We start from the raw sequence: 52,370 nt of genomic DNA on the forward strand, positions 1-52,370 counted from the left end.
ACCTGTAAAATGAGAACAGAACAGTACTTGCTAAAATACAGTGTAAAGGTTAAGCAGCCTGAAGGTTCTATAGAAAATATCTTGGCAAATGTCTAAACAAGGATTTGAGGTGCTGAAAACTAAGAACAAAACCAAAGTAGACACAAAGCTTTCTTAATTGTTCTTTCTAGTTTTGACATGACGTAAAGCAACCCTCTATAAATATAAGCATTGTATCATATTCTACTTTATAGTGTACTATCAGAGCAATATTCTTTTGCAAAAATACTGCACAACAAGAGGAATATAAATGCATTTGGACAGTACTTTATGATGCAAGGAAACACTGATGACTGGTCATATCAGGCACTAACGGTTGTGTTCACATTCTATCTGCAGGTCACCCTTATGACAGTAAACTTGGCAATATGTGGAAAAGGACGAAGAACACAGGTCCCACTGCCAGCAGACGAAGTATAGTATTGCAATTCCTCCTTCCTCTTCAAATGTCTGTTTTTTTCTGCTTAGTCCTGTTTAATTTTAGTGATTTAAGCAATAATAAAGTGGCCTGGTGTCCATCAATTGCAAACATAAAGTGGAACCACAGGAGACAGAAACAAACTGTGTCAGAGGAATTTTTTTTTAATTAGCAATTACATTTTTTCAGAAATTACAACATTAGACAGTGTATAATGGAGTATGCTGTCATATTAATCTGCAATACATTTGTGGGCCGTTAAGACATTGATTCACTTTAAATAAGCCAGCTTTCTTCTTTTCGTATTTGTGTGATTTCTGCCAATGCATCTAATAGGTATGAATTTAATGGAAAGGATGATACAAATTGCTGTAACATTAAATATTTACTGCACGCCTAAAGGTCAATACTTTACACACCTTTATTAGATTAGACATGACGTAATATACACCTTGACTGCAATTAAACAGTACTATACTGTAGGCTTTGTGTACTGTAAATTTGTGAAATGAGTAAACATAAATAATTTAACAAGTGAACATTTTGAACAAAAACAATAACATAAAACACAATATAACACAATTTTGCTGTGATTATCTGTGATGAAAGCCTACATTTGTCTTTGAGATGAGCAAAGCAATTCAATCACTGTCTCCTATACAGAATACTCTGTGCAAGTTAATTCATCACCAAAAATAGAGGAAAACGAGCTGCCACTAATCCTGCCAAAACATAACATATTGCTGGAGTCAACAAACAATTTACAGAGAGTAGAAATGCACTCAATGTTGTTCACGCTGACAGATTGGTACATCAAGAGAGCAGTTTTAAAACACTTTGAAACAAAGTGTTTTGTGATATCAGCAATATGATTAATGCACAGGCTCAAAACTTTTACATTTATTGTTAATGCCTAAAGAATTCCTTACAAGTATTTTACAATTTCTCATTTTATAATGAATACCTGTAAAAACTACTATGGTGCTACAAGAAAATACAATTTAATGACTGCTGTTATTGAAATATGACTTAACTAAAATACAAATGTTTAAAAAGGTTTTGACTGTTAAAACCACTGGTTACTGTATCTGTTAATCTGGTCAGATCAAAGGTGTGTTCCTGCTATGTATGTGGGAACTTGAAGACACGTGTATTTGTTATAATCGATGTTCTTGTAATAATTCTGTGAAAAAAGTGATACCGTGGAAATTAGAGAATTATCAGTTAAATCTGCAGCTCCCCTCGGCTTTACCGAGTTATATAATGAGTTTCATCCTATTGTTTACCTGTCCAGCTCACAAGTTTAGTGTTTTAATTGACTCCAACTGCTGTCATGCAGTGGCACTGCTTTCAGCTGCAGCAAGCTCTAAAAACTACTGAACAATACCTGCTCTGCACCAAATGGTGGACTAGCTGGTGTATATATGAAGCGTTTAGCAGCTGAACAGCCAGAGATTTCTCTCAGAAGTTGGTGAAGACCAAAACCAGAGTAAAAAGAAGAGTAAGTATTGGACTTAGATTCACCAGGTGGACACAGTCCTGACTCCAAATGAGAGTGAGAATAGAGTTTTCAGTTCAGTTCACCACATCAACTTAAAATGCGATGACTTGTCTATGTTGTGTTGTCACAACTTATTTGTACTGCCCCCAAGTGGCCACAAATGTGTTACTGCGAAATAAAAGAAACTACTCTTGGAAATATAACAGTTCACACGGCATCTGTAAATAGTAATAAAAAGTGAAACCTCCAACATTATGACGTACAGTATCTCCATTTACTTAAAAAACTGATGCAAGTTGGAGTTTGCCCAACTGACAGGCACTTCAACAGCCAGTTGACTGAAGGTCTTCTCTCTCAGGCTTCAGTGATAAACTGAGGATGAGAAGAAAACATCCCCGGATTAAGGTTGCCTGCCTGCTGTCCTTTACTGTGACCCTCTCAGTGCTTCAGTTTATTCAGGCCTCTATGAGCTTTCCTTTACATTATGCTTGACTGGATCTCTCGCTCAATTACCTCTCTCCCTATATATATATATATCTCATACAAAACAAGACAAATAAATGTTTCACCTGGTTTGAATGATTAAGAAAATTTCTGCTCACTCATGTACTATTAACTGATGTAGTGTAATTTCTTTTCCCCCAGATTTCTCCATCGTTCATCAATACATTCAACATTTTAATGAGGTGTCTGGCAACAAGTCAGGTAAAATAAAGAGCTGTTTTATTTTCTGGTAGACAAACATAGGTTGTGTGATGTCGCCATGTACTACAGCTTCAATACAATGTTGAGCTACATCCATTATTATGAATAATGGAATAAATATTGAATAATACATTAGGTATTATTGAATACTGTGTCTGCTTGTGATCTGTCCTGTCTTCGTGCTGATAACTATCTCTTTACTGCCTTGTCAAATCAGTCGCCCTCAGTTACATGTTTGGCAGGGTGGTGGTTCTCCCATTTCAGTCCTTGTCATAATAATCATTAATCCCGGGACTAATGCTGTTCTTCATCGACTCGCCTGATAAGAAAATGTTGAGCAGTGGATCAGGTAGGCAGAGGATCATAGCATGGATTTCATGTACCGCTGTTTGAAATGCTTGTGTGAATGAAGTCATTCTTCAAATTGGCAAACATTTCATATTTCCAGCTTCTCCAATGTGATCATTTGCATATTTTCTCTGTTTTACCTGGTTTGGACTGTTGATCATACAAAACAAGTAATTTCACAACGGCATCTTGGACAAAATTGAGACGAATTTCTATTTTTGATATTTTTTTACATTTTATAGACCAAACAATTAATCAAGAAAAATGACAGATGAGTGGATAATGAAAATAATTGTTAACTGCAGCCCTGCACATCTACTTGTATGTAATGATGAGAGCACACTGTGAAATTGTTTTATTTCATCTTTGTAGTAAAACTTTGTAGAATTAAAAAGGAGGGCTCTAAATGTTTACAACAGATGCAGAATGCAACACTGAATAATGCTTCAGATTATAGTTTTGTTCATAACCTCTCCTATGCAGCCTGTACTGTATATAAGAGGTACATAGCAACTTATGCCTCATAACCTACCTTTCATTTTAGCTGATGTGGGATCTGAATTTCACAGTTAAGATATAAGATAATGATACAAAACTGGCCACAACAAATACATACTTTAGATATACAACATATTTAACATGATGTTGTAACATAACATGATTTAACATTATCGTGATTGACGTTAAGGAGCAATAAGATGGCACAACTGGTACAAAAAGAATAATAGCACACACCTATACGACCACAAAAATCTACTATAGAACCAACAGGAATATATTGGGCTTGCATGTAGGTTGTTTCAGCTAATGTTTCCGCGCACACACACATATACACACTTTAATTGTAGGTTCAAAAGTACTTTACAATTACAATTAACTGAAAGCTTTGTTTTTAGTATTATCTTGCTGCCTTTTTTTTTTTTAGCTCTCATCCGGAGAAGATCTAAGATTCCTGGAGTAATGATCACGCAGGATGTAGTAAACATACCAGAGGGAAAAAGCCTCCCAGATTTCCAGTGTAAACCAATGCCAACGACAATAAAGGAAGGTGAGTTTCACTGAAACAGAGCACAGAAACCGACATACTCATGGAATTGTACAGTCACCTAAAGGAGATGAATGATAATAACTGATTAAACTGATCAAAAAAAAAACAAAATAAATTTGATTGGCTGGGTTTCATAGCACTATATTTCCAATTATGAACTGACTGAAAGCCATTAAGTAGTTGAAAATATAAAGATGCAATATTTCCGTACGTCCTTTAGGGAAATTAGCTGTTTTCAAGGCCATAGTGAAAGGAGATCCAAAACCGGAGGTGACATGGAGAAGAGCTAAAGGGACAATTTCAGACAAGGACAAATTTCAGACTAAATATGATGAATCAACTGGAGAGTATATATTAGAGGTGAGTGACTAAATTATTTCACAAACACCAATAAGAAGGGCCATCTGTTGCGCGAATTCAATCTGTGCACCTGATCACTTACATGTCACATGATATTTGTATTTCTAGATCCACAAAGTGACTTCTGAGGAAACAGACACATACAAATGCTATGCTGCGAATGAATATGGCAAAGCTGTCTGCACAGCAACATTAACTGTGACTGAAGGTAAGAGTTGTTCATGCAACAGTTCTACACATGATTGTGAGTATTTGTTTTGACTGTGCATGTCAGACCGTTGGTGAGTCTATAACCGGCACTCTAATTTCCTCCTACGCCTCATCTCCGCAGTTCCTACATAGCTTTATATGACTTCTGAGTACTGCTGTAAAAGACCTTAATAAACTTAAACTGAATTTTTGGCTTTCAGCTTCAACAAATCCATTAGATTTCAGAAAATTGCTGAGGAAAAGGTAAGAAAACAGACATTGTGTACAATACCCAAACATTATTCTGCATGTGTGAATTTTATCATTGATTCTTCTCTTTTTAAAAACAATTTTCAATGTTTGTACTTTTCAGTAAAGTAGAGGAAAATCAGACAAAGCAAGAAGATGGGGAAACTGATAAAAGATTCTGGGATGCGATGCTGAATGCTGACAAGAAAGACTACGAGCACATCTGTACTCAGTTTGGTGTTACAAACTTAGATTTGATGCTCAAGAAACTGGAAGAGAAGAAGAGGAAGAGAGTACAAAATAAGTGTAAGGTATGAAAACTCTCAGTTCTCAAAGTCGATGCATTATCTCCTGCTAAATCATCAGTATAGGATTAATAAACTATAATGGATTTGGCATTTCACTGAAGACATCTGGCATTGATTATTCATTCAGAATATTTACCAATAATGGCAAATTACTGTGATTACTTTAAAGATCAAACACAGTTAGCAGTTAAAATTAGTGAAAGAAGGGCATCTCAAATATTTACTCAAGAAAAATTATCAATTTTTACTGCTCATTTCATCTCATTAATCTCACTCCCATCTCAATCAGCTCTTGCCATCTCTTTAGGTAGGTATTAATTATGATGCCTGTGTTTTGAGAGCTGGAAATTGATCTTAAAGATGCACAATGAGTCAGGTTAAGATCTCTTTAGGTGGTGGGTTCTTTTTATAGTTATATTAACTGTTGCTAATTACTCCGTGTTTGCTATATAGTGCATTATTTTACACTCATTTTTTTTGGAGTGCCCAAATCCTAAATGTGAAATTAATGCACTACATAATGTCCTCAAAACTTACCATGGTGATGCAAAAAAGGTAGTACTCATGGCAATATACACTGCTTTATGCTGACAATACCGCAAGGCAAAGTCCCAAATTTCAAAGTTCCACTTGCATACAACAGTGCTCCTGTGGATAAAAGCCAAATTGCTTCCATATGCTAGCTTTTAGGCTAAGACTGTATTCGACTGTGGCTGCTCACCAAAACCAAAAGACATAGAATAGTTTGGAACGTAAACACAACGCACACGTTTTACGTTCATCACATTTAACCATCCAATTGGTTCAGCCTTAAACAATGTAAATCCGGGTCCTTTGTGACAGGCGATAATAATGTCAAAATTTTCTGTATCAAGATATACTCATAATCAGAATATGAAAGCTTATTTTGTCTGTAACTCCTCTGCGTACTTGGTAGGATGGTGTGATTCCCTATGATGAAGACCCAACAGAGGACCACAGCCTGCTGAGTGCTGGGAGGATGAAAGATTTTCGCATCAAGGGTCTGATGCAAAAGGCCACAGGATTCAACGAGGTGGATGGAGAGGACAACATCCTCAACACAGGGCTGAATCAGATGGATGGAGGGGTCAACCTCCTCAACACAGGGCTGAATCAGATGGATGGAGGGGTCAACCTCCTCAACACAGGGCTGAATCAGATGGATGGAGAAGTCAACCTCCTCAACACAGGGCTGAATTATGTGGATGAAGAGGTCCTCCATACAGAGTTTAAATGTAGGTTTAAGAAAATAAAAGTTGTTAGGATTGAAATTGAATTCCTGTTGTCCCTGTGCATCCATCAAGTGTGTGCAATCACTAACAATACCACTTTTCACAGTTCCTATTGTTAAACATAAACTGCTGTCTCACAGTGAAAAGGAAGAAAGCACTGTACAGTAATTCATTTCCTCACTTAATCTCTATTGAGGTCATTCTGCGCTTTAGCTAAATGACTTCTGGGAAAGGCAACCATGGTTGATTTTACTTTTTATTTTATGAAAATCAACAGTGAAACGTCTCACATACAAAGAGGCACACTACAGGTGTAAACATCTCTCCTACTAATCGTATACATCTCTATTAATCACAGTAGCCTTGTGTAACAGACTGAACAGATGGCTTGGTTCACTGACTTCTTTGTGTTGCTTTTACAGTTTCCCACGTGGACTTTGTTATCAAAATTCAGGAGGTTAAAGCTCAAGAAAGAGAGGATGCCCTCTTTGAGTGTGTCCTGACACACCCGCTACCCAGGATCACATGGATGGGCAAGGGCAGCGTCCTTGAGGATGGAGAGAAATACAGCATAACCGTGTCAGACCACAAACTGATTCACAGGCTGCTGATCAAGGACTGCAAGCAGCTGGACAAGGGCATCTATTCAGCTGTGTCTGGCATTATGTCCTGCAGTGCCTGGCTGGTTGTGGAAGGTAACACCTAACAGTGTAACACACCTATAATGAACTGTCAATGTGTGATGAATTGATCCTAATTACTGACATAACTGTGAATGATAAGTTTCACAAATAAATTTGAGTTATGTGTCATCTATATTGCATTTCATCCTCTAAGATGAGAACGAACCTGCATTTGCTGGTAAGAAGACGGCTCGTAAAACTACCTTGGCTGGTGGGTCACAGATTGACCTTGAGAAAGTGGCCAGAGAGCAACAAATAAAAAACCGTGAGGAGATGGAGAAGATTTTAGCATCAGTAAAAGCAAAACACAAAGAAGGACAACTGAGAGACAAAAAGACATTAACCACTAGTGGAAGAGATGATGACATAGGTGCAATCACTGGACCGGGTAAAAGCAGTGGAGCAGTAAAGGACGAGTCAAATGCTGCAAGGACCAGTGGCCTGTCTGAGCCAACAGGGAGCAAAGGGAAAGCAAAGACCAAAAACTCAAGAGGGGACGGCACAGTAACAATATCAGATGATTCAGGGTGTGTAACAAAAGCAGAAGAGCAAATAATAGTAGACGGCCCCAAGAGCAAGAGACACACCAGATGTGGTCAAGCAGATTTTGACAAGGTAACAGGTAAAGTCGATCTATGCCTAGCGATGCATTTTCACCGTCAGCACTGCAGTGAGTGGTCAGTGGTGGTTAAAATTTGTGTTGATGTGCATTTGTGTTCGTTTTCTTTTTTTTTTTTTTTTTTTTTTTTAAGAGGAAGAGAGTGGATTAACTCCAACAGACAGAAACGGAGGAGGACATTCTGAAGAGAATGAGGACTTCACTGGATCTGCCAATAATTCAAGATGCATAAAAAATGATGAAAATGGTAAGACTATGTAGAGAAACATGTTTTTTTTAAACATGTTTTGCTCAGTTAACATCCATAGTTATTTTCTAAACAGCATTTCTTCTTTTGACTGTGTGTCTGTACAGAATCCAGCAGCCAGAGCGCTGATGTAGAGTTGAACCAGATTCAAACACTTGCCACAAGTCAAAATGGAATGGCTGATTTTGATCGAATGAAAGACTCTACTGGGCCTGTCAGGTGCCAAAAGCACTCAAGGAAAGTCCACTGGAAACAACATACATCCGGTAAGAAACAGCAGGGCACATATTGGCTGCTTGGAGGGAAAGTACCACAGTTGCCCCTCATGAATAGTCATACTTGTAGCAGATATGCTGTGTAGTAAAGAACAGACTGAAGAAAATGAGCTAGCACCTGAAACACTGCTAAGAATGCTTCTGTCTCTTTAATTGATTTAACATAGTTTAAATGTTAGCAAAATTTACTGCACTGGTGGAGAAATTGCACTGTTTTAATCACGCACTTGTGAAGTAGTATGATGATATAAAAACAGCTGCCAAAGCTGTACATGATGCTGTACTTCTTTAATTCATCTTGGCTAATAAAACTCCAATGCAATAGTGTTCTGAGCTTATTGAAACCCGACTGCATGACCAGGTTTATACTAGCTGAAGGCTGTGGCTTTAATACAGATCCAAATGAACTAGCAAGTGACAATGAAGCAAGTGACAGTGACGAGAATGAGGACTCTACAGGCCAGGGCAAGCTTTCAAGTTGTTCAAAGCAAGGCCAACAGCCACAGAAAGGAGTCAATGGTAAGAGACCACAAGTGTTGCATTACTGCACGGAGGTGTCTTTTGCTCCTGAAGCACTCCACGGCTTGTTTTTTATGAGTGGAAGGTAGTCACGCGTAAACCTGTATATTCTTGTCGTACATAGGTAGAGATAGTTGTTTTTGGTGTGTCTGCATGGTTTTCTGTCTGAGGTACACATATTTACCATTAACTAGCTGCAGTAGTAACTAGTAGAATTGGTGACCCTGTCTGTTATCAAGTATGCATGTGTAATGTGTTTGCTCAGGGACTCAATTTTAGTTCAATCTAGCCCACATTGTTATTATTGTAAACAACATTTTTGCACACTCTGAGATTGTTATAATGGCATAATGTCAACTGTCAATTATGGCGTGTGTAAAGTTTGAACTTGCATACATTGATATCTAAAAAGGTGAAAGCACAGGTCCTAAAGACCACAACGAGTGTGACGAGACTGAAGATGAAACTGGCTCTGCCGCACGTTCAAGGCGTAAAAGACAAGGCCCACTGATAGAAGATAAAGTTGCTGGTAAGTGATCTAAAAGTTGTCATGGCAGAATCACAGGAATGGGCTTTGGTTGGATGCATCCAGTAATCAAATAATCAATTAATTTCATTCATTTCAGTGCTATATTACACAAACCTAGATTCTAATGTTGCTGTGAATTCCAGCTGCAGCGTTGCACCTCTTGGTAAAAATCACGTCTATACAACTCATGTTACTGTCTGCCATTAAATATTGTTATATGTGTAACTTCTGATTATTACAATTTTTAACAAACAATATTAGAATTAGGATATTACTCTCAACTTTACTACATGAGTCTGTATATGACTTTCATGACATTTTTGTATTTTATCATGATTTTGGGTCTTGGAACTTAACGCAGCCACCACAAACTAAAAGCTTCACAAAATAACTCACCTTCCAATAACATACACCACCATGACTATATGGTAGAATGTACACATTTGCTGTGTCAGGTGTTGCATTTTTAACCTTATCTTACTTTTACAATTTGTGTTCTGTCCACAATTTCTGACAAAAAAATCTGGGAGAAAGAGTGTTCAACAGAAGTCACAGAACACCTCCAACTGCAATCAAATTTTCTGTGAACTGAAAACGCTATTCTTTTTTAGATGTTATCATTCATTCACAATTATCCCTGCATCTTGGTTATCAAGTCACTCTGTATTCCATGTTGATTTGCTATTTTCTCACAGCAGGGAGCCTCTCCAGGTGCAGAACTACAATGCAAAACCAAATTGTTTTGCAATCTTCATTTGCTCTATATCATTGGTTTTCCTGACAGATGTGCATTTCCCGAGACACTTCCCTTGACAGAGTCAAACTTATGTCAAAAAAACAATGCACATTAAATAAGAAATGTGTTTTGAAAATAGTGTACCACATGTAAGAACCAGAGAGAACAAAATAAAAACTCCCTGCAGGGACTGAAAACTGAAAACGTAAATAAATAAAAGCAAGACTGCACAATAAAAATAAGAAAATGAAATGTGGCCACATCATTTATGCTTTCTTTCATTGTGAAAAATGTTTTGGATGTAAATCAAAATAATCACAGTGCCTAACTGTTCTCTAACTGTTCCCTGCTGCTTATGTTAGATCCAGGGGTCCAGTTCATCTGTGGTTTGTCTGACGTCAGTGCAATCATCAACGAGACTGCAGAGTTAACATGTAAGCTCAGCGGTGAAGACTGCGAGGGAGCCTGGTTCAGAGACGGACAAAAGGTTAGTCGGAAAGGTCAAACTCATCATTTTCTGTACTTTCCGGCACGGTGTCAGAGTTGAAAAAGTGCAATATGGCAGCCCGGGAGTGTAAGGTCACTTTCACACCTGTAGTTTGGTTCATTTCATTCGAGAAAAAAATGACACGCTGTTATGTTCTAGTTATGGTTCACGCTGAATTTTAGAAACAAACCAAGACTTGTAGGTATTACATCATCAGAACTGACTGACAACCTATTCATTGGAGTTTTGCAGCACTTTACTGCATCTTTACGGGAATATTTATCTTTTCTGGTGTCAGAATGAACTCACCCAGAAGTAAATGATCATGAACATTATTAGCCTGGTCTGTAACTGGACTTTGTATATCAAAAATAGAGACAGAATAATAATTTAGAGATAGTTACTGCATGGTTTTGGTGAGTCAAACACAAGCTCAACACACCTCTGGTTTAACTTTCTGTTCCTTTCTGATGTATCGTGGGAAATATCTGTATTAATAAGATCATTTGGTGGCCAATATAAGGCTATAACGTGTCTGCTGATTGGGAGCAGAGATGGCAACTAGAGAGGAAATTTTCCCACCTTTTAATAAAACTCCTGTGTAAGTGATTACAGCATCAGTATTTACAAAAAAAAAATATTCATTGAGGATGCTCAATATCTGTAGATCACAGTCTGATCTCTGGTTGAGTTTTCACTGGGGGCCCATTTTGGCAGCCTCACTCTTGTGGTGTGCTTTAAGGTGAGTTTGTAGATTAGAGGTGTTGCCTCCAGATGCTGCCACTTTCATTAGACTAAGTTTACAGATTGTCTTCATCAATATTATCGGTTCCCTACTAGGATTGGGTTTACATCCATAGTATTGCCACATAGGTGCTTTGACAAGCGAAACCTGACACCTGCTACTCTGTGCTGTGACTCTGCTCCTGCTACACAAAGCGGTCACTTTCATTTTAGAATTGCAGCATCTGACATTCGTAACCGGTGCGTACCGTAGTCGGTGTATGCCCAAACACTGTGTAACACTGACAGCGGCTGCAAGGCAAACTGGGAGGCTGCTTTCTTAACAGTTCACACGGTTCAAATGAACCACACCAGAACCTGCTCGATAGCAAACTGACCCTCCATTTCAGGCAGTCTCGGCCCTGTTGAGTTCAACTGACAGCTTTCACACCAGACCAAACTTAGAAATTAAACTGGTAACACACCAGAGTTCATTTGAACTGAAGCAAACAGGCTAAATGGGAAAGTGCAACTTTCCCCAGTTTGAATCTGACCAGGGACCCATCTCTACACTCTAATAAAGGCACCTTCCCCAGAAAGAAAATGCATTATCGCTTTCTTGGAATCCCTTATCCAGTAATGGTGACTGGAAATTAAGACAGATTTCATATGTTATTTGCTCATCTGTGATGTCCCTGGAACATTTGACAGGTGTGGACACAACACAGCTGGACACAAAACTCTTTGGGCAATGCAGTGTCGCTGATTTTGTTAACTAATTAAGATTGTTGTTGCTCAGTTTGTTTATTTTCATATGTCTGCACCCTTTCCTGCCAGATATCCCCAGATGACAATTTCACCATCACTAAAGATGGTGCAATCCATAAATTAGTCATAATCAGGTGCAAGGAAGAGCACTCTGGGAAATACCGTTTCGAGGCAGACGGCCGTAAAACAGAGGCGATGATCAACGTCAAAGGTTTGCCAGTTTGCTGCAACAATAATGATTTTTGATACTGCAGTAAAAGTGGAAAAGTCAAAACTAATGTTATATTTACAAGCACAGGTCAGAATCAGATCAGCTAAATACGACATTAACACTGAAATTACCCCTTATTTTTTTAGATCCCCCAAGGTTTGACCTTGAAGACCTCAGTGCTTTCATTCAGCCTGTGACAGTTAAAGTGGGGCACAACATCATCCTCAAACTGCATTTTGTTGGCCACGAACCCATAAAGATTCAGTGGTACAAAGAGGGAGAAGAGCTCCAAGATGACAACAACACGAAGATAGAGAAATCTGGGAGTCATAGCCGTTTGCTCCTGAGCAGGTGCCAAAGGAAGGACACAGGAGAGATCAAGATCAAGCTCAAGAACGAACACGGCTTCATTGAGGCAATTTCACAGCTAATTGTGCTTGGTAAGTGAATGAAGGATAATACCAAACAGGAAAATCACCTACATATGTTCCTTCCTTACATACAGTATAACACAACAATAAAAAAAAAAGTCAGACCAATTCAACACCATTAACACTAAACTCCTTCAGGAAAATTTTAATCTTCATAGATGCCAAAGGATGTGATTTGTGAAGGAAGCCGAGCAGTAAAAAGTAGTTTACTCTGTTAAAACCTTTAGGACAACAGACAGCACCGTACTTGAATGCTTCACAGCTCATGCTCATTATGGCAAAAATCAGACCAGTCTTTTCTCTATCCGGTGAAAAGGGTGGCACATTTCACTGAGCCCATCTGTGCCTGAACAGATTTTGGTATTTATTTTATAAGCGCAGCTCTCAAACTACTGTCCTGACTGAAAAAATATGACAAGTTTTTGTTCTACTTGAAGTAGAATTCCAGAATTTCATGATAACTTTACAAATAAAGATTCATTTCAATTCAGTTCTGCTACACCTGCCACCACTTACCATGATTATCTCTCAACGTTAGTACTGTTCGCCCTCTCACACATAAGCTAGGAGGGGTTTTCAAACATTAAATAACACCTTTTTGATGTTTCAGACAAACCCACTTCACCCCTGGGTCCTGCAGAGGTAACAGAGAGCTCAGCTACGTGTATTGAATTTAAGTGGAGGCCTCCAAAGGATGATGGTGGCTCACCAGTGATAAACTACATAATGGAGCGACAGCAAGTGGGACGAAATACCTGGAAGAAATTAGGGGAGATCCCAGGTGTGCCCAGCTACCGCGATATAGATGTGGACCACGGGCGGAAATATTGTTACCGTGTCCGCGCAGTGACTGCCGAGGGTACGAGTGAAGCGATGGAGACTGATGACATGCAAGCTGGCACACTAGGTAAGCACCCCATAGACAGGCACGAAGAGAGGACAAACTGCACCTACTGGGCCTTCACTTTTTGTTTATTGCCAGTTAAACAACACTTCAGTCCTCCTCCTTATGTGCTGTCCAACCATTAACAGCATTAACCTTAACAAGTCATGAGTTTGAGGGGTCGACTCAAGAGGTACTATGCAGCCAAGACAGGTCACAAGTCGATCACAGGCCAGACACACACAGAAAAATTTATTCACACCTGTGGGTGATATGAAGTGGAAGTTTTCAGCACACCTAGCCTGCGTGTCTTTGGCCTGTAGGAGAAACCAGTGCACCCATTCAAAGAAGAAGAGAAGTTGTAACTTCACCCATAAAGGCCAGGTGAAAGGTTTAAAAACTGGGGCAATCTCACTAACCACTGAGCCATCAAGAGGCAATCTGAGATTAGTTTTTTTTACCCACCCATAAAACCAAACATATGACGATGGAATCTGCCAGTGACAAGTTCATACATTGCAGCCATTTTCACTGCCCAAAAGCACAGCAAGAGCACAACTTTGGACTGAATAAAGTTAGACAATGCCACTGTCCATGACTGTCCACATGACTCTGTCGCAAACTCACACGTTTAAGCCTCAACAGCCAACGCATAAAAAGCAGCAGAAAAGGTCACAACACACAGCACAAACATCACAACAGAAGCATCAAGCAAAAAATCATGACTTGCACTTACTGATTGAGGTCTGCTTCAAAAACATCTCCATGTGCCAGCCTTCCTTCACGTGGAGTCACAGTGTTGTATAAGTCCTTAGACCATCAGTCTCACCAGTTTCACAGAAATGTTGGCCGGAGAGGAAAGTCTGAAATAGTCCTCTACAAGATCCAATCCAGCTATTCTCCACAAGATGCTGGAAAACAGTAACAGAAAGTTTGGCCAGCATCAGCAGCTTGGTCACACAGCCAGTCTTTCACCTTAGACCAGTAAGTCTGCAGATCAGTGAGCAGGAGTTTGGGTCTCCCCTTCTCAAACATAATTTAAACAAATATTCCATTAAATCACTGGATTAGGTAAATTACCAAGACATTTGAGAAACAAAGGGATCTTTTATGAACAATGCAGAGAATTACACCCATCAAGCACAAATAGCTATTTCTAGATAGATACACACAGGTACACACATGAGATAAGTTAATTTACGGTGTTTCTTTACGTGTCCCTATCAACCCCATGTGCTAATATTAGTCATGAGGACTAATATTATAGCATCCTACCGTTACCAAATATCAACAGGCTAATATCTAAATTTAAGCTAGCTAACGTTACGTAATGCTTGTTTATTTCTGTTATCGTTACAGAGCCAAACATTAAAAAAAAAACAAGCAAACAAACGAGAGGTAAACAAAAAGGCAACTGGGTAGTTAAAAATAAATAGAGGAACTAGTCAGTGACATATACCCCACTGTGAAAACCGTTTTTATATTCAACATTTTGTCACGAACATTAGGCTGGGCTAGGTTAATTATTTAAGCTACTGAGCTAACGTTAGCTAACGTTAGACATCATATGTGTCGCACCAAACTTTGAAAAACTCCACAAGTCGTTTGATAAGACTTACCTCGGTTTTGAAGACTTTTATTTTATTTTAAGGCGTTTACATAGACTACTAACGACAGTTATCTGTCTGCCAATGAGTACAGACAATTTTAACTAATTTCTAAGTTGTGACTCTAACTTGCCAGCGCTGAGCCATGGTATCAGTTGGCCGCTGATCCACTTCAGTGCGCATAGTGCAGATGTGGCTTCTGAAGCAAATACACAAAATATCAGACGACATATCAGCAGAGACTTGTGGACATTTACCTTTTACGTGGTCTGACATCACTGAATCCACATGGAAAAGGAAATGTGAAACACCTGTGTGCTTTTCCTACTGTGACTAAATGTGTCCTGTGAAAAAGGCCCATTTGATGAGCTGATTCACGGTCCTTACTGCCCCCTGCTGTTTTCTATTATCCATTACGCGACCCTGACTGCTGCTGGTCTGTGCTCTGTTCTCTCTGTATCACAAATTCATGTCAAAATTGCCCTTTTTCCCCCTGATCAACAGCAGAAAACCAAAAAATAGTATCTGTTTTCAAATGTAAGAGAAAATGCCTACATAAATTCCTAATTCCTCCTTTTTACTTCATTAATGGCTTCATTAATCAATTATTCAAGATTCAAGATTTCTTTATTGTCATTGAGCATGACATATCAATGAAATTTGCATTGCAACCCCCATGTTAAAAACAAGATAATAAAAAGATAAGAAAGATTATAAAATAAAATGAAGATTCTAGAATAAAATAAACCAGCATGCAGTAACAATATTCGTAAATGCAATAAAAATATACTAGAAATGAAAATATACTAAGACAATAAAAATATACTAAACAATAAACATATTTGTTGCCTGATGTTTTTTGTCACTTAACTAATCAATTAACTAATCATTTCAGCACGGGGTTGATGTAAATGATAATAAAAAGTGAAGGATTTACCTATAGAGTGTAATCAACACAACACAGCGTTTGCATCACCTCTAACATGACAAGAATCTACCTGAGTTCTTAAACTGAACAATCTGATTGGTAGATACTTCTTCATCAATGTTGCGTTACTACTGAAGAGTCTCAAACTACAAAAGGAAAGTTCAGTCTGACTAAAGCCTTTATCAGCACAGCCTTTTTTAGTTTCTCCGTGCCTCAGCTTTTCCAGGCCCTCCAGCACCTCCAAAGGTGGCCAGCGCCTACGACGACTGCATCAACATGTCCTGGGATTCACCCAGTAACCGAGGAGGTTCGCGTATCCTGGGCTACATCTTGGAGAAACGCAAGAAGGGGAGTAATCTCTGGACCGTTGTGAATGCCATGGATGAACTAATAAAAGGTCTGCATTTTTACTTGACTGTAGTTCAATCTGCTGGCGTCGGAGACCTCAACACTGATGTTTGTCGTTTATCTGAAATGAATTCCAGAGAAGAAATATGCAGTGAGAGATGTTGTGGCAGGTATGGAATATGAATTCAGAGTCACCGCCATAAACCTCTCAGGAGCTGGTGAATTTAGCAGCCCGTCAGAGTTTGTTTTTGCACGGGATCCCAAGAGTAAGTGTTGCAACTGTTTATTATGTTACACTCATAGATTCCACAAAATATATTCATGTGCATGCCTTAAAATGAAGCAATATTAAAATGATTTGCCAAATAATAAACAAAAGTCTTTATCAAAAGTTTTTATTAATACATTTTTAAAAAATATATATGCATTGTTAATGTATATATTGCATTTAATCATGCATCTTTTTCATAGTACTGATTAAATCTAAAAATTTGATATTTTATATTGAATGACCTTTCATATCATGTACTGCAGAGCCTCCTGGTAAAGTTAGAAACCTGAAGTTGACAGAAACGTCTTACACCCACTTGGTCCTGACTTGGACCAAACCTGAGGATAAACCGGGGATTCAGGATGAAGCGAAGGGATATTTTGTTGAGATTCGGCAGGCAGATTGCATTGAATGGTCCCGCTGTAGTCCCACCATCACGACTTCCTTCAGTGTGAAAGGCCTTAAGTCCATGGACATGTACTGGGTGAGAGTGATTGCGACTAATGATGGAGGGGAGAGTGATCCTGAGGAGCTGGCCAACTACGTCCTTGCGATGCCCTCACCTGGTAAGTCAACTCTTGTTCGAAATTTAAGAAGCAACCTGCTGCTGGCTAGTTGCAGCTGTACATTAACACGCTGAAGAAAGCTGAAGAGGCAAAATCCTTTCTTTACATTACCATAACAAGCTTTCCCAGTTGAATCATTTATCTTTTTTTAATGCTTTTCTACAGTATCAGTATGTTGTTTTATGTTAACAGAAATATTTTCAGGGCATTAAATCACCGATCATTAACTTTCTTAAAATTAGTAAGTGTGGGCATAGAATTACATAGAATGCATATCTGTGTCTGAGCTTATTCCACTATGTAAGAACAACCTGAAGTTAAATATTGTCCAAGGCAATTTCATTGTTTTTGTTCATTATTCTAGTGAGGCCAAAGTTCACAAACCACAAGATGAAGAGCTTCATGGTGGTGAGAGCAGGAAACTCTGTCAGGATCACAGTGAACTTTGAGGTGAGATTTATACTGTACTATTAAAAACATACTGAGGTAAACTGTGGTTAATTTTACAAAACGAACAGGAGAGAAACCCAAAGGATACTGCATTCAGGCCTGAAATACTCAAGACATTACTAACGCTCTGTTTTTTTCACAGGCCTCCCCACGGCCAGATATTATGTGGCTAAAGGACAACGTGCCAGTGACAAAGCGAGTTACAATCAGTAACTCTGACGGCTCATCCCAGCTGCTGATCCCCTCCTCTGAGCGCTCTGATTCTGGCATCTACTCCATTTTAGTGAAAAACTTTGCAGGACAGGAGACATTCAGTACAGAGGTTCGGGTCACAGGTAAAACTAAAAGTCAAGATGTGTTTCCTCCTGCTGCATGCGTTCATGGATCCGCCGGTAAAACTGATCATGCTTACAGATGATCCGAAGCCTCCTGGACCGGTAGAACTGGAGGAAAATGTGCCCGGCACGGTGACGGTGATTTGGGAGCCTTCTCCTGATGAGAAGCGTGATGACCGCCTCCACTACACAGTGTCCAAGCTGGACTCCACCAAACGCACTTGGACCACAGTGGCTGACAGACTCTTCAATAACAAGTTCACAGTCTGCAACATCATGCTCGGCAGGGAATACAATTTCCGGGTCTATGCCAAAAACGACATGGGCATATCTGCACCCTCAGAGTCACCAACCTGGGGGATGGAGAAGAAGAGAGGTGTGTTTGTGCATCTCAAAGGCCAAATAATCCCTTCTTCAGTAACAATCTAATCTCACTTTTTCTCCTTTCTTGTAGAAAAGTTTTTGGTGAGCGTACCGACCAGAAAGGACTGTGATTTGCGATGCGCTCCGACCTTCATCGTGCCTTTGAAGCTTCACACTGCACCCAAAGGCTACGAGTGCCACATGAGCTGCGCAGTGAAGGGAAATCCCAAACCTCGTGTCACGTGGTATCGAAATCACATCAGCATAAACACCGACACCAACTACTACATCTCCAACACCTGTGGAGTTTGCTCCATGTTAATCCTCCACGTAGGCCCCAGAGACACGGGAGAGTACACCATCACTGCAGAGAACGCCCTAGGACGGGCTGAATGCTCCACCGTCCTCAGTGTCAGAGGTGAGAGAGAAACACACCTGCGCTTTAATTTAAATGATAGGTGGAATAAAAAAAACCAAACATGCTTAATGATGCTAAATCATCTCTCTTCCACACAGAGTGAAGATAGTAAGGCTTCCACAACATGAGCAGTGTTTAACTGAAGGTTAAGATATCTAATACATGATGCTTGAATTCACGTAGTTGTGCAGCTTGGATGTAATGTTGCAACAAGGAAAAAGATGAGATGTGGTGTTATATTTGGACCGATGCTGGCATGAAAATAAAATGATTTCTCAGATAAAACGTTGCATTCCTGATTTGAAAATTATTTTACTGACTCTCTGTCCACTGGTTCAGAACATGGCGGTAATCGTGGTTTGAGAGAATCTAACTTGTGAACCTCTCAGAAACATAAGTGTGAATGTATAAATAGTATACAGTATTTATATTAGTAATTATATTATGGGTTACTGTAGAAATATTCCAACAGAGTTTACCTTTTTCACAGCACACATTTGGACTTGTCATAATAGGAAAAGCACAGATATTAGTAATAACACCAACAATGGATATGTTCTGTACAAAGTGTCCCAGTGACCAATGTCAGCATGACAGTGAGCCAGCATGCACAATACCCCAACCCTGAAACCAGAGCATCATTAGTTCATTAGTTTCCATTTAAACCTGCGCTTTCCCTTCTGTGACATGTCAAAATGTCATCTGTGAAAAATTCCTGCATAATTAGATGTTGTGCATCAGTCGAATGTTTGATGTAGAAAAAGCACTTTATTTGTGTTATCATTGTTTAATTTACTACACATTTAAATCACAGTTTGTTAGGAAACTCTAAAGCAAATTTTCTGACATAATTTGACATAAAATGTAACAATAGAAAAACTATGAAACTTCTAGTGCCATAAATAGCCTGAGTAACTGAAGGCAATGAGCTAACCTACAGCTGTTAGCCTCGGCTGCAACACTGGCGACATGAACATCTTTGGGGCTTTAAATTGGTCCACCCAGGTGTTTTAAATCACCACAGCTGATCAGACGTCATGGTTTAAGTTGGCTGGAGCAAAGCTGGAAACTTTGTGATGTCACCTCCATAGTGCTGCTAAAGGACCAGTCATGCAGTCATTCATTTATGCTCTGTTTTCCATTCACTTCTGTTGAAGCCCACACAATGGATGACCTCAAACATGCATTTTCTGTTTCAGTGCAATGTGAAGATGAAAGTTCAGAGTGATGGCATGGACATGCATGATGTCCCAACAGAAACACTGATGCACTGTGTTTGGAAATGGAGATGTTCATTATTCTATTTTGTTTCATCACCATGTTTATCATAATATTCCACAGCAAGACTACAAACTGAAGCAACACCTGTGTGTGGGTGGAAAATGGATGTGTGGGAGGCTTTTAAGGCAGGGCAGCACGATGTGGCCTCAGAGCAAGAAGGTGGGTTCCCGCTCTGTCTCTGTGGGCCTAAATTGCCTGTAAGAATGGGAGTGGTCTGTCTGTAGTATGTGTCAGCCCTAACCACAACCAAAACTCCCATAAGAGATAATGGATGGATGAATAGTTTGTTTGCACTATACAAACAGCAGAAAAACAGAGTACACAAACTGAACACTTATGACAGAGAAAGCCAAGAAAGAAGCACCAGATGTGTGGACTCCTTCCCCCGAAACAAAAATAAAAAAAAATGTGGATTTACAAAATAAAACAAACAAAATAAAGGAAAATAAGAGATACACATGATAAACCTAGTATGTAGCCCCAGTTGATAATAATCATATAAAAAAGAACGAATAATTAGACCTTCTAAGGATCAAGAGTGTGGATCTCAGTATTAAAGCAGCAAAGGCCGAGAAGATGTTAACATCTTTTAAGCTGAGAGTGACCTTTAATAGAAATTTGCCCTTTTCACGGTCTGTGCATGAACACGTCAGTCTCACATTTTTAAAGGAAATAAGAAGCTGTTCGTTGATTAATAAGGTCGCAGTAAATTAATCTGAGTCAGCCATGGGCTCTCCTGTCACGTCGCGTCGCTACAACCCGCACAGAAGTGTGGACCTGCCGCAGGCCACATGCAGCTCCGGTCTCAGCTGCGGTGAAAAATAGCGCACAGCTGTCCACCGCCGGACGTGCGCTCCTGCCATTAGGCGACAGCAGCGCACATTGGTGGCGGAGGCTCAGCCACTCCCGGCGGCGGCCCGGCCCCCGCGGCCTCCTCCTTCCTCTTCCTGAATGGACGAACACGCTACCTACGGTCCACGCCTCCCCCGTCTCATCTCCTGCTCTGCCTCTTCATCAGGACCCCGCCGCAGCCTGTCGGTACTTCATTGAGCGGTGATTGAAAGCGGGTTGATTTGCGCTGCGCCGCTCGAAGGATCCCCCGAAGCAAACCGCCGCTCACGCGTCGCTCCGCGCTTTTGTTGACCCGCCGGGCACCTTGAATATCACCGATCCGCCCGGTCAGAACATTGTGTCCTCTCGTGGGGGAAAATGACTGCCAAGCATCGGAAAGGGAAAAGCAACCACAAACATGAAGACAACTTTTTCAAAAATGAAGTGGCGGAGTCCGAAGTTCGCGCTGGAGCGAGTAATTACACTCTCCTGCTGGTTTTATTTCTGATGATTGTAATAGGCGGTGCCACTAGCGCGTGGTTCTGTTTCCAGCAGCACCAAACTTTAACCTACTTAACAGACAATCTCATGGGCATGCAGATGAAAATAGTGAAGCTGCAGTCCTCCCACGAAGAAATGCGACAGTCCAGCGATAAGGTAAGGGATTCATGTCACAACTAGTAGCCTTTCCCTGCGAGAGCATGATTAGTCACCTGAGTTTGCAGCCATCAGCAGCACAAAGACGCCTCATGTGTTGTCCTTTATCATGTCAGACAAACACTATAAATCAAATGCGCTTATAAACCTACACTTAATAAGAAAAGGCCTCAGCACATGCCCACGGTGCGCACTGCCAGTAACAAGCAAGCAAAGTTAAGACCTGCGGGCCTCGATCAGATTTCAAAATGCCAAGAGCCTCACTGGAGTGAGTACGAAACGCTATTTCTAACATCCCCACAGCTGCCGACGCTTGTAATGAGGCTTATTCCTGACCTGCTGCAGCAGGGCCACTGACTTTACCACCTACTCAAACACAGCAGGTCTGTTCACTCTCTGTGGGTGTCTGTTATTCCAGTGAAGACCACGTTTCCAGAGCTGTGCAGAGGATGCTGCCAAAATATTAATAAACAAGACAGTCCTGTGCCAGGGCTAAATTTAGGATGAGGTTTTTTGATACTGAACACCAGTTCAGAGGCTGTTTACAGGCTGTCAGAGAGATGTGGAGGAGCAGAGAGTGATGATTGTCCCATCCATGTTTCTGAAATGATACAATATGATTAAATACTCTACTGGTGTATGCATCCATAGTATTAGTACTACTATTTTAAGAAATTGTTATATTCCTATAGTTTAAATATCAGCATGAATGAACTGGCCCTGTTATGTCACTGCTAACTGAGTTTTATGGTTGACTTGAGATATATTTCACTCTGTCAGTCAAGCTCATAGTATTCCAAATATTTTTAAGTTGCTGCAGGCAACTCCAGGGAGCCGAGCAAGATTTTTTTGAGGCGCTTAGCCAAAGCAAATCCACTCCCGTCCTTTCTCATGCTGCTCCACCTTTGGTTCCGGCGAGGCGATGTGGTGAACACTTTGCACGAGAGCAGCTCTGCTAGCTCAGTCTTGTTACAGAAGTATTTCCTGCAGCAGCAGTAACTTGTGTTTTGTTTTTTTTTTGTGACTCATGTGTTTGCTGCACTAACACGAGTTTTACCAGCCCAATGATTCTTTATGCAAAGTCAGCTTTCAGTTTGTTTCCTCTAACTTTTTACAAGGAGGTGAGGTTTGACTGACCTGTTCTGATTGGCTGTTCAGTTTTTGATACTGGTGTGACTTGTTAGAAGCTCTGAGACAGTAATAGGAGATAATTTTTTTTTATTTTAGAGCATTTGAATGTTTGGCAATGAAAAATGTATTTTGATTTAATGAGAAACTGAACAGATTCTAAAATGACTCTACAGCTCATGTCTGCATCACTGGGTTTAGTGTTTTATATTTTATTTCATGCACTTATATATGTGGATTTTGTACGAAAAATGCAGTTTTTGAGTAAATTAATAGAAGATCATATATATATATATATATATATATAATATATGAATATAAAAGCATCCTTAGCATCTCAGAAGTTAGGTAACATGATATTTGCATTATACATTTTCATGGTTTTGGCGTCCACTTAGTAGCTCAAAGTTCAGGTCAAAGCACCAGATCAGTGAGACCGATACTCACTCCAGCTTGACTCAACATCACTGCTTTATGTCTCGTTGCAGCAGCATGTGTCAGAGAGTCTGGAGACCCGCCTGAGTGCCCTGGAGGAGTCTTATGCACTGGCCCAGAAACAGGTGGGCATGGCCTTGGCTACAGCCGAGCAGCTCAGGACGTCTGACCTCCCCGCTCAGGTGCTGTCGCTTCACACAGAGATGAAAGCCCGCCTGGCAGAGATGCAGCAAGCCACCGTGTCTCTGGAGCAGCTGAGCCAGCTGCGGACCATGCTGAAGGGGAAGAGTGAGGAGTTTGAGGGGGTCAGGATTCAGGTGGACGGCCTGGCCACGCTCAGCGCCGAGCTATCCCACAAGGTCGAGGTCTTGACGGGGAGCCTGGGAGAAGCGGAATCAAAGCTGGAGGAGAGAGCTGGGCAGGTCACCGCGCTGAGCGCCACCCTGGACGGACAGGCAGCCGAGGTGCTCGGGCTGAAAGAGCAGCTGCACACCTACCAGGCTCAGCTTGAGGCTGGCACGCTGGAGATGGCTGCTGTCAGGTAGGTTGTGGAAAAGGGAGCAGCTTTTGGAGCTGTGGAGAAAATAGCTCACCTCCTCTGACCCATAACTTTATGTTGACTTTGTCAAAGCCCCGCTGGCTGCCACTGTCTGCAGCTCTGTTACCCATGGCCAGAGTTTGTAGGCCTCATCCACATTGTAAGATTGCCCTGATCTGTACAAACATTTCTATTGTATTGATGATTTTTGGAGCTGAATGGTTTGCGTAAAACTTCCTTTGTATGTAAGTCGGCACCCTTTGAAGCTTATGTAAACATCATGGAAATGTGGTTCACAGGCTATTGTTGCACATGTCAGATTCAAAGAAAGCAACGTAATGAAGCCATGGGTTTCTTTCGCCAATATTTTAGCAGCATCATTTTAAATGGAGATTCTCACTCAGAAACTCTAACTGTGAGTGTCTTCTGTGTTGCAGAGAGTTACTTGAGCATGAGCAGTCCCAGCGGGTCCAGCAGGCCAGTGTGGAGGAGCAGCTCGATACGGTACGTCAGAGTCTGCAGGATCAGACCTCAGCAGCCCGTAGTCTGACCTCTGGACTCGGAGCTCAGCTGGAGAACATATAGAAGCAGGTTACCAAGGTAACCAACACTGTAGCCAGATTTAGCCTGGTATTCAGGCTGAGTTGCCACTTTATTTCATTTCGTTCATAGATCAGAGTCAGACATACTTGAATTGAACAAAGCAGACATGTGTGTGGCGATTCACAGGTCTGTAACCAGACGAAGTCAAATTTCTTCTCATATAAGGTAAATAACGAAATACCCTGCAAAAAAAAATCATCTGAAAAACAAGGAGAAAAAAAACGCTGATATGGAAGTATTACTTAAAATAAGCAAAATAATCTCCAAACAGAAAAGGAAAATTCAACTTACCAAGATTTCTAGTAAAAATAACTCATCTCAAAGAACCCACAGTTGGACTAAAGACTAAAAACAAGTTCATTTGTCTGGATACAAAGAAATGCTGATAAGATAAGAAGATATATCTCGTCAGAGAGAAAAACAAGCATATGCTGCCTTGATTTCAGATATTTCATCTTAGATTTTGCTTTTTTGCAGACTTATTAGATCTAAAACTTTCCAGACAGCTTTAGAGGCAGCTGTGTGTCATCAGATTATATGTGAACTATAATGGCAGAACCTGCCTGACAGGCCTTAACACACATACTGTCAGCGCACATGGTCTCTTTGCTATTTCTGTTCACTGTGTGCCCATAGGGAACTATAATGAGACCTTCACCTCATTAATTTGAAGGAGGTAATTGTCTGGCAGGGATTCACATCTACACTTACATCCATGCACTATAGATCCTTGTGTGTTGCTACCAAGACATCCAGATGGTAGACCTAGAAAAGATAAGCTGCCTGGACTTCGCTCTACTCTGAACTAATATACAGTATTTTATTGCTTTCCTCCTATCAGCTGGTGGGAGAAACTCAGCCTCCTGCTGAGCCTGAGGAACAGACAAAGGAAGAGACAGCTCCCACAGTTGAAGAAGAAGAAGAAGAAGGAGAAGCAGCTGCAGCAACTGAAGAAGAGGATGAAGAGGAGGAGGCACTTCCTGCAGATGTAGAAACAGAGGCATCCAATGTAGAAGAAGAGCTAGAACCAGAGCAAGAGCCAGAGGCAGAGGCTGAGCAAGAGGCAGATGAAGGAGAGGAGGCGAGTGAAGGAGAGGCAGCTGCACAGGATGAAGCTCCTGTCGAGCAGGAGGACTCTGTGACAGATGAAACTGCTCCTGCAGAGGAGGTGGAGGTGGAGGCGGAGGCATTAAAGGAGGATCAGACGGAGCAAGAGGAGTCGGACGCCTTATCAGAACAGGAGGGAGTGGATACGACAGAGACAGCAGAGGAGGGACAAAGCATAGAGGAGGAGATGCCCGAGGAGGAGGCGGCTCAGGAAGAGCCGACACCCGAGGAGGAGAAACTTAATGTAGAGGAGGAGGCGTCGGAGGGGGATGAAGAACAGCAGGATGTCGCAGCTGAAGAGGAGAGCCACAGTGAAGAGGAGGTGGATGAAGAAGGCGAGGAGCCATTCGAAAATGATGCTTCACCAGGGGAAGAATGTAAGAGAATATCAAGAAAACTTTTTGTTTTCCATTAATTTTTCCATACTTTTTTGACATTGCAGCATTGGATAAAACACACTTAAATATTGTCACATCCTTCCTCATGTTTGCTTGTTTTTTTATGTTTTACAGAGTTCATATCACCAGAAAGTGGATTTTATTCCACACCGGACACACCCACCGAGGAGAACGGGAACTTTGTCAGTCTGAAGTCACAGTCTACAACATGACAAATACTGTGGGAAGGCATTATTGATTGCTGTTGTTTAGGTGCAGTATTCATTATGCGGTTGCTCTTTGAAAGGCAGACCTAGTTAGAAGAAACCTGTCACTATGCTGCAGTCGGAGCTGAAACCTGTACCTCAAAATATCAGATGGCTGTTAAGTGAGGAAATGAGTAATTCAGGGTTTACCTGCCAATAATGACCTCAAAAGCCTTAATCAAAAAAAAAAAAAAAGTGACTCTCTTTCTACAGATCGTTTTCCACTCTTCATAAGTGGCACTTTTCCTTTTTTTCTTTTAAATCAAGGTCTCTGTACTAAACTGGAAAACTAAAAGCCAATGATATAACAAGAAGCCATTGCATAAACTGTTTATCGATGCACTTGAAGCCATAAGTAATGCCTGTCTTGGTGAGATTAAAATGTGTTTTTTTTTTTGTCACTGATATGAAATGTATGGTGAGACAATATTTTAGACGAGTTGCAGTAACTTAATGTGTCCCAGTTGTTTACACAGACAAAACTAAAGAGCTAGCAAAAAGGAAAAAAAAAAACATCCCTGAAGAAGAATTCCTGAATGTTTTTAAAGAATACGACAAACTGTAGTTGATAGATTTTTTACTTTTTAAAGTGCATCTCTGTGTTTCAGTACTTAAAAACTGGAGGTTCGCTTGATTTAGTTTGGCTCGTTGTATTTTTTGCACTTTTTTTGTACGATTCCAGTCAGACAGAACACACCTGTAGCATTGTAAGATAACGTGGTGTAAAAGTCCTCTACCAAGAACTGTTTGGTTTCATCATCATCCTACAGCTTTAGTATTTTTTATTCAAACCTACATCATTGAGTCAGTTCAGAGTTTGCATCATTTAGTGCTGCTGTGTGTCTTCAAGGAATAACAGCAGATATTCTATGCAATACTGTCACTACTAATAGTGTTTTCACTGACTTTGGAAAGTAAAGAAGAGCTTAGTGAAGCACCTCAGGGAGAAGTTGCTCTCCAAATGGATGGAAAACCATCACAGTGATGTACCGCAGCTACCTTGTGAGGGATATTTTCAAAACCAAGTAATTTTCCTCCAAAACACCACCAATTAGACCTAAGTTGACCGCACCAATTAATTTGTGTCATGTGAACACGTTCAGTGACCGAATAAATCAGTTTTGCAGCAGTTATCACAACTTTAATGACAAAACCAGTCCTTTGACTAAACAGTACCAGAATTTCACAGTCAAAAATGGGAATTCTTCTTTACAGATGACAATTTAACTACAAATAACAGCCACATGATGTTAGTGCAACAGTTCATCCAACCAGAGTCCATGTGAAATACACATGTTCAGCTACATATGAGCCACATATGAGAACTAGAGAGTCAATCTCGAGTTTTTCAGCAGGACACTGACTCTACACGTGAATCCAGGCTACACCTGGACTGTGAAATCTGAAGGAGGAGCAAGGAGTGCCTGTCTGTGTTCATGGCTCTTCTGTCTGCTGCCACCAGATCTCAACCCTGCTGAACCTGTCTGGGAACATTCGAAACAAATAAAGGGTGAAACATACAGTCGCATCATCAGACTGTGTAAGAAAATGGATTTTCTTTGGATGCTCTGCTGCACCGTGCAAACTGTGATAAGGCAAAGACCAAACATATCAAATCTAATATTAGATATATTGTTGTATTAATTGCCTCTTCGGAGACTTGGCTAATGTGTGTGTAGACATGCTTCACTAGTGATTCAACAGAGTTCTTGGTAGTGAGACTTTTGGACAACACTGTGCATTTTTACTAAGCCTGATATTCAATTTTACAAAATGCACTGTTTTTGCCAAGACATTGGTTACTTTCAATATGACACTTCTCACATTGTCATGTTTTTAAAATAAACCCTGGTTCTTTCACTTTTGTATTCTGGATTCTGTGCTGTGCTGATTCATATTAAATTAACGGTGCTTGAATCTGGGTGAAAGGTCTCATTTCCTCCCTGCTTGACTATTGTATTCGCACCACATTGACCTGCATGTTGTCTTGTTAAAGGATAAATCTGGTGCTATTCTATTTCTCATCCACAAATCCCTTTAAAACGTCACACAAACACAATTCTTCTTCACCACGAACCACTGGGGTCAGAGATGAGCTAACACATTTTTTAAAGATTATTCTTTGGTCATTATCAGCTTTATTGGACAGCCGGTCGTGAAGAAGCAGACCTGGCCGGAGTCGAACCATAGACTCTGCAGTTGTGTGACCCTCGCTGAATGGTTCTGGCTTTTTAATGAGATCTGTTGGTGATAACAAAAATATAGAAAAAAGTCTTTTCCTTTAAGTTGTAATGGGAAAATGCTGAGCAGTCAAGTGATACGTGTGTGTGTTGTCAGCCCAGACGTTGGTATTTTAAGCCAAAAACATGGCTGTTGCCTGATGCTAAAATCAAAAGCAAACAATGTAAAGAAACGTAAAATTTCAACATATCCATGGTTTGCGGAAACGTACAATGCCAACATTTACTCTGGCGCCTGGACTGGTTATGCACATTTTGACATATTTGTGCTGCTTTGCAAAAAAAGTAATAATGCTCCCAAAATAATGAACCTTTTATTTTTTAATTTAACCTAAATATTAGTCAAAGAAAATATGCCACTCTTAAATTTTTAGTTTGAGTCAGTCGGTGGCCCCCTACTCTGCAGGGAAGGTGGAGATTTTTCATGAGACAACTGAAGCGTGCCAGATATATGCTGGAGTAGGCTTGAGCCCCCATGTGTGTATGAGCAAGTGAATGCATGAATAATTGTGCTTTCCAAATTTCAACACACCACAGTAGAGACAGACAGCAACACACTCACATGGGATGCATTCACACAATTTCTTATTTGCTCTAATAAAAGTTGCTGTCATCCAGAAATGGGCCCTGCGTTCAGCTGAGCTAGAGCGTGTGCTGATTGGCTCGCATTAGATCTTTGTCGACAGAAAGTCTAAATTGATTATGTGTGCAGATGGGCAGGAAGTCTCCCTCTCCCTCCCTCTCTCTCTCTCTCCCTCTTTGTCTCTCTCTCTGCACTCTCGCCTGTTCCGGAGTCATTTCGTCCAGCCTCTCCCACTCATCACTGCTGCAGTGTCTCAGCACCACAGTCTCTGACCTTCCACGGAGGCCATGCAAGCATTTGTTCCCAGGTGAGTTTCAGAGAGACTGAATCATGCTGTTCTGGTCCTGGATTCCTTCTTCACCTATTTCATCTTGAGTCTGGCGAGCCACTCTTTTGGCAAAGCTGCCGGTCCTCACGTTTGCAACGTTAATGTAGAGCAGCTCTGCTCTGCACAGGTGCTGTAGGCCTCTTTGAAAAGAAGTAATGCGAGCTTGTAGTTGGTTGCTTTGGGGACTGAACGTTAATTCCTCTCTTTGATCTACTTATTTTGCTTTTTATGTACATTAGTCATATTAGCTTAAGGATATTTGTCTAAGCGACTGTTTTAGCGTGTTAATTATCAACATTTCTTAATTATGTGGCTTAAGAGGAGCATTTTGCCGTGTTCGCACTGCAGATTTTGCCTTGATGATTACTTCACTGTGCCATTCCTGGTATCAGCTGATTGAAGGAGGAGTTCATATCTAATGGTTTGTTCATTATACAGTAGTAGAGTGTGCTGCTGGCCAGCCTGCTGACTCTCAGTCAGGAGTCAGGGTGACTTCACAACTGGGAGATCAATACCGGTAAAAGCGAGGCAGAGGAGGGGCAGGCAGCTCTCCGGGTAAAACATGAGCCTCCGCTGACGCTTGCTCAGCTCTTTCTGTGTGTCTGTTGGCCGCTGGTGTAAATTGTGCTCAGGTCTTGAAGTCACAGTGAAAATGCAAGAGTGTTTTTTTCCTTAGAGAGATCCTGGGCCGATGCATGGTGCAGGGAGACATTATTTAGTGTAAGTGTAAATCAGCGGGATGTTACACCTGCTGATGCAGCATCAGGTCACAATGAAAGATAAACAGCAGGAAGTGGGAGAAATGTGGCTTTTGGACATTTATAGTGTTTATTATTGGAAAAGTGCATTTCATATTTTACATTTTATACAACTCACAAACACAGAAACACATTTTACATTTCATTAAAAGACCAGTGTGCAAGATTTATAGGGATCCGTAGGTGGAAATGGAATATAATATTCAAATGCACCAACATGTTTCTACAGTAGCCCGGAATGGACAAACCAAACACTGACTCTAGTGAGAACATTTCAAGCAGCCACCGTAGGTTCTCCTTCACATTTGTAAAGGAGGGCTGAGGCAGGTGTTATTCACTTGGTTGCAGTCTGCAACCTCACCACTAGATGCCACTAAAGCCTACACACTGGGCCTAGAAATCACTTCATTCTACTCATTTGCTACAGTCCACCAAGGCTGAATTACCAACCAGGCACAGTGGACAACTGCCAGAAAGGCATATATGTGCATAATAGTTCTAATATTAATTAAAACAGGTCCTGCATTATTACTTAATTATGGTGCCGAGGTTTAGAGGGCTTCTATGTCAAAAATTATTTTAATTATTTCAGATTGTATTGTGCTTTCATGGTACATATTCCTAAAAGAAGTTGTGAAACACATAAAACCTGGGGCCAAGTATTATTATTGTAGGAGTAGGTCTCAGGGCATCTGGGAAAATAGGGTTTGGGGTAGATCGAACACATTGATCCAGCCATGCTGATCGCAGTTCCATGCCCCCATGTAATTATGCTGACAGAAGGTTTTGTATTTGTTGTTGTGTGTAACAAGAACACAACATGTTGACAACAGCGTTCTGCTGTTACTGTTATATTACTGTTTTTCTTAGTTGCCAAGGGACTACAGATGTAACGATGATGATGTACAGATGTTTAGCATTCTTGCTAAAATCTGGCATGTTTACATTTTGTCTCCTCATACTGATACACAGATTTTTATACTGCTCATGATGTGGCATCTCTAACAAACAGACAAATAAACATTTTTTTTATATAACTTTTGTTATCCATGATTTGATTTGATTTAATAGTTGTTTTTATAATCATTTATTTAAATGATCTGCCTTGTGTGAAGCACTGTGTGACTTGGGTTTTTAACAGTGCTCCATGAATAAAGATTATTATTATTATCATCATTAGACTGTGTGTTTTGTTTGTTGTCTGTGTGCATTTTGTGACTGCTGTAGTCTTATTACTTCAAACCTTTATGATAACTGTTTTTTCTTTTTTTTTTGCTACTGATCCAGGTCGTACCTGACCCCGGTCAGGGACGAAGAAGCTGAATCTCAGAGGAAAGCGAAGTCTCGTCATGCCCGACAGACCCGCAGGTCAACGCAGGTGAAGAACAAACGGCTTCCAGAAGTTTAGGTTTCATTGGATCGTGTTTGACTGTATATGAAGCTGTGTGAATGTCCTGCAGGGTGTGACTCTGACAGACCTGAAGGAGGCTCAGAAGATCAGCAGCCTGTCCTCTCAAGACAGGCAGACAGAGGAAGGAGGCACTTTGGTTGAGACATCCTGTCTGAGGAAGGGCTCGATCGATGACAGTAGAGTCAAAACCGGCCTGATGGAGTCCACAGAAACAACAGAGATCAGTCCGAAATGGAGCAAAATGGACGAGGTCAGCAAAAGATGTTTATGCAGAAATCACTTTGCAGAAGTGATTGTTTTTTAACGTTGAAAGATATTTGTGTTTAATCTGTAAATTCAGATTTTTTTTTCTCATGCATGTGCAGCAGGGGAACATTGAACCCAGGTTAGAAACCCTCACTGAGTCTCCAAACCTTTCCTACTCATCTGCGGCTGGATCCTGTGGTCTGCCTTACCGCAACACCTCCTTCAGAGGTCAGAAAAGCACGAAGGGCTTTTACTGTGTATGCCCCCGCCCGTGTTTTATTGGCATTGGATTTACTTCTTTAGGGATCTGAAAGATCTCCCTGCAGTCCAATCATGTTTACAATTTATTTTTTTGTTCCATCTGACCAAATTAGAAATCAATATGTGGAAGTATTGGAGTAGTAACTCTTCCATTTGCCACAAACTGAAAGTGACAAAATGGAGAAATTACCAAAAAGCATTTTTATTCCAGCTAATAAGTGAATTTTATATGTTAAATGAACTATGCATGTACAGAATGTAATCCTTGTGTTTACCAAATGTACAATAAGAAATGTACAATATGTTACACTACATAGTGATGTTACTTATGTTTAGAAAGCAGTTTTCATAAACTGTGTGCTGTTTGTGAGCTGATAAAGAGGGCCCCCAGTACCCAAACACAGCATTAGCATTGAGTTTGTCACTAAGTGTTGCGTCACTACTCATTTTCAGCAGTGACTGATAAGTGCAATTGAAATGCTTCCTGTTTACGTGCAGTTGGTGAGAGATGGTGGACAGATGAGAATCAGAACCCAGTTGAAGATGCAGCATGGCCGACCTTTGCCACAAGGCAGCACCAGAGACGACGCTGCCGTGATGCTGAAGGCTCTGCAGAGGTACGAGGACCAGCTCTGCTCTCTTTTAACAGATCAGTCTTAGAAAAAAAAGATGATTTGAGGTACTCTGCTTGATGGCAATATTTTCCCCGTTGTTTTCACTTACCGCCACTAGATGGAGCCAAATGATTTTCATATTTTATTGTATTTTATTCCCTTGTCTCACTAAAGAGAGTATTTACAGTTCACTTGATACAAACTACATTCTAATACATTGAGATCCCCTGAGAATATGTTTCTAAATATAAGTATGCTCCTGTCATACTTGGTCATTGTCAAAAAAGTTAAAATCATGTCTTATTCATGAAAAAAGGCACCTAGATGTTGAACACTCCGCAGCTGAGAATGTTGAGCCACAATAATTTTATTGTTCAATATTCATCAGCACCTTTGTTTCATATTCACATCCTGTTTCTTCCTCACCCGAAAGCTAAAGCGCTTCAAAGGCAGCCAAGCTCTGAGCTCTGATGCAATATTGTGAGATATACAGCAATCATAGATGTGAAGCATGTGTTCAGAGATTGTTTTTAAGTAGAAGCGCTGGTTAATGTCTCATAGAAAGACAGTCCAGGAGGACCGAGCCCCTCCACCTCCCTCCCTCTAAGTCGCTTTGCTTCTTCACATCACATGGCTGAGGTGTCTCAGCATTCCATACCATATTGGGCAAAACTGAGACGCTCTCTGCTAAGTCTTCGCCTTGGATTCAGAGGGACTGACTCTCCTTTCACTCTTACCCTCTCAACTGTTGCTGCGCTCCCTCCACCTGTGTGCTGCATGTGAAAAACCCTGAACCTCATGACCCAACCTGGCCAGTCACTTGAGTTTCACTGAGCATATTCTGTCTTTGTCTTACTAAAACTCTGATAAAAATAGGTTCCGCAGTGAAGAGGAAGGAGAGGGGACACAGAGGTGATAAGGCAGAGAAGGGTGACTTTTAGAAGATTATACAGTATGAGGTGAAAGTGATTTCCCTGTGAGCTGACTCCAGGTCAGCGGTTTAGCTGTCCCCCATGGCGGAATCTGAAACGGAGATCTGTTAGTAACATGAGCGTCTCGTAGCGTTACTGAGAGGACTATATCTGTCTGTGATAATCACTCCGAGCAGTGAGGTTTCATCAGAAGCATGACAGGCTGCCCATCACCAGAGCCGACCTCTGCACGACTCCATGATGATCTGAGCAGATTTTCCACTTTGATTTTCAGCAGAGAGAGAAAGGCAGGTGTAGAGCCCGTCAGCCAAGAGATTCTGCTGCTTTTAGGATAGTCGGTGATGTTGGCGATTATCATAGAAGGAATAAACAGGGCAAGCAAGATTTTTCTGCTACAGTACAGCTTTATTCTGGATGGGATTTCAGTAATTAGATCCTGCTGGTAGAGAGTCCTGCTCTTCCACATTCACTGCAAAAATCAAGTAATCTCTGGAAGCTTTCCCTGTGGCTCATTTGCATGAGAATATTTTCCCATGTAGGAAGACAATACAAGTCAGGATGAGACTGGGGGAACTCATCTCTGTGGATCGTCTCTGAACAACATACTTTACAAATATACTCTATTTCCAGATGGTAGCAGTTGCTAATTTCAGTTTTTGGCACTGACATGGGTCATATTTCAAACCATCCACCATTAAAGCACACACATTTATAACTGACACAATACAGCATAGTTTAGGAACCAAAGCTATGATCATGGACCTTTTAAGAAGAGCTTAAGAGGCAACTAATGGTACTTGTGGGTAAATTAGTGCCTCTATGTTATTGTTATGGGTGTGGATGGTTGAACTAAACTGGAAGGAAGTCATCACAGTCTTTTTAGTATATAATCGAGTCTTTCTTGCTTCCTAATTCATTCATATTCTCTCCATGTTTATTTCTTTCTCCTTCTGTGATTTTGTGTAATTCTTTCCACTCCTATCTTTGCTTCTATCTATTCGCCCTGAGGAAGGAGGAGAGAGTTTAGGAACAGTGAGGTGCAGCAAACCTCGCTGTAAAAGGAAGATGTATTGAGGCGGTTTATACACACTATGGACAGAAAGTAAGGAGGGGTGTTTAAAGGAACACGGCAACATTTTGAGAGACACGCTTATTCGCTTTCTTGCTGAGAGTTACATGAGAAGATTGGTACCACCACAGCCTGCGGCTGGTTAGCTTAGCTTGGCATAAAGACTGGAAACGGGGGCAAACAGCCAGCCTGCCTCTCTCTAAAGGTGAGAGAAACCTACCCCCTAACCCACCAGCACCTCTAAAGCTCACTTAAATTAAAATGTTGTAGCTTGTTTGTTTAATTTGGACAAAAACCAAGGTGTAAAAACAGGTTCACAGGGATTATGTGCCACATTAGGACTATTTCTTGGCAGGCTGCAGTGACATCTCCCCATAGACTTCAACAAAGTGTAAAAACAACTTTGTTTTAATTAAACAGGCAAGCTACATCATGCTAATTGTTGAGTTTTAGGCATGCTGGAAGCTAATTTTGTTACTATTGCACCTAACTGGCTGTTTCCCCCTGTTTCCAGTTTTTTGGCTAAGCTAAGCCTAACCAGTTGCCAGATTTAGCTTCTTGTTTACTGTACAAAAATGAGAGTGGTATTGATCTTGGCAAGCGAATGAGCCCCCAAAACACTATTCCCTTAATAGGATGGTGGAAAGATGGATAAAATCACTGGAGCTGTAGGTCAAAATCACTGATGCTTTGTTAATTTTGCAGGGCTAAAATGTGAAATTGATTAAACATATTTAATTAAGAGGAAACATGGCACAGAGCGGCGTGTTAACGCTGTGTAAAACTCACACTAACAGCACCTCCTCTCCATCACACTGCACCTCACGGTTGCTGATGGCTCCTCAGGTAATACTGTGTGTTGACCTTCCCGGACACAAACTACTGCAGCCCCCCCCTCCGACTCCGGCTTTGTGCTCCACCTCCTCTTATCCCCGTCCACATCAGTGGACAATTTTAGCCCTCAGTGCCGAGTCCTGCCATAGCAGAGCCTCTGGCAGGCTGCCAAAGCCGAAGACAGCAGGGAGAGGCAGGGGGTGGCGTGGGGTGGGGGGACTGGGAGGGCGACCAAGCAGTGAGAGGAGAAGGAGAGAGAGAAAGCAGGGGAGGGAGGGAGATGGAGAGAGAGAGAGAAAGTGTGTGTGTATAACTTTGGGAAACATAGGAAGAAGCAGCATTGGGAACAAACTTTTCTCTCTTGGATGCCTTCTTTTGGACATTTTCATCAAAGATCAGCATTAACAGAGCAGAGGCACGGCATGATCACTGGTTTGTTTCACTGGTTAAGGAGTAATTTCTTACTTTGCTCTGTTATTCTTTGCATTTTTATCTGATTATTGCTTCACTGTCTGAGCTTTAGAGAAGGCGTGACCACATCTGAAACCCTTCCAAACTCAGCTGCAGCTCTCTCCAGCTCATGGGAGTGTGAAGCTGGACTGAAACACACACACACACACACACACACAGTCATTGTACACACACCTGTTGTTGCTGAGGATTCCCCGGGATCGCAGTCATGGGCATCTGCGTCACTGCTGCTTGAGGGGATCTGTGCGTCTGTGCAGCTGTTATCTGGTGGCGGCCTCGGCGAATGTTGCAGTAGAAGCTGACCTGGCAGTCCAGGGTAGAGGGGGGAGATGTCATCCTACTACCCGCGCACCAAGGACCTGACTCGCACCAGGAAGTCACTGACAGATTCACCACCGTCCTCGCCGTCCCCTACAGACAAAAACTACAGAGTAAGACCAGAAGCTTTTCTTCTAGAGAAACGTTGTGATTTTAAACAACAGGATAGATGTGTCTAATTTCATATCTTTACTTTCATGAAGCTGTTAAAAGCTTGGTTTCTTCACTCACTGCCAACTGACTTTGCAGCATGTTAATCCAACCTTGAAGAAACTTAAGAAAGCCCGTTTCTGTGGGTGCTGTGATTGTTTTCTCTCAGACTAAATCCTCTAACATGTCTAAAGAGATGACATCTGTGTAAAGTAGAGCTGAAATGACTAATTGGTTTGTCAGTTGATCAAAAAATTAATTTGCAGCTATTTCATTAATTTCTTGATCGTTTTAATTAGTTTTGAAACCGCAACACAAAATACTCTCTGATTAAAGCCTCTCAAATGTGAAGAATTTACTGGACTTTTCTCACTATTTTTTGACATTTTTTAAGACAAAATGATGAACTGAGTAAGTAACTGGCAGATTAAGTGATAAATTAATTGCAGCCCACATGAAGTATTCATGTGTTTGGACAAGCCTTTGTGAGCGTGTCCAGTTTAATAAGCAAATATGCCATCACTGTCATCATTGACGGGGCAGATTTCTTAGTTTCTACATGATTATGTGCATTGACATGAATAATCATCCACTCTTGATCCCCGAAATGAGTTTATCTATCGATCAAATAACTTGTGAACCAATCACCTCACCTTATTTGCTGACCTGTGAAAGAAGGGTGTTTGCTCTGAAGCTCTGAGAGTCTGACCACACTTTCTGGAAAAAAAAAAACAACTTTTGCATTGAAACATTCCTTCTGTAATTTCCTGTTATGTTTTTTTTCCTAAGTGGCTTATTCTCATGGGCGTTGTTTGACTGTTGTGTTTATGTCAGAGCACCAGACTTTAGCTGTGCTCTGTCTGACAGTTAAAGGGACAGAAAGAAAGGCAGAAATGTGAAGCAGCGTGATTCAGTTTGTTTAGAGGTGCTTTTGCTCGTGCAACACTACAGGCGCAGTTGCTGCTACCAATGGAGGCTGTCATTTTCCTGCTCTCGTTTCAAGAAGTGTCACACTCTCTGTGCTGTATCCGCGGTGAAACGCAGGCTTTCAGTTTCCATGATGTCAGCTCAATCTGAATTGGGTTGACTTTTCATGGGAGAGACAATGCATTGCAGAGGGGCGGTGGAATCAGGTGGATGCATTATTTTTAGCACTTGCCACAATGCTTTGATGAGAACCTGGTCCTCTTTAATTAAACACAATGTGTGTTGCAGCTGTGAGCAACAGGAAGAAGCATAAACAAAAACACACTTGCTTTAGTGGATGACACTCATCATTTTGCACATGTTCACAGTGGTGCAAAGTAACTGAGTACATTTACTCAAGTATTGTACTTAATTTTTTCCATTTTATGCTACCTTATATTTCTCCTCCACAACAGTTCAGATGGGAATATTGTACCTTTTACTCCACTACATTTACTTTACAGCTATAGCTACGTTTCACAATGACACTTGACTTAAAACATTTGATAATCTTATGAAATATAAGTAATTATTAAAGATTAAACCAGTGGTTCCTTTGGTTTGAGACGTTTTATTAAATGCAGTCTATATGGGTTCAGATGTCTATGAATTTAGGAAAAAATATTTCCCCTTGATTTAACTGCTCAATGCCAAAAGAGGTCAAATTATCTAATATATCCTAAAAAGCAAAGATCAAAGAAGAGCTAGATTTGTGTGCCAGAATTCTGTTTTTTTTTTTCATACTCCATCCATCATCTGACGACCACCCAGATTTATCTTGTAACCCTTTGCAGGAGCCCTGACCCCCAGATTGGGAACCACTGGACTAAACCAACTGTACACAAAGTATTTAAAACAAGCTCCAGCTACCACAGTGTTACACTGCTTATGCTTTGCTGCAGTGTTGCCAATCTAATAATGTTATATGAGTCAGTAACAGGCTATTTTTCTGCTGAATGATGCATTTATACTGATATTTTAAGCACATTTTGCTGATAAATGTGCTTTTCCTTAAATAGGACTTCCGACTCATTCTACTTTGTATTTTTACATCGTGGTATTAGTACTTAAAGGGTCTGAGTACTTCTTCCACCACTTGAAGTGAGGCATTTTGAGTCAGTGCTCTTGAAACAGATGCTCTCAGTGTCCAGAAAGGCTCAGACGTCCTGCAAAGAGTTAACAGAGAAGGAGGAGGGGCTGAGGAGAGGAAAGGTGAGTGAATGTGGAAGAAACGTCTTTTATGGTTGTGTGTGCCGTGTCAGTTCCAGTGGTGGGAGTGGAGAGAGAGACAGTGTGTGTGTGTGTGTGTGTGTAGCTCAGATTTTCCTACTGCAAAATCCAGTCAGCTCTAAAGGAGTGATGCTGTGACAGAACGAGCAGAAGGAGTGAAGGAGAGAGGGACGGTGACGAGTCTTCACTGGCTCTTGTAAACTGCCGTTAGCGTTATCATTTACACACTGCAGCAGTGACCTCATGCATGCCCCCCAGCCCCACCCGCTGTGTCTGATGTTGCTCCTGGCAAACCGTAAAACTGGAGGCAGTTGTGTTTACAGAGCGCCCGTGGTCGGAGCATGCACCCGTTCGGAGGCTGTTTCCAGCAGCCCGACACCCTGTTGTTTCTCTCTCCCTCTGCTTGATAATGTCCTCTTGCATCTGCTCTGCCTCACATGCGTTGCTGAGCTACATGTGCCACCCCTGACTCCCTCTGTTTGTTCCTAACAAGGGAATCACATCGGTGCAGCTGCTGTCAGAAGCACAACTGCAAATATGAGTCAGTCTCTGGCTTTGGCTCGCTTTGCGCAAAAAGCTTCATGATGCAGACATACATGTAAGAGCAAGTATCACTGTGAGTGTTCCCTCTTATATTAAGAATCAGGTCCTGTAAACCCCACCAGGCCTCACTGAAGATTTCACTGGAATTAAGTTTTTAAAAAACTCATTTCACCAATTTGCTAATCCTTTAGTGTGAAATAGGTTTGCGTGAAGGAACTTATAATCTTGAAAGAGTTTGGTGGAGGGCTGTGTAATACTTCATATCCCCAACAGCAGACTTCATGATAATTTATTCAGAAAACCAGGGGGCCAATCATCCCCGCTGATTAATGCATGTACACCAAATCTCATCGAGGAATCTCCTCGGCTCCTCGGGATCGGCGTGAGTGAGAGCTCCTCTTGGCTCCATCCTTGGCCCTTTTTCATCTGAGGTCATGGAGGTCTGTTTTTTCCTGGATGGCTCTGCTTAAGCACATGACCACATAAGGACAGGCAGCGCTGGCTCAGTTATGTAAACACTTGCTGAGGAATAGCTCCTTTGACGCTGCATGAAATATGCCCCAACAAGCCAAATGTGAGCACAGGAATAGCAGTGTGCCCTGTTCCTTTTGACATAAAACGTCCTCCTATAAAGCCCATGCTTTCAACGCCATCTAGTCTGCGTCTGCTTCGTGCCTCAAACAGCTCGGACCGCCACACAAGATGTTTATTGCAAGGGGTGTTTAAAGCTCTCTATGCCTGGCAAGACAGCAACTCTTCGAATTTACAAGTTAAGTTTATGAGACTGCATCAGATATGGCAAAGACATCATGGATTAGTCTGGCCTCATATGACTGCATCCTCCCTCTCCCTCTCTTCCAGCCTATGGCTGATAGTAAACACTTGCAGATATCATCCTCTCGTGTGCCACGTTTATCAGCTGATGGCAGTGAGCTATGTGTTTGTTCAGTTTTATTCGTATGCAGAATAGACGCAAATTAGACCTTATACATGCAGCATATACAGTTTGTGACACGCAGGGAAGCAGTAGACACATAAACTACACCTACAAGTGATAAATATTAATAGGCACATCTTGCACATTCACCTCCTCTGAATGCAGCACAATGCCCGAACTCCTTGGAGAAATGGAAAACAAATTCAGTGTGTGATCACAGCAGGCAACTTGGCAGCCATGTGCACTGGACAAGTCATAGCAAAAACCTGCCAGGACCTTCTGCTATCAGCCTGTTGTCTGAGGTCAGACGTCGACCCGTCACACACGAGATACTTATAGCTTCTGATGTCATGATGTCATCTTTATGCTGCAGGCACTTGCGTGGCAGCCGCCTGTTCTAAAAGATTAACCGGGCTCACCAGGGAGGCTTGACCTGCGCGAACCCTGTCGGTGCAGCGTTGGGGTGAATTATATCTTACTTCTTCGTGCATTTCTTCCCTCTGGGACTTCAGGCCCCTGAACACGCTGTGATAATTCACTTGGAAGGGTTTGTTCTATGTTGTCTCAAAATGGAAGATATTTTCCTGCCAAGCCTCTGTTTGGTCTTATCAAACAAATAAATCTGGATCTTACCACGGCGGGACATTTTTTCACACTGTGCTGTTCCCATGCTGTGGTGCTGAGTGATCAAACTAACATGGTTTGTTCTTTGTTTTTCAGCATGACAGGTTGTCAAGGTAAGGATTGAGCATTGTTTTTAATCTCCTGTAATATAGAAGTGCATTTTCTGAAAAAATAAATGCCCTAAATCAAGTAGCGCTGTGTACTGAATGTGTTACTTTTAGATATGACTCGAGTGGGGAAAGTGCGACAGACAAACCACTGGGCCGCACCAGCTCGTACACTCGGAGGGAGACGAGGCTGGCTGCTCTGAACCGACAGGAGCAAGACTCCGGCACCAAAGACTACAAGAAGGTAGTAACTCCAACATATAATACCAACATTTGCTGCTGTGCCACTACTCAATGACTGACAGTACTTTTCAAAGACAGATTAACATTATACTAGTGTGGTTTGTTTTTAAATGTTGACATTATAGATTTTTTTAAAAAACAGATGTAAAAAAACACCATGTCACATAGTCATATATAGCCCATGGTGATAATTTTATTAACATTCTGAATTCATTTTGTCAATAGTGCATTTTAACTATGCTGAATAGTCATAGGCTGTACACAAACATACACATATATAGAGTACATACGTGACAATTGTATGTATACATTGATCAGTTGTTGAGATAAATGGTCATACAAATAATTGAAGGAAAGGAGAATATCAGCAGCCTTTAAGATTTTGTTTTAACATTGATTTCATTATTTTATGTCAGAAAAAGATTTCAGTATAAAAAAAGTTAAATAAATAGCCAAAGCATGTGTAAAATACTGAAATGAAACCAATATCCAATTTAGCTTAACAAGGCTGCACATGTTACCTAGCCAGCTAACTAGCTTGGCTGGGCTGGGTTGTTAGCCTGACGACAGTGTTGATAGCAGAAGCTAGCGGGTTAAGCGAGTTTCTCTCTGTGGACACTCCCAACATGAGCTAGCTAACACTGCTAACACTGGGTTTTCACTTAATGCTAGCATGTTCACCAGCCTGTGTGTGGTTTTAATATGTAAATCTCAGGGCTGGGCTGGGTAGGTATGAAAATCACAAGACCTGCATTTGTTAAGACGTTAAATGGCTCGACTCCAAATGCAGAACACAGATTCAGATGGTTTAGATTAAAAAAAAGGATTTGCTGTCACAAAAGGGTGAACTGATCGCTTGGAGACGATCAGTGCAGATCCAGGAAGGAGCGGCAGGCAGGTGAGGTGAGTCAGCAGGATTTCAGGTGGTTGCCTGGAGCTGGGCTTGAACTTGGCAGGTTGGCAGCAAAACATGAGGAAAGAACAAGGCACTAAGAGGGCTCAATGGCCAAAACATGCTATGAGGGCAGTGAGCACAACTATCTGGGGGAGACTGGTGAGGAGAACAAGGTATTTATCCTGTGGCTGCTGATTCCTGGATTGGCTGCAGCTGTGGTGGCTGATTGGCAGGAGGATCAGGTGTAGGTGAGCCATGACTGAGGAGGAACCGCCCAGGCCAGACACACACACAATGAAATAAAAATAATTTCCAATAATTTGTTCTTATGTGAACAAAAATGCTGAAATTACAAAGATAACAGGCGTGTTGTGTGTTCATTCATATATTTTACACAATTCATTGCTATCTATTAATTAAAGTCTTTTTGTTTATTCAATACTTAACCCTTTGTGGTTCCATGTGTTTAGCTACATGCTAATTTTTTATTTCCATGTTTTGTTGGCTAATGTGTAATGAAATTTTTTTTTCAACTTAAAAAACTCAAACGAGCACACGACACATCAAAAGGCCAGAATTTCTGGAATAAAGCTTTTCCTTGCTCTTCATTTTGTGCATTTTCAGATGTATGCAGAAGCTTTGCATGAGAATGAGAGGCTCAAGTCCAGGTTGCAGGACAGCAAACAAGAACTGGTGAAGATACGCTCGCAGCTGGAGAAAGTCACTCAGGTAGAGGAAACTGAAAGATGAAAACTAAAAAAAAAAACGCTTATTTTCCCAAGAGTGATGAGAAGACTATGATGAGATCGTGTTAAAAAAAATGTTTAGATATTTTTCCCAACACTTCACAATAACAGCACCATTCTAACTTCTAGAGACACGACAGAATATCAGAGAGATCTACAGCGCTTGACTCGGAGAAAAGGGTAAGTGCCTTGGCAACTTTTTGCAATTTTAGCATGTATTTGATCTTCTGCGCTATCAAGATGGATGAACGTCCATATCTCTTCTTGGTCTTTTCCCCTCTAATTTTCCCGTCTACTGCAAATGACTTGTAGAGGCTGCGACTACCGGCTGTTCACTCTGTAGGTTCCAAAGGGACCATAGGAGGATTTTTTTTCAGTTGTTTCTTCTTCATTTGCAGGAAAAACAAGCTCTTGAGAAAAGAGTGTCAAACATGGAGGAGGAGTTAAAGGTCAGTGCGCGCAAAAATACATTGTGCAGACTCACCCGGGGTTTAAAACAGCATATTGTGTCTCAGATGCAAGTTGTGTGCTCTTTATCTGACTGTTTTTTTTCCCCTTCAGCACTTTAAACACTAACAGTACTTGAAGGTACACACCTCCAGCGAAGCCTCTCTCACCCATGCTAAATCAAGCACGCCTAAAGTGTTTTTACAGCGCAAAACACACACATATAGCACACTCCAGGGTTGTGGTTGGCCAGGTGGGTACGGAGTCAAGGAGAGGGAAGGTTAATGCTTCAGGCTCATTACCCACAGTGTTCTGCCGGGCCACTTCCTGCCAGGCTGAGGAGGAGCCTGTGCTGCTGCTCCCCTGCTCCACTTATCCCACTGTTGGGGTGAACATTGTGACCTAGTTCCAGCTGAATACCAAACCCCGTCCAAGAGCAAAAGACCTGCTTTTGTGAGACATTCCTGCGCTGCACCGTGTGTATTCTGCTTCACAAAGAAACACAGGGCAGAGCAGCAGAGAGATTTCAGGCCTGAGTAGACGTGGTCTGCGCTGTATGTGTGCAGTCTGTGCAAGCAGTCACAAACTGCACAATGAGGTTATGGTTTGATTGTTATGGAAAATTACAGCATGTTAGGTTGGTGTCCATCCACTTGGTTTAATGTGCATCAAAAAATCAAAACAAAACAGTTTTTAGTCTTGGCTGACTTATAGAGCGAATACATGAAACTGAAATCTGTGTGAAATCTGTTTTTCACTATTTAAGTTTGACTGGTGCCCATTTAATACGTTATGTGGTTGCACCCTCTTCTTCTGCAATAGTTTAATGGCACCCAACTGGAAAATCAGTATGAACAACTGTTTATCTCCAAAAGCCAAATCCTAATAATCGCATGAAGGTTGTGGATGAAAAAGCACATTAATTTGTGTTTTCTTCTGTCGATTATCAATTCTGTAAGATTAGCATTGGATTTGGATGGAAACCTAGCTAGTGTTATATTCCTCATGAAAAATAAAATTATGGCTCAGGTCAGAGAAAATATAGCATACAGACAGTGGCGAGGACATTATGAATGGGACACATGCCAGCAGGAGATGTTTGACCCCAGTGTTGTCGTGGTTCCCCCAGCAGGACGCCCCACTGCGGTTCCGCTGTGGGTACCAGCCCTGAGAGCAGGATGTCTCAGGGGAGGGGGGATGGTGAGTGGTCGCTATGACGCGGAGGAGTGATTGACACCTGCCTGTCACCTCATGTGATTCTGCTCTGTCAGAGACTCGGGCATGTTTACACGTGTGCACACACATGTACGTCACATGATCAGTACTTCAGACAATAAATGCAACAAGCGCACACTGTTTTTATTGTCTTTCGATGCAAAGCACGCAGGAAAGCTGGCACTCACTCACAGTCACTTATTCACGTTTAGATAGTCACAGTTTTTCCACAAGGGGGAGCTGTTCAGTCATTGTCACATTGGTGCCAACCTGTGCCACCTACTGGAAAGGAAAGATAGCAGCAACGCTTAAAATCTCCAGATGCAGAAATGTTACAGTTGTCTTCTACAGGCAAACAAAGGAACTTTAGTAATTTTAACATTTACACCACTGTCAGTGTTACAGCTGCTGCAGCTATTTAAAAAAACTGCGCTGTGACACTGCAGGTGACCTATAGATGGCGCACATAAGCACGGCTTCATCTCCACTTGAGGGCTGCAGGTTGGACCACCTTCTCAGGTCTGAACCTGCTGACACGGCGGCTCTGTCACTCTGGTTTCAGGTGTTTCACAGCAATAACACTGTGTGTCCTTGTTTCCCTTTTTGAAGTACTATCGATGTCTTAGTGTCAGATTACTGAACTGTTCTTCTCTGAATCTTAATTGATAGCAACTGTGTATAATAATCTGCAGGACTCGAGAGTGTGGTCAGATCTAATTTAATAGCAAAGCGCTCAATATTAAGCATAATAGAGGATACGAGTCATTATGCATTCTGGCCTCACTCTGTCCTTCTATTCCCTGTTGCTAAGGGCACCTCTCCAGAAAGCGAACTGTTTTATTCTAATACCAAGAGAACATTATATGCTTGAACGGTTAAGTCCCAAACACAGGCTAGCTTCAAATTGCTTTAATGAATGTGTTTTGGTATTTTAAGAAGCAGCTGGATGCCCTCGTGAAACCTCATCCTTGGCCATATTCATGTCTACAAACTTTTGTTTGGTTACCCTGAAACAGTACAAGTGCCCTCTGTGTGTGTGTGTGTGTGTGTGTGTGTGTTCGGTGGTTTACCCTCAGGAATCGCGTCAAACCACAGACATCTCTGTCAAACCACATTGAGGTTTACCTCAAAAAGACAGGCCAAGAATAAGCGGAAATGAATCATTTCTTTCCCTCTGACTTATTACCGACTCGGCTCTTGTGCAAAGTGTGAAACAAGTTTCAGGTTATGAATTTTTGTATGAATTTTAATTCCCTCTCCTTTGCAAAGCTATGCACATAATAACATTTCAGCACCTCACCGCTCTCCACGTAAAGCCCATATAATTTGATGAGCACAAACCCAAAGCGAGCTGGCCTCATCTTTTCCTTTGCTTGTTGCAGCTTCTGACTATTTCTCCTCAAAATCTCCCTGTTGTGTAAATATTCGTTTACGTAAGTTTTGCAGATAGGGCCTTCAGATCTGTTGTTGTTTTCCCCTGTCTGTGTGGGTGTGTGGGCGCATGCCTTGTATGAGTGGATATGTCCACAGTCTCTGTGTGAGTCTTTCTCTTTGCACACGGCCTGCCTCCCTGCATGCGTTCTCTGTCTGCCCCTCTCTGGATCTCTCTCCTCCTCTGTGCAGGCTTTCCCTGCTCTGGCTCAGGTCCAGAGCTTGCGGAGGGTGAACGAGTGTCTCCTGGCTGAGAATAGAGCCATGCTGCGTGTCCTCGCCCGCCTCTCTGAGACGGCCTCCATGCCGGAGACAGAAGACCTCTGATCCTCTGACATCATCTGTCCTCCTTTCTCCCCCTCCTCTCCCCTTCTCAGACACATAACTTCCACACTCCTCTCTCCTTCTGGTGCCTCTACAGCCCCCTCATCCTCTGCTGTGTTCCTCTCAGGCAGGTCGTGCACCCTCCCAATGCTCACTCCCCCCACACTGCAATGCATCTCCCTCTGCACTCTTTTAACCCAATCTCCTTTATAGCCATCAGACAGCAACCCTGCTGACCCCCCACCCCCCAAAAAACATTTCTCATAAGCCTCCTTTGAAGTGTATTTTTAGCTGCATTCATGTTGCATGGGGCCTCACATGACATGAACACTGCATCAGTAGCTGCTGTTTTTTCTCATTTAAATTGAACATCTAAGGCAGCGGCCTGCACCATAAAGAATAAACGTGTTAATAGCCGTCTCGCAGCAGTCAAATATATGTGGGTCCTGCGTAATGTGCTGTGTAATCAATGCAAATTTCTTTGCCAAGGAAATAGTCAATCTGGCAGAGGAAATGAAACGTGTGAGATCATTAGCCCTCCAAATGAACAGGTCCTGAGCCGCTGGGTGAGGCGCAAACACAGATATGTGACAGGTTTTGTTTCCGTGTTCACGAACCCTGACAAAAAAACAAATGAATATGGTACTTTATAGGCGTGGTTAGACATTTTTGCAAATAAGCTTATTTGTCTTTATGGCGCAAGTCAGATGAGAAGGTCAATAGCATGTTGTGAAACTATGGGAGGGCAGCGGTTAGCATAGATTAGCATAAAGGAGCTGGAAAAAGAGAAAACCAGCTAGTCTGGCTCTGAAGGCTCTGATTTATACTTTGTATCTCATTTGTTTAATGCATTTAAATGTCAAAAAGCCTCATGGTGGCTCCAGGAAGTCACTGCACCCGGCCAAGAATTATCTTTCGAACTGTCAAATTATTGTTTTTTTATATTTGTTTTTGTACAAATCACACAAAAAAGATGCATTGTAATAATCTGTGAGTTTTAGAGGTGCAGGTAGGCAGATTTTGTCACCTTTGTTCAGACTCAGGCTAGCTGTTTCCTCTTGTTTCCAGCCTTTGTGCTAAGCTAAGCTAACCAGCTGCTGGCTGTAGCATACAAGTATGCTACAAGAGAGTGGCATCAATCTTCTCATCTCATTCTCATATTTCCCAAAATTTCAAACTATTTTCAAAAATTGCTTTTAGAGCAGGGCGTTGCCGTGTTCATGGGGTTCATACACTGGAATTTTGGGATTATTATTCAGCATTCTGTGGAGACTAAGAGAGAAAACAAACTAGAAAAGGATCTTCAAGCAGGTTATTTGCCGCAGGTTGTGAGCATATTGATGCCAAGTGCCTTTTCTCATTCACTAGTTTTCTGTAATGTGCCACAGCGAGAGCAGAGGGTTATTGTTTGTCTCTAGTAGAGGGGAAATACTTTGGCAAAGAGGCTGGTTATTTTTAGTCATTGCTCCTCATGAGAGACATGACCTAGATTTGGGAAATTGACCCTCTCTCAGTTTCTCTCTCTTTGACTTTCACTTCATTCTCTTTCACTTTTCACATGCAGAACATTTTGTCAAAGTCACTCCTCACTTGCATGACCAAGTAAAGCATGTGATCATAACCTGGCCTCAAAGTTTACAGACAGACAGCTTTAAATCCACTCGTCATTGGAGGTGATTGCAGATATTTTCTCATTGTGGTGGACAGTCCCGGTGAATTGTGGCATTCTACTGTCTGAAACTTTAAATTGGAAACTTCACAGTATCCATAAACCATTTAACACGTATTCACTGAGTGTGTTAGTGTGATGATGATATAATTTTCTAATATAATTGCTTTCTTTCCGCTGTCCCAGATCTTAACAGAGCTCAAGTCAGACAACCAGAGGCTAAAGGATGAGAACGGGGCTCTCATCCGAGTCATCAGCAAACTGTCCAAATGAAAAGTGGTCTGAAGCTCATGTTCTGTGTCTGTGGACGCTCCTGCCCCGATATAGCAGATTCATTGTCCGTGATGTCCCAAGCTGTGGCTCCTCTCTGAGTTATGGTGAAGGGCGGTTTTGCAGAAATAAATTCCTGCATGGAACTTGAGAAGATCCAAAGAGAAGTTTTAAAAACTTTTAAGACAAATTTCACAACAGTTGTTCCTACTTGATTAGTTATGACTATTTTGTAAAATACAGTATTTCACAATAAGCAAATAGGGACCAGTTGTGCTGTTTGAATAACCTTTATAGGCCCAGTCCAGACAAATCCAGGGGTTTGCATGAAGGTACTGCTTCTAATATAATACCCACACCTCACACTGAGACATCACGCTTGTTGCTACGTACATCCTGCACCGCAGAAAAGTATTTTAATGTCGTCTTAATTATGAAGGAAGAGAGAAGCCAATTATTCATCATCACTGAATGAGGTCATTGTCATTTAATTCTGTCTTTTTTCCCCAAAACCAAACTGGGGGACACATGTGAACACTTTTTTTATATATCTATATAATTTTCAGAAAGTTCCAGATGCAAAAACTAGATTTTAATATGACTCCATGTGAGATTGACACAAAGCTGCAGGATGCAGCTCCTATAATGGCAACCAGATGTTTGCTCCAGCTTCTCTCAAACATTTTTCTACAAAAACAAATCTGATAATGACATTAAGGCTTTATAAGATGCATGTTTTGGGTTCTTTGCCCTGACAGCGTCCTCGGGTTTGTCACTCTGCTCGCCCCCCTGAGCAACTCTTTAGAAGCCTATCAGTGACAGCATCGGGCCTCTGGGATATATTCACATATCCTGCATTACAACAGTAAACTTGTTAACCATTTCCAACTGGTTACATGAATTTTTTTTGTGACATTTCAGTCAAATCTATCATTTTGAATTTTTTTTTGCTAACCTCACATATGATAATGTGCCCACTGTATTTAGTCTTTGGAGAGGACTGTATGTTAGCCCTGGAAGGCAGAGCACCAGGTATATGCACTTTGTACAGAGTGGACAGTGCCATCTTTGATCACTTGGGCATCACTAGCAGCAAGTAACATAATTTAGTGTTTGCCAGAATCTGTTCATCAGTTCCTCGTGTGGTTGCTGTTGCCATTCTTCCTTTTTGGTTTTGCTTGTTTGTCATAAGAGGATTTTTTTTTTCATCCAATGGCTGAGCTTCAAAACAGCAGAACGGCTGCACAGTGGAGACAGTCTGAGTGTGTGTGAACGAAAGTGTCCAACCTTTTGTTTTGTAATAGAGATATATTTATTTATTTATGCGTTTCTTAGTTTGAATCTTTATACTTTGTTTACTCCATTTTCTTTCAGAGGAATGCACAGATCATTTCGGTTGACCTCTGGGCCGTCTTTCTGTCAGGTGATGAAAATACAAAATGCCAAAATCATCCAGTGGTGGACGCGCCGGAAAATCACTGCTGACATTTTAGTCTCCACAGTGTTCAATTTTAAACATCAAGCACAATCTAAAGTTTTGAGAGTGGTTGCCAGCAGTTTTTTATACATAAATGATTACATAAAGGGGCAGTGTGTATGATTTAGGGGGAACTTTTGGAAGAAATGGAATATAACATTCATAAATATGTTTTTATTAGTATTTAATCACTGGAAAATAAGACTCATCTTCCTGTTATCCTACATTGAGCTGTTTGTATCTACAGAGGGAGTGGATCCTTTTCCCCGGAGTCCAATCTGCAACCTCACCACAAGATGGCACTAAATCCTACACATTGGTCCCTTTAAGTACTCTGAGTTGCCAGTTTATTAGGTACACATCTAATGCAATCCATTACTATGCAATAAATCCCAATTTTGTGCAGCTTATCAGCTTTTGTTCTGGTCATTTTGGAGGCCATATTTACTGCTGCTACTGCATTGTGTTGCACCACCTTGAAATTGTTCATCAATATTTGGGGTCCACACATTGTTTGAAAAATTACAAATGATCACTTTTTTGTCTACTTAGCCTGAGAAATCTAAAGCCATGAAAGAGGCTGCTGCCTTGTGGCGGTTTTCCACCAAGCTCATGGCGTGCCATCACCTTCACACCTTATTTAAAACAATGTGTTATCATGTTTCATGCCTGAAACTGCCAGACTCAGCCTCACGTTTGCATTAAAATACCTTCGGCTGTAGAGTTGCTACGAGTGATGGATGGCGTGCCAGAGACGTGAATGATTTTGGCGTCTGTCTTCTCTTCACCAAGCGGGCGAACTGACCCTACGTCGCCAGTGTTTGATGTATTCGTTATTGAGTCCAACTCGGGCAGCATGCTGTAACACCAGTGTTATCTTTGGTCACATCCAGTAAACTGATTTATTCCAAACTACAAGTCAGATCCAGTATATGTCAGCACAAGCTGTGGATGTACTGACTATGCAGTATATTGTATTGAAACGTTTGAAATGTGTTGATGATAGCTTGGTAATGCACACGTCGGTTTACTCACTCTGCTTAATAAACTGTAAAGGAATGAAAATGTTTCTCTGCGTGACATTAATAAATTATGCATCAGAGGCAGAGGGATTATTAGCAGCCAGCTGAGCTGAACAGACTACATATTAAACACAAACAAGTCATGGTAATTAAAAGGCCTTTATTTCCTATTTGTTTTTTTACAGAACTGGTAACACATATGATAAATTTGTAATAAGTTATTTGGTTCCCTTGATAACTTTATAAGGATCCCCAACGTTTGTCCACACAAGGGTCAAGAGGAGATTGTGAGCAACGTTTGTGTCCAGTCAAGGGCTAAAGCATGCGATCCACAGTAGGCACAAGTACTGACATGAACACGCGCACCACGACACTAGACACGAAGAAACACAGCTAGAGGACACAACCTGACTGTCCTCCGACGCTTTAAAAGATGAAGAAGAGAAAGAGGTGAAGAAAAGAAAAAGAAAAGAGTCTTGAGAGTACAGTTGCATCAGGGATGACAGGTGGAGGACTAAGCGCTCAAGAGGGGAGTTTGTTACGGTCCTGCATGTTTGGCAGTATACAGTATGTCCATGTTGTAAACATGAAGGCCGGCATTCTTTACGCTCAGCAAAAGCAGATTCAGAGGAGGAACCGACGAGCCTGCTTCCTATTCAGCTCGATGATACTGATGGTACATAGCTGGTTTACACGTAAACGGGACAAAGACACAAACCAAAAGCAAATGTGACTCTGGCATTGATTCAAACACAGTCCTACATTCTACGTTAGAAGTACACGTCACGAAAACAAAAACGACAGAAGGAGTGATTACACATATGCACAAGAATACAAAGAAGAAATACAGCGAGTAATAGAGGAGACAAGACAACATGTTTCGAGGTGGCGTCTTTACCCGCTGAGAGGCTTCTCAACACATTTTGACAAGGTGATAAATGATCTATTGAACTTTGGATGGTTTCCCTTTTTAAATCCCAGCATTTGTTCCAAAAACAAAACCAAAAAAAAAAAACAACAAAAACACAAACTAGTTGTGTGAACGGTGCTCTAAAACTGTCTCTGCACAGCTGAAACAGCACATGGTTTCAGATGCAGTTGTGCATAAGGTATTGTACATCTACACAGCTATCAACAGAACAGAATAACCCCCGTACTGAAAATAGAATTAAGATTGTTTGAGTATTACGGTCACACACACACAAAGATGAACATTTAAGAATGAGTAATGTGTCCCGTGCATGCAGACCTGTACTGTATATTGTATTTATATATTCCAGTGCTGTGTTTTTGCACCATGTGTGCTAAAGGGCCTACACTCTACACATCCCACATACGCGAGCACACACACACCTCCCAGTTTCTGTCCCCCATAGAACTTCGCTGGTCATGTGACTGTGGCGAGCCGAGCAGTAAAAGGAAATAAATAAATGTGCTATAAGTTTACCTGTGATTGCATTTGCCTCATCATCGCATGCGTTCTGTTCGCCTCTGCGTGAGTTGTTGTTTTGGCTTCGTAGACTCAAACAGTGTTGACGAATGCAGGCAACTGTAATCAGGTAGTGGCAGTATTTCTGAAACGCACTGAAATCGTGTGAATTATTCTCAGTGCATCATTTGGTCACAGTCAGTAGCACTAATGGGACAGTGAATAAATAGAATATTGCATCAGACAATGTGCAGCGTCACACAACACATTGCTGTCAGGATAGAAAGATGGCAGTTTAAGGTTTACTTCAGAGAAAACTCAGCGATTGAGGTAAACTCAAAGGAATAGTTCAGCTTTTTGGGAAATTGGATTATTCTCGTTCTCACTAAGAGTTACAGGAGAAGATCTACAAACGCTGATCTGTCTTTTAAGTCTTTAGCTGGAGCCTGGAGACTTAGCTTAGCTTAGCACAAAGACTGGAAGCAGGGGGAAACAGCTAGCCTGGCTCTATCCACAGTGGAAAACTACCAACCAGCACCCCC

General features: G+C 41.4%; 3 protein-coding genes across 5 annotated transcripts; all 3 read left to right on the plus strand.

Annotated features, from left to right (window-relative positions):
- The first annotated feature begins 407 nt into the window (after window positions 1-407).
- LOC121612201 (immunoglobulin-like and fibronectin type III domain-containing protein 1) lies at window positions 408-21,157 on the plus strand. Its single transcript, XM_041944911.1, has 25 exons — window positions 408-453; window positions 3,937-4,059; window positions 4,280-4,419; window positions 4,528-4,627; window positions 4,830-4,872; window positions 4,982-5,168; window positions 6,103-6,421; window positions 6,841-7,113; window positions 7,256-7,723; window positions 7,854-7,967; window positions 8,075-8,186; window positions 8,604-8,761; window positions 9,174-9,290; window positions 10,389-10,513; window positions 12,074-12,215; window positions 12,362-12,655; window positions 13,257-13,553; window positions 16,282-16,461; window positions 16,550-16,678; window positions 16,947-17,249; window positions 17,614-17,699; window positions 17,842-18,034; window positions 18,114-18,410; window positions 18,489-18,808; window positions 20,963-21,157. The coding sequence occupies exons 1-25, from the start codon at window positions 408-410 to the stop codon at window positions 21,155-21,157; spliced, it is 4,761 nt and encodes a 1,586-aa protein (XP_041800845.1).
- On the plus strand, window positions 21,102-27,942 carry zgc:66479 (uncharacterized protein LOC327541 homolog). The gene is made up of 5 exons (XM_041946282.1): window positions 21,102-21,584; window positions 23,201-23,688; window positions 24,123-24,189; window positions 25,130-25,772; window positions 25,908-27,942. Coding segments are annotated over exons 1-5 (1,479 nt in total). The 5' UTR covers window positions 21,102-21,305; the 3' UTR covers window positions 25,910-27,942.
- A 7,705-nt stretch (window positions 27,943-35,647) lies between these two features.
- LOC121613236 (protein phosphatase 1 regulatory subunit 12B-like) lies at window positions 35,648-50,429 on the plus strand. Of its 3 annotated transcripts, none has more exons than XM_041946561.1 (8): window positions 35,648-36,216; window positions 40,650-40,666; window positions 40,775-40,904; window positions 42,423-42,527; window positions 42,674-42,724; window positions 42,943-42,993; window positions 44,121-44,191; window positions 47,817-50,429. In XM_041946561.1, the coding sequence occupies exons 1-7, from the start codon at window positions 36,115-36,117 to the stop codon at window positions 44,160-44,162; spliced, it is 498 nt and encodes a 165-aa protein (XP_041802495.1). In that variant the 5' UTR covers window positions 35,648-36,114; the 3' UTR covers window positions 44,163-44,191; window positions 47,817-50,429. The 3 variants fall into 3 exon arrangements, with proteins under 3 accessions (XP_041802495.1, XP_041802496.1, XP_041802494.1); XM_041946562.1 differs by having other exon boundaries at window positions 44,124-44,191; XM_041946560.1 differs by lacking the exon at window positions 44,121-44,191.
- Window positions 50,430-52,370: the final 1,941 nt, after the last annotated feature.

Source organism: Chelmon rostratus, chromosome 10 (assembly GCF_017976325.1).
Source record: "Chelmon rostratus isolate fCheRos1 chromosome 10, fCheRos1.pri, whole genome shotgun sequence".
In the NCBI taxonomy this organism is placed as follows: domain Eukaryota; kingdom Metazoa; phylum Chordata; class Actinopteri; order Chaetodontiformes; family Chaetodontidae; genus Chelmon; species Chelmon rostratus.

What these genes read in the sequence shown, in the direction of transcription:
- LOC121612201 (XM_041944911.1), top strand. Translation starts at nt 408, where the DNA reads ATGTGGAAAAGGACGAAGAACACAGGTCCCACTGCCAGCAGACGAA. An exon ending in GACTCTACTGGGCCTGTCAG is followed by an intron (nt 8,187 to 8,603) that starts GTGCCAAAAGCA and finishes CTGCATGACCAG; the next exon opens with GTTTATACTAGCTGAAGGCT. An exon ending in GATAGAAGATAAAGTTGCTG is followed by an intron (nt 9,291 to 10,388) that starts GTAAGTGATCTA and finishes TGCTTATGTTAG; the next exon opens with ATCCAGGGGTCCAGTTCATC.
- zgc:66479 (XM_041946282.1), top strand. Translation starts at nt 21,306, where the DNA reads ATGACTGCCAAGCATCGGAAAGGGAAAAGCAACCACAAACATGAAGAC. An exon ending in TGCGACAGTCCAGCGATAAG is followed by an intron (nt 21,585 to 23,200) that starts GTAAGGGATTCA and finishes GTCTCGTTGCAG; the next exon opens with CAGCATGTGTCAGAGAGTCT. An exon ending in CTGGAGATGGCTGCTGTCAG is followed by an intron (nt 23,689 to 24,122) that starts GTAGGTTGTGGA and finishes TCTGTGTTGCAG; the next exon opens with AGAGTTACTTGAGCATGAGC.
- LOC121613236 (XM_041946560.1), top strand. Translation starts at nt 36,115, where the DNA reads ATGTCATCCTACTACCCGCGCACCAAGGACCTGACTCGCACCAGGAAG. An exon ending in GCACCAAAGACTACAAGAAG is followed by an intron (nt 40,905 to 42,422) that starts GTAGTAACTCCA and finishes GTGCATTTTCAG; the next exon opens with ATGTATGCAGAAGCTTTGCA. An exon ending in ACATGGAGGAGGAGTTAAAG is followed by an intron (nt 42,994 to 47,816) that starts GTCAGTGCGCGC and finishes CCGCTGTCCCAG; the next exon opens with ATCTTAACAGAGCTCAAGTC.